This window comes from Rutilus rutilus (genome assembly GCF_951802725.1).
Source record: "Rutilus rutilus genome assembly, chromosome: 12".
Classification (NCBI taxonomy): domain Eukaryota; kingdom Metazoa; phylum Chordata; class Actinopteri; order Cypriniformes; family Leuciscidae; genus Rutilus; species Rutilus rutilus.
In genome coordinates, this window is record NC_140217.1 from 6,350,924 (window position 1) to 6,423,012 (window position 72,089).

General features: G+C 38.2%; 2 protein-coding genes across 5 annotated transcripts in view; one reads left to right on the forward strand and one right to left on the reverse strand.

Annotated features, from left to right (window-relative positions):
- The window catches only part of cep170ab (centrosomal protein 170Ab), a 15,275-nt gene extending 3,620 nt beyond the window's left edge, over positions 1-11,655 (reverse strand). For 2 of the 4 annotated variants that reach the window (XM_084426062.1, XM_084426065.1), the window contains exons 1-13: positions 11,258-11,655; positions 7,241-7,396; positions 6,521-6,610; positions 6,335-6,416; positions 6,077-6,132; positions 5,087-5,240; positions 4,867-5,007; positions 4,321-4,794; positions 3,606-3,991; positions 3,376-3,504; positions 3,034-3,169; positions 1,562-2,950; positions 1,240-1,483 (exon numbers count right to left, since the gene is read on the reverse strand). In XM_084426062.1, coding sequence (XP_084282188.1) covers positions 1,240-1,483; positions 1,562-2,950; positions 3,034-3,169; positions 3,376-3,504; positions 3,606-3,991; positions 4,321-4,794; positions 4,867-5,007; positions 5,087-5,240; positions 6,077-6,132; positions 6,335-6,416; positions 6,521-6,610; positions 7,241-7,345 — 3,386 coding nt within the window. In that variant the 5' untranslated portion in view covers positions 7,346-7,396; positions 11,258-11,655. Of the gene's footprint in view, positions 1-1,239; positions 1,484-1,561; positions 2,951-3,033; positions 3,170-3,375; positions 3,505-3,605; positions 3,992-4,320; positions 4,795-4,866; positions 5,008-5,086; positions 5,241-6,076; positions 6,133-6,334; positions 6,417-6,520; positions 6,611-7,240; positions 7,419-11,257 lie in introns of all 4 variants that reach the window. The other 2 variants (XM_084426064.1, XM_084426063.1) reach the window with 2 other exon arrangements.
- A 2,992-nt stretch (positions 11,656-14,647) lies between these two features.
- On the forward strand, positions 14,648-41,652 carry bcl11ab (BCL11 transcription factor A b). The gene is made up of 3 exons (XM_084426992.1): positions 14,648-14,972; positions 17,223-17,558; positions 37,306-41,652. The coding sequence occupies exons 1-3, from the start codon at positions 14,918-14,920 to the stop codon at positions 39,231-39,233; spliced, it is 2,319 nt and encodes a 772-aa protein (XP_084283118.1). The 5' UTR covers positions 14,648-14,917; the 3' UTR covers positions 39,234-41,652.
- Positions 41,653-72,089: the final 30,437 nt, after the last annotated feature.

Below are 72,089 nucleotides of genomic sequence, written 5' to 3' on the forward strand. Positions count from 1 at the left end.
GGACCTGCAGTGCTGCTGCACCACAAGTCGGAGCGCTGGCAACAAGGAATCGATTGGTGTTGTTCCAACACACTAATGTTCAAAGGTAGGCAGTCAGTAAGATTTTTTTTTTTTTTGAAGAAGAAGAAATTAATAGCAAGGAGGCATCAAATTGATCAAAAGTTACAGCAAAGACATTTAAATAGTTAAAAACGATATCTATTTCAAATAAATGCAGTACTTTTGAACTTTATATTCATCAAAACTTGATCACTCATTGTTATCACAAAACTATAAAGCTGCATAACCATTAATAATAAGAAATTATATTTGAACACCAAATCAGCAGATTAGAATGATTTCTGAAGGATCATATGACACTGAAGACAGAAAATTCAACTTTGCCATCACAAAAATGACATTTTAAAGTAAATTCAAATGGAAAACAGTTGTTTTAAATTTTTGTATAATATTTCACAGAACTACTGTTTTTTACAGTATTACTGACCAAATAAAGGCAGCCTTGGTGAGCATAAGCATTCTTTCATTTAAACATTTTAAAGTGCCCGTATTATGCTTTTTCGATTACCTTTCATGCAGCGTAATATAGATGTCTGTGAATGTAAACAGTCTGCAAAGTTGAAAAAGTCGAAAGTGCGTGATAAATAAAGTTAATGTCTCTCAAAAGAAAGAATCAACTCTGCACAGCCTAAACGAGTTGACATTTCCGTCACCAAGACGTCATACGTAAAGTGTTTTTGTTTTTCTTGGATACATGTAAACCTGTTGTAGGAGACCTCCTAAACAAAATTAGGAACCTTTAACATAACATAATAGGGGCACTTTAAAAAATCTTACCTACCCAAAACTTTTGAATAATACACTCTTAAAAAAAAGGTTCCAAAATGGTGTTTTCTCAGTGATGCCATAGAAGAACCATTTTTGGTTCCCCAAAGAACCTTTCAGTAAAGAGGTTTCAGTAAACACTATTAAGTGTTTTGGCCTGACAGTATGAAGTAAGGTAATGTCACATTGTTATTAATTATTACCTCAACAAACATCCATAAACAACAGATACCAATATAATATTTTATACCTATGTATGAAGTTGCTTCAGCTTAGCAAACTACTTTTTCCATGCTTGTATAGTAACTAGTTCTAAAAGCTAGCTTCATCTTAGCTTAGCAAATCTGTGTGGTTTGTAGCTTAGTTTGCTAAACTTTTTGAGTAGCTTGCCCAACACTGGCCGCTATTTATTACCTGGCAATCTCCTCACTGTGGGCAGTCCAGTCTCTCATGTAATCATCTTGCTCTCTGCTGGACTGGTGTCGTAGCATGGAGATGCCTCCAGGGCTGGGTGTTGCAGGGGCTGAACCCCCTAGCTGGGTAACCCGCGGAGCCATTGGACGGGGGCGAGAATGCTGAGTGGGGTGACGGTTGGAGCCATACTCATCCTCTGAGGTTGAAGCATATTCGATAGGTACCCGGCGCCACCTTCCACCAGCTATAAGGAAGAAGAGTGTTTTAATTGGAACTTTTCAGCCAATTATTATTTCTAGTATATTTTCCTCAAAGGTCTGACCTGCAGGTGTACTTTGAACATAGGGAGCACCAGGACACTTATCAGGCAGTTTGGAAGCGCTGTTAGCTCTCGCTCTGGGGACGCCCACAGAGGATGAGGCTGTTGTAGAGCGGAGCCCGAGCCGCAGAGCACTCTCCGGGGCAGGGCGTGGGACGAAGCCCCTGATCTTGCCTGATGTAGCCTCCGAGTCACTTCGAGCTGAAGGTGAGGACACTCTCGGCCTTCGTGGTTGAGCAAGTGCTTCAATTCTGGAGAGGGTCCTTCGTCCAGCCGAAGGTCTCGATGCAGAACTGGCGGTAGAGGCCTCTGAAGCAACGGACATACGATCGACATCAGCGAGATCAGTGTCAGGAGCTTCACCCAGTCGTGCACGGCGAAGAAGGGAAGACCGTGTGGGTCTGGGCCGGGGAAGGGTGGTTGGTTTAGAGGTGGCTGGTGCAGGAGCTACAGTTGTCTTAGCTCCTTTGGCCTTGCCACTTGTTGGCTCTGCCTTAGAGCTGATATTTTGACCCCGGCCCTGAGGTCGTTTTACCAAAGTACACACGTCCTGGGTAAGCGAAGAGCTCAAGTCATCATCTGTCAGGTCAAGAGATGTCCAAGCCCTGGAACCAGCTGAGCCAGAGGGATGGGCTTTGCCTTTCCTTTCTGTGGCGCTGGTGTTCTTATTGGCTGTTTCACGGCCTGGACCTCCAGCTGAACGTTTCCTCTGGGCTGTTTTACGCATTCCTTCTCCCCCAGCCTGGCTGACTGTGCTTGTCGTATCAATGTCAGATTCAGGTGAGACAGACCCCTCCAGGGAGTAGCTCGGTGGATCTGCAAGGTCTGATAAAGTGGTTTCCAGAAAAGCAGCCACAGCCTCTGAGTCTTTAAGCATGGTGGCAGCATCAATGCTCTCATTGATGACAGCCATTTCCCTGTGCTGGGTTGAGGCACCAGGCCCATCGATGCAAGGTATGAGCTCTAAGGGCACATTGGCACTCGGCCGTTCCACTGTAAAGCTCTCTTGCCTCAGTAGCGGCTTCCCTGTCTTCTCTCGGTCCTCATCACCTTTCTTTCGTCTCCCATCTTCTTGTTTCTTCTCAATCTGTCTAGTGTGAGCTCCCTGTTGCTTAACTTTATTCTGGTTTCTGGGTGGAGTTGGCTTGTTCACTTTGGAACGATCTACATCCATGATAGCTGAGGACATTCCTGAAACTCCTTGTCCAGTTTTAGAGATTCTATTGAGCTGATCTACTTTCTCCTGAAGTTCTAGATCCTGTTTCTCTGTTGAAGGGACTGTGCGCCTGAATTCGTTCCGTGTGCCCCCGGGAGCCAGTGGATCCATAGCAGAGTCCTCAGAAGGGAGGTGCGGGAGGGTCCTTCTCTTACGTTCAGACGCATTGATATCAACTGTTGAAACAAAAGAAAATCTGTAAAAACTGAATCGTAATTCAAAACCAAAGAATTTTCTGAGATGTTTGATGTCCTTGAACCTTTTTCATCTGTGGAAAGCACGGTGGGTTCGGCCCCAGATCCCTCAGGATCGGTCCGTATATGACTTGCAGCTAGACTAGCCCACTGTGAGACCCACCTTGGACCACCAACTACAACCAAGTCATCTGGCAGCACCTTTTAAAGAGGAAAATGGACAGTCACTTTATTTATTTATTTATTTAAATCAGAAAAACAAATGATTAGGAAACCTGAAAAATAATCTTTGTGGTTGCAAGAAATCTATATAGTGTCTTTTGAAACAGATATACATTTTCTTTACTGAATATCTTCAAGGATACTAAAATGTCTTCAGAAAAGTGTGGCAAATATTACTGATATACCTCTGCACCAACATAACCAGTTTGTCTGGTTTCCATGGATCCAGATCTTGGACAGATGGTTCCTCTATCTTTCTGGTGTTTTGGAAAACGCAGTTTAGTCAGGGCTTGGTTGTCCTCCACCCCAAAAACCTAAAACGTAACACATTTGCACCATCATTGCGTATCAGTAACTGGTTTTGACATCTTCAACCATACAAGAAAACATCATTTCTATGCTTCTGCAGGTCTACCTTATCAATCATACGCCTGGCCTCTTCCTCCTCAGCATTGCCATTTTCCAGTTCAATGGTGTATGTCCCTCTGTCACTTTGGTCATCTACATGTCCCCTACTTGGAGTCTCTTGAGACCCAGTGCTTTGCTCTCTGGGCACGTTGGCTTTCTGTGGGGAAGAACTGTTAGTTGTTTTGCCAACTTCACCTCCTACTGGTGCCATCTTTTTAGCTACAGATGATGGTTTGTGCTGGAAGAGATCTTCCCTCCCACAGAAAAGGCCTTCTGTCTTCTGCACGCCCTGCCTTCCTCTGTAACGATCCTGCAGGAATGCCCTCCGGCTACTGAGCTGCTCTCCCAGTGCATTCTCTGAGTCACTTTGTGTGCCATCCTCATGTTTACTGCCTGAAAAAGAGGGGGCGAAACATAAAGACGGATGGTGCAAAACACATGACCAGTTAATTGAGACTGCAGCCAATGGCATCCAGTCAGCATTTCATAATTTAAGGGTCAAAGACATGCCACAAAATGTTTGATGTGGTGCAACTTTGATACTCTGATATTTATGAATTAGCAATTAGCCTACTATTTACCTTGAGAAATATATTTTTTTAAATCAAGGTATAACTATTATATATAATATAATAACATAATATATATGTATTCAAGGTGTAACAAAATGCATTACAGTGCAGCATAAAACAATAGAGCCATCAGTAACTCCTTCACCTTACCTCTAAGGCTCCTCAGCTGAACTGGCACATCACTCTTCACGCTGTCTCCATCATCCTCAGCAACAGATTCAGAGCGGGCCAGGGGCAGCTCATTCTGTGCCAGCCAGTCCGCCACCTTTACCTCCGCTGCCACCATGGCAGCCTGCAAGGCACTCAACTCCTCCCCTGCCCCTCTTTTCGGCCACTGTCGGTGGTCTGGGGCACCCTTTGAGGCTCGATCTTTGCCCTTCCCCGAAGCCGCCGTGTCAAACTCAATAGTGAAGGAGGCATGTCCATGTACTCCGCCCTCCGACGCAGGGATTGTGGAAGCTGACGCAACTGCCTCTAAGCTGGTAGGGAGGCTTTCTCCTGTGTCACCCACAACTGGAGGAGTCTCCTTACAGGGGATCTCAAAGTAGCTTGGTTCCTGGGTCCCCAAATTCTGTGTTGGGATTCCTGGCCCCACCTGCTGCTTTGTTACTGTGTCCTTATCGCCTGCATTAACACATAACATGAGCGGGTGGCATTCACGAAGTCAGTTATTAACACGACAACAGTGTATCTTACCTGCTTCACATTTAGCTTGTTTATGCTCAGAGGCCTTTATATCGTGCTTCACAGAATTTTCATCATCTGCGTCTCCATCACCCCACCAAGATGGCTGTCCATAAAGAGGGGTTCCTCTGTGGAGCATAGCTATGTCTCCTGCTGAAAGTTTGAGATACTTCAAGTTTGGTAAGCAACCTGTAACTCTTGTAAATTCACAAATCCCCCATCTTCTACTCACCTGACCCCTTCTCTTCTGCCTTTGGTGCTGGTTCTGAAGGTCTAACCTCACCATCTTTTCCTCCCTCTGCCCCTTTGACCTCTGGACTTTTGGTGGTTTCCCCTGATGGTGAAGGCTTCTTGTTTAGCTGAAGCTGACTGGTGAACTTTTCGTGCTGTCCGTGAAGATGAATGTAGAAGGTCATGACAGAATACTTGATATGTAGTCCTATATGTCTGACTGATATTGATCACATACTGATTACCTACCATTCAAAGGTTTGGGGTCAGTAAGATATTTTTATGTTTTGAAAGAAGTCTCGTTGCACTTTATTTTACAGTATGTGTACTTACATGCACTTACAGTGCGCTTACCTAAGAAAATGCAGGGTAATTTAAGGTAACTACAGAGGTTAAGGTTAGGTTTAGGGGTGGGTGCAGGGTTAGTAGGCTACCTAGTTATTACCCAATTATTGTAATTACTGTAATAAGTTCATCTTATGTACATGGAGAACAGGACTGTGTAAAATAAAGTGCTACTGAAGTATCTTATGCTCATCAAAACTGCATTTATTTGATAAAAAGTACAGAAAAGTGTGATTTTGTGAAATATAATACAATTTAAAATAAATGTTTATCTGTAATGGCAAAGCTGAATTTTCAACAGCCATTACTTCAGTATCACAGTCTTCAGTATCATAGTTCAGAAATAATTCTAATATACTGATTTATTGCCCAAGAAACCTCTTATTATTATTATCATCATCAATGTTCTCAACAGTTGTGCTGTTAAATATTTTTTGTGGAAACTGCAATACATTTTTCCCCAGGATTCTTTGATGAATAGAACGTTCAGAAGCATTTATTTGAAATAGAAATCTTTGTAACATTATAAATATCTTCACTGTCACATTTGATAAATATAAAGCATCCTTGCTGAAATAAAGTATTGCTTCTTTCAAAAAACAAACATCGACTTTTGAACGATTGTGTATTACTGCGTTTGTATTACCTTCAGCGCTTCCTCTGGAACATGTAACTCTGCACGCACTACGGTAAATAGGTTGGTATGTAAGATGGGTTAAGGAGGAAACAATACATAGAAATGCAAATACATACTTGGTCCAGTTGTAATTACATAGTACAAACTTAGGTATTTAAAATTTTCAATGTAGAAAAAAATGTATATTGTGATTGTACAAACTAACTAAAGTGGAACAAATCAATCCAAACAATCCATCAAATTGTCATTTATTTTGTGCTAAAAGGATATCATAGCCAAACCGTAGCTTGTCATCCATTTTCAAAGTAATATATTGCTGTTCCTGTATACGTACATCATTAACGAATGTCTACAGGAGAGGAAAGGAGGTCAGCTGTCATCATATGCTTTTCATCATACTAGTGAGGACAAAATTACTATATCTACTGTATTATAAACTGCCGCATTTCTCACCCCATTCAGGCTGCCCAGGTCTTTAACTTTATGTTCGTCTGTGGCTTCTTCATAATTGATGACGGCGTGCTGTTTGTCTACACTTCGAGACTGCAATAAAGAGAAGTGAATGGATTATGGGAATAAGGAATATGCTTTACTGTAGATTAGTGGATGTTTGGTTCTAGGTGAGGGTGGGCTGGAGGAAATTATCTTTGAATTCTTATTCTTATCTGAAATATTCTGCATGGCACTCCACACAAATAGAGTACAAAATATGGCCAGAAACTCTTTAATGCAATCTTTTTTTTTTTAAGTATATGGTGAGTAAAAGGAGTTACCAAAATTTTGAAATATACTTAAAAAATAGCTTTTTTCACATTCTAGCAAAAAAGAACATCAAAAATACATAAAATGTCTAAAATACAGGGTACAATACAATACATTACCATAACTTAAAGAAAAATGATTTTGGCAACAAGGTTGAGTGGGTGAGCGTGACAGACATTTGACAGACATTACAGTAGTTTGCCTACTTTTCATGTTATGTTAACTTTTATGTTAGATAATCTAACATATCTAAAAGCTCTTAATACAACACACTAAGTGTAACTAAGTTGTGTAAATTACCATATAGGCCTGCAATGTGCACAGTTATGGATCCAGGGAGAACTGACTGTACACTTGAAGGGACAATGGAGTTCTCCTGCTTGTGTATCAGAGTAACAGTGATCGAGTTACCTGTAGCATAAGCTCACAGTCATCCCGTCCCACGAAGATCATTTCCCGGGGAAGGCGGTGCCTTGTTCCCCCACCACTCACTAAGAACCAGGATGTCAAACTCATCTTGACTTAAGCAGGCCTCCTCTTTTCTTCCTGATCTCTCTCTAGGTCATTCTGTTGTAAGGTCAGAGAAGAGCTGTTGCAAACAGTGACTGATAAATAAATTAGACAAGCTCAACTCAATTTGTATTAGGTGAATATGTATCTAAAGTAATGTAATGTATCACATGTACTTAATGTATAAAGTAATGTATCTACTGTATACTAAATGACCAACACGATTTAATATCAACAAACAAATACATACATACAGTATTGATAGGAGCCTATAGTCTCGACAATATAACAATGGAGCTAGATAGCTTGACATGAGAAACACTTTCCATAATATGTGACCCTGGATCACAAAACCAGTCACACCTAGCATGGGTACTGTATATTTGTGGCAATAGCCAACAATTCATTGCAGGGGTCAAAATTATCGCTTTTTCTTTTATGCCAAAAATCATTAGGATATTAAGTAAAGATCATGTTCCATGAAGATATTTTGTACATTTCCTACCGTAAAGATATGAAACATTTACTTTTGTGAGTGAATGCAGCACAATCGCAAGCATAAATGGAAAAATTTAAAGGCGATTTTTTTGCACCCTCAGATTTTTGTATCTCGACCAAATTTTTTATTTATTTTACCAGGAAGTCTCACTGAGATCAAAAATCTCTTTTACAAGAGAGACCTGGCCAAGGTAGCAGCCATACATAAACAACATATAAAAGTGCTACATACAAGGTAGCAGCCATACATAAACACAACATATAAAAAAAAAAAAAGTAATAATTCCTACATACATACAATCGTGCAAAAATCATTCAAATACAAGTACAAATACAAATATTGTCCTATCCTAACAAACCATACATCAATGGAAAGTTTATTTATTCAGCTTTCAGATTATGTATAAATCTCAATTTAAAAAATTGACCCATGTGACTGGTTTTGTGCTCCAGGGTCACATATTAGTTTGTATTATTTCAAGTGCAGTCCATGTGGCTAAATATACCCGGTGGAAGCGAATTCCTCCATTCCTAATGAAATTGTATAATTTATTGCTCAGCACCAGACAAGCAGCTGACTCCTCTAACTTAAACAATGGACCTTTTTTCCCTCTATAAAGGATGAAATCAGGGTCTCTTCTTTAAGACTTTGAACTAAACTAAAATAAGTGATGCTGAACTAGATGTATACTAACAACAAAGTGCTTAGAAACAACCAGCTTGGGGTGGGGCATCGATTTGTAGTGATGTCCTGAGTTCTTTTGATCCAGCGTTTTTCAGTAAATCGTTTGAACCAGTTTATCAAATTGGACTAATTCTTTTGACATTTCGAGTCTCAAGTCAGGAATGATACACAAGCCACTTAATCAGTATACTCAAATGTGTCCGTCACTTCATCTCGAAATGAAATAAAATGATCCTAAAACCCACAATCTCTGTTTTTACACAACACCAAGATGTCAGGATTACGTGATGACGTGATGATTTTGAGCTGGTTCACTAAAACTACCCTGGTGGGGAAAAAAAATGCTAACTATACTTGCAGCCAGTCTAATTTAGTATACTTCAAGTGTGTTAATGATTAGTTAACTTGAAGTATGCTATTTTGATACAGCTAATTTTGTACTAAGTATATTTTAGATGTAATTTAATTGTAGTAAAGCATAACTTATTTAATGTACTTTTGTGTACTAAATTGGAACAACTTCAAGTATACTTAGTATACTTTAAGTAGCCTATATGCCTGTGTAGGGACTAATTACATGCTTGATTAGAGATATTAAAGGGTACTTAATTTGTGTTACAAGTACATTACGAGTGTCTTCGAAACATACAAGCAATATATCATAAGTGTGTATATATATATATATATGTTTTTTTTTTTGTGTGTGTGTGTTTTAGTAGCTAGACAGGAAGTGTCTTTATTTTTCTGGGCGTTTTATATTTATTTATGGCGTTTCAGAAGCAAGGTAGGAGAGAGAGAGGGGGGACGGGATCGGGATAAGGTCCACGAGCCGGGACTTGAACTCGGGTCTCCCGAAGCACAACAGCACTACGTCAACGCACTGTACATGTCATACACAAGTGTATTCTACAAAGTGCTCACTTTGTCTTCAGTAACAAATGCACATTAATAGACAAATAAGCTATACTTTGTACAAAATACTATTATATACTACAATGTATTTTGAAAATATAATTTCAATGCATTGTTACAATGATCATTTCAAGCACACAGTTAAAATGTACCTAAAATGTATTTTTTTAATAAGGTGCAAATTAATAAACTTTTAAAAAATAAATTTTCACTTCAAGTATATTTTTCTCAAATATATTTTTCTCAAATATACTAAAGTACAATTATTTTAAATTGTGTTAATTGTATAGTGAAAATAGGTAAAAGCATGATGCTAATATACTTTTTATATATTTAAAGATAGTACAATTTTTGTTAGTATATTTGCAGTGTACTATTGCAAAAGGGAATATATTTCAAATACCATAAAGTATACTTTTTTCACTAGGGTAACCGACCGTATAAAGAACTGTTTCAAAATGAATCAGACTTCCCAACTCTATTTTGAGTCGGTTATTTTTTCCATGGATTGGTCAAACGGTTGAGCAAATCGACCTGATTCGGCTCGAGAATCAACTTGAATTGTTTGGACAGTTTACTCACACTGAATTGCTTGAATCGCTTTCTCACTCTTGTTTTAAACATGATAGACTTTAAGAACACAGTGAACAAAAGAGCAATGGATTAAGTGGACATTTAGGCTACCAACAATCAATTAAATTAAACTGCTAAAGCATATTATATTGGTTTCCTTTCAGCTTGTGAATGAATTCAGGTAAAGACATTTTAGTGTCAAAACACTAACAGTAGGCCTATACAAAACATAAGATGGCATCACCATGTTTTTGTACCTGGGAGCACTAAGATGGTAATCATTCATAGCCTATGTAATAAATTAACTTATAGATCAGAGTGAAGGAACGTTTAATTTTTGGTATGGGATCTGTACTTGCAACAGAATTTGAATTCAACTTCCTGTTGGATGAGGCCAATTCAGTTCACATTCCAATTCATGATTCAAAAGGGAGCCAGTTCAATTCTGAATTTTGACCAACCCTGGGACAGTGGAAAGTGATATGACCCAAGACTGTGTATAGCAATCCACAAGAGACGAGATGAATATAAGGGTTCCTGTCAAGAACATGATGCATCAGAAAAATGAGACCATTATCTACATGCCAGTAAAATCCATCTGCCTATTCCCGCGTTGCTGTACTTGGAGAAATTCCATTTTCATTTCTGTAAAGCAAAACAATTTCTAATTTCTATAATGCGATAAAAAATAAGCTTAATTATCATGAAGAATCAAAAGCTTTATACGCTTAATTTTAGGGAATTGTATAGCGTGTGTGTTTTTTTAGAGATTACGATTAAATCACCTTATAATGCATACATGCATCCTCATCCAGAGAAGCATCATTTGCGTGTGTGTGCGGAGCATCAGTCTCCGCCTCTGCCTTCAAGCATTGGCCTTGTTCTGGACCGGTTTTGACAGATATGATGTTTATTCTAAGAGACAGTCGCTCAATAAATACACCCAACGCATAGTTTAATACATGGTTCTTAAATACGTAATGTTGCGCATTTATTTATACAACGCTCGTGAGGAGAGGTAGCCTACAAATCGACGCATGCATAGGCCTACATATTTTAAAATAAAACTGCTACTGTTTTCATCACGTATCGGACGCCGTTAGAGATCTCCAGTCTGTAATAGGCCGGATCGGTCGCCTCATGACAGCCAATTACTCCTTTCCATCAAGCGAAATCTTTGCTCTTAAAATTAAAAAAGGATATGTTCATGGAAAATGCGATTAGTTTATAAAACACAGCGCAACGCTTACCTTGTAAATCCCAATATATTTATTCCATAAATGACATCCGTCTGCTCTAGTGCGCGGAGAAGCGCTGCTCTGCCCTTCCCAGTCTAAGGTGCAGTTGCGCGTCTTGACGCACGATGGCGCTGCGGTGTCAAGAAACAACAAAATGACAAGCGCTCCCTGTGGTCAGCGTATGTGATTTTTAACTTTGTGCTTACTTGTGCATATGCGCTTGCCAATATTCAGACATGAGAAATTAATTATGGACGGAAATATAAGCAACTTTTTATTTAAAACAAAAACAAAAAACTTCCCAATATGTAACAAAGAAGCTATGGAGACTTGAATAAAAAATAACATCAAAAGAAAATATGTATAATCAAATAAATAATAATATTATAAATCGTAATAAACCCCCCCCCCAAAAAAATTCTAAAACTGTCCAATAAAGTATTGTGGTATTCTTACTCTCACTAAATGTCAAAGGTCTGTAAAACAACGTAACTTAATCTATAAAAAAGATTATTGGTATGTTTCTTTGGTTTTAAGATTGAAATATGTATTAATAGTTTATTCTGATTCCTGTCAACTATTCGCCACTGATAAAATAGACAAGAAATGAATTGCCTGCTGTGTGTTTGGTCACTGAACACTAGATGGCGAGATTGTACATCACAGTCGAGATGATTATCCCACAACATAATCTGTCAATAACGTAGGCCTGTGTGTGTGTGTGTGTGTGTGTGTGTGTGTGTGTGTGTGTGTGTGTGTGTGTGTGTGTGTGTGTGTGTGTGTGTGTGTGTGTGTGTGTGTGTGTGTGTGTGTGTGTGTGTGTGTGTGTGTGTGTGTGTGTGTGTGTGTGTGTGTGTGTGTGTGTGTGTGTGTGTGTGTGTGGTCCGGTAAACAAAGGGACAAAATGTATCACATAAAATAGAATTTTTTTTTTTTTTTTTTTGCTGTATTTCCTTATTTCATCATCTATATTTTATTATATTTCATTCATTTTAATTCAATGGATTTGAACTTATGTGATTTTTGTAAATTTCATTTTTTGATATTTGAGGTTGATTTATTTGCTATAATATTATGTCCTAAACTGATGATTCACTGTTTATATATAGCCTACTGTGTATATATATATACTCACTTAATAATTTTGGGTTAAAAATAATGGGGTGGTATAGCACCTTTCTAACTGTGAGTTATTTTAACCCAAAAGCCAGTTGGGTTAAATGTAACCCAACAGTTTAGTTAACCAATCATTTATTATTTTGATAAATACAGATTCAAATACAGATTGTTTATTTGTAGAAATTACCCAACAATTTTCAAAATGACCCAATATTTTTGGAAAAACAACCCAATATGTGGAGCCCTTTACTGTATAATATATAGGCCTATATATATATATATTACTTCATTACTGTTAAGACATTTCAAGTTTTTTTTACAGTAGTTACTGTAATTAAGATTACAGTACCACTACCGTATTTCTGTTTTACAGTAACTACATGGTACTGTAATTGTGTAATACAGTGCATTACTGTAAAAACCAAGCTAATCAGTACACTACTGTAATTATTTTGTACTAAATATAAATTAGATTTCATAATTTTGATATAGAATTAATTTTATTTTATCCTGCATAAGTACTGACGTACAAATCAATTAGACAAAATTATTACAAAATACCATTTTATTTTATTTAAAACATTTAATACGTATCACAAAATAAACAGTCTGCCAATGCTGGAAATGATGTGTTTACTTTTACACATGAGTTTAGGGACAACGTTTTTTTGTGTTAATTTTAACTCATTCATTGTGTTAATGATTTTAACAAAGTAAATATGTCAGAAAGGTTAGCACAAAGATGTGTAAACGTGTTAAATGAACACATTATGTGCTGTCCTTCACTGCACACATCGTTAAAAACATACATAAAATCCTTAACAAAACGTTAGCATTTGACAAAATGAATGTAGAGTCATTGATTGTTTAGCTTATATTATAATGAAATATCAACCATTACATTCATAAACTGCAGAATATAAATACATTTTTTAAGCAGTCAAAAAGGAAATGCCCAACACAGGACAAAACACAGTTCTTTTCACAATACATGACACATAACTGGTCCACCTTGTTGGAGTCATGTACACTGGTGGCCAAAAGAAGTATTTAAGTGTCTTAATGTTTTTGAAAGAAGTCTCTTTGATGCTCAAGAAACATTTCTTATTATTATCAATGTCTGACTGTCAACTCCTCCATATTTTCCACAGCATAGGAGTAAAAGTCATCATCAAAATAATCTTTAAAAAGCCAACACAATGTTTTTGTCCACTTTTGCGAATAAATGAACTTCTCCAAAGATTGGTTCCTGTTCAGAACTTGACTGACAACATCAGAATGATCCCTGGTCTGTATGCGTGTCCACAGAGAGAGAGAGAGAGAGAGAGAGAGAGAGAGAGAGAGAGAGAGAGAGAGAGAGAGAGAGAGAGAGAGAGAGAGAGAGAGAGAGAGAGAGAGAGGGAGAACATTCCATATTAGTGTCAAATTATTTTTAACCTCCTTTTTATTACATTTTTATTATTGTTTTATTTACTATTGTTTTATTATTTATTATTATTTTTACTATAACTTAAGAATATATATTTGTAAACAGCTTTTTGTCAATAGCATATATTCAAACATTTCAGCTGAACTAAATTACATTTTGCCAGATTAAATTTTAATAATTAGCCTACATATCCTAAATTCTGTCCAAAAATGCTGAGATCCATAGAGAGAAAGACTGAAATTGATAGGCCTCTTACAACATGTGCCTATGTGAAGAGTAAAAGAAAAGCAGCCAACAAGTGTCCAGAACTTCTTCAAGACAGGATACACCGATTGAGATAAGGGTTTGCAAAACAGTGCGAAAAGATTTCATTTGTCGATTATTAATCTAAACAAGAACAGAAAAATGCACACTTTTTTTTTTTTTAGATGTGCTTAAATTACTTACATAAACACATGTGATGTAGCAGGCTATTATTAATTAAAATGTGTACTGTTTATTATTATTCATATGCTATAAATAAAAAAATAAATAAAACTTGGCATTTTATTTGAAGAAAACCTTTGAATAAAGATAGGGTCATTTTGACCCCCATTATGCATTTATTTATTTTTTTCTGGCTCTGGCTCTGGCTTTGGCTCTCTCTCTCTCTCTCTCTCTCTCTCTCTCTCTCTGCCCATTGGCTGTTAGGGTCTATGGTTGACATGCAGCCCATCATTGGTTTTTACGAGTCTCACCCCCCTCCCACTCTCTCTCTCTCTCTCCGTCGTCCTCCTCCCTCTCTCTCTCTCTCTCTCTCTCTCTCTCTCTCTCTCTCTCCTGTGTTTAGCAGATCCATGTCCATCATCTACCTCTGGACGGTCAAGTTCGCTGGCACGTCACGTCCGCACTTGAACTTGCAGCAGCTCAGGGGGCTTCGCTTACTTTTCCATTCCTGTCTTGTGTTCTCCTCCGAGAAGCCATGAAGCCCAACGCAAGCGTCTTGCCACTACACGCGTCTCTTCTGTACTATTCTCTATAGTTCATGTGGGATACCCGATGCATCGCTGAAGAAGATTTTTGCCCTGGACTCTCTAAAGACTCTGGCTCTTCCCAATGTGATCCCAGCTGAGACCGTGTCCAACATGTCTCGCCGCAAGCAGGGCAAACCCCAGCACTTAAGCAAACGGGAGTTTTCGCGTAAGTTTTTCTGTCTTTTATAGCTCAAATACTTAAATCAGTTTTAAACTGAGTTCACGAGACGCGTCTCTTAAGACGGAACGAAGCGCGTTCTGATGTTGAGTTGCGCTTCGCTATGATTCTTAACGCGTGAAGGTTGATTATGGATTAATGTGCATATAGCATATGTATGTGTGTATATGAATGCATGAAAGTAAATCAGACGTGATTTGTTAGCTTTTTAATAAAATAAATAAATAAATAAAATCAGTTAGGGAAATTCACCTCTGAGTTCACATTCCCATGGGATCTTTTAAAAGCCCAAACTGGTTTTTATTCATTTTAGACTTTAAATGAATATACATTTGTGATGTGTAGCCCATTATCAACGTATTATAGATAACATCTAATGTTTGTTTAGAAAAATTAAACCAGATATCTACATTTCAGAAAGTGTTTTTTTCCCCCTCAACTTCTCCTTCGGTTCTTGAAAGGCAATTTTCAAGAATTGAAACGGGAATCTAGATAACGAAGGTTTTTTTTATTCAGAGAAAGAAAGTTATATAGAAATCTGGTTTCATGCATCTATCTTGTCAAACCCCCGCCGAGGCGATCTAAGCACCTCAAAGTGTTGCGTGTCAAAACCTTATAAACATAAAGGCCATTATAAATGATAAAATCTGCATGACCTCCGTATGAAAGTGAAAGTTTACCCTTGTTCTAGTTGGTTTTGGTGTTGTAGCCTACCTGTATTTAATTTGCGTTTGAACGTGTTCTCTGATACGGCATCTTGTGAACCGAGTTGCCGCTAGGGGGCAGAAAATGAACAAATGAGGGTCCATTCCATTCAAGATGAGACAGTATAGGTGAACTTGAACTTGGTCTTTGCCTTCTCTCATTTAAGTGTCCACACATCTCCTGTTCTGTACACATATACAGTGCTTTTTATATAAGCATTGCTTTGGAGTACATGTGGGCCAATGACAAAAATGTCCAAAATGATAAAAAGGAAATCTGTTAAAGATGTAGTTTAAAACTCATGTGCCATGGATATAGATATATATTTATTCATTATGATTTGGTAAATAAAAAAGAAAAAGAAAAGTAAAATATAAAAATATATATTTTCAATGATAAAAAGCTAGTATGCGAGTATGCACCTTGAATGCTCAAGGGTATATAATATTTGAGTAACTTAATATATCCCAAAAAAAAGCCTCATAATTGACACATATGTCTTTTAGTCATTGCGTTTATCATGTATACAATGTATGCAATAATAAATAAGATGAAATATTACCAAATGATGGAGAATGGTTTAAAAGTGTTTATTGTATTGTGTTGGAAACTCTCCTGATGTTTCACAAAGAGGTTTGAATTACATCTGTTTGTGCAACGCAAGATCCGATCTGAGGCTTTGAGGATCTTAAGCGTGCCTTGGAAGAAAAAAAAGAGGATCGATTAAAATATTGAAGCGTGGTTTTTATAACAGAAACTCTGTTATATTGTCGCCCCCACCTTTTGTCCCACGTGACCTGACACAGAATTAGGGTTAACCTACCACCGATGGCAACAATCTCTCTCAGCCCAGTTCAGACGCATGATGTGGTTTTGATTGCTCTTTCATATGTTCTGTCTGTCCTTCTGGGAACTACCCCACATACTCCCCTCAATAGCTAACCTCAGTTCAGAGGATTCCAGCACTTTTAACTAAATGGGTTCCAATCATCTTGCAGTCAAATTAGAATCTATTTTTTGATTCTCTGAGGTGTTGGGTTCATTAAGACGTGAGATTGGCAGGATAATGAACAGGGTCATGCAACTAAAGTGAACAACCCCCTCCTCTTTACCATTACTGGGCAACCACTGTTTTTCTCTCCGTCTTTGGTTTCTCATCTTCTCTGCATCTGCCTTTCATTGACTGTCTGTATTCCTCTGATAGAAGTGTCAGCATTTCAATAGTGGATAGATATTAATGTCTCCTGGTGCAAATGCAATGGCGTTGCATTGGAGCATTGGAAAACTTCACAGATTTGAATATAATTGTGCCTAAATCAGTATTTATTTATTCTACATCCCTATGACACCTGAATGCATGTGACATAGTAACACCTCTAACGCTATCAACACCTCTTCCATTTATATGGAAATTCATATAATTATCACTTACGGCACACATATAATTAGTCATTATCAGGTTTCGCTATGGATATCACAGGAAGTTATTCCGCCATATCTCACACCTCCCTTTCTGCGTTTCTCCTACCGTAGCCGAGCCCGTGACGGCAGATATCCCAGAGGACGGGGAAAGCCATCCCAGATCGGAACCATCCACCCCTAAAGGGGATCAGGACCTCCTCACCTGTGGTCAGTGCCGCTCCAGGTTTCCTTTGGCTGACATCCTGGAGTTCATCGAGCACAAACGCAGGCAGTGTCAAGGACGCCTATGCATGGACAAATGTTCAGACCTGCCACCGTCGCCTCCACCCGCAGGCCTGAGGCGAGCCTGCGTCCCTGTGGAGGTGGCAGTTCAAGTTTCGCCCCACGGAGAGGAGCATTTAGCCTCCACACCGCACGGATTACGGCCCAAGCAGGAGAATTTAACAGGTAGAGTAACAGATGTTTGCGTTGAAGCGAATCTATGAGAGCGTTTGCCAAGTCGAAACCTCCTTGATGGAGGGCCTTGATGAATACCATGTCTCTAATAGCCCACTTTCCGTTTATGATTGGTCCTTTTATATAGAAGAAAAAAGGAATTTGACTGTGTAAGTGGATGAATATAGTGTCCTTGCTGTCAGTATGAATGGACATTCTCTCAGTTCTCTCATGTGGCTTTCGCAGATGTTGCTGTGTTTAGTGTGGTTTTTATATCCTACTCCAGTAAATGTGGCTCCAGAGTGGTAGATTCATACTTATAAAAAAAGAAAAGAAAATAATTTTCAGCTGTCCGAAACAAGATCTGCCACAGGTTGTTACTGATTCTGATTCTGTTACTGATTTGTCATTTTCATGATTATGAGAGAGAGCGTTTCTCTTTGTGTTATCCGGTATCCGGAAAGAGGAAAAACATGCAGCATAGATCTTGATATTATGTTGCAATTATACATTTAAAGGGATAGATCACCCAAAAATGAAAATTCTGTCATCATTTACCCACCCTCATGTTGTTCCAAACCCGTAAGACTTTCGTTCATCTTCGGAACACAAATGAAGATCTTTTTGATGAAATCTGAGAGCTTTCTGTCCCTCCATTGACAGTTGCGCAACTACCACTTTGACGCTTCAAAAAGTTCATAAAGAGATCGTAAAACTAATCCATATGAATTGAGCGGTTTAGTCCAAATTTCGATCGCTTTATATGATGAACAGATTGAATTTAGGTTTTTATTCACACATAAACATTCTTCAACTCACACATCAGTTGTGGTAAATGGAAGCTCAAGCATGTTCGCTTGACGTGCGAGAACCAATGAGGTTCATTCTCGTGTTACGCAGCACGTTTGAGCGCCAGCGAGAATCAATGAGGTTCATTCTCGTGTTACAAAGAATGTTTGAGCTTCAGCGAGAGCCAATGAGGTTCATTCTCGTGTTACGCAGCATGTTTGAGCTTCAGCAAGAACCAATGAGGTTCATTCTCGTGTTACGCAGCATGTTTGAGCTTCAGCAAGAACCAATGAGGTTCATTCTCGTATTAAGCAGCACGTTTGAGCTTCAGCGAGAACCAATGAGGTTCATTCTCGTGTTACGCAGCACGTTTGAGCTTCAGCGAGAATCAATGAGGTTCATTCTCGTGTTACAAAGAACGTTTGAGCTTCAGCGAGAACCAATGAGGTTCATTCTCGTGTTACGCAGCACGTTTGAGCTTCAGCGAGAATCAATGAGGTTCATTCTCGTGTTACAAAGAACGTTTGAGCTTCAGCGAGAACCAATGAGGTTCATATTCATGTTACGCAGCACGTTTGAGCTTCAGCGAGAACCAATGAGGTTCATTCACGTGTTACGCAGCACGTTTGAGCTTCAGCGAGAACCAATGAGGTTCATTCACGTGTTACGCAGCACGTTTGAGCTTCAGCAAGAACCAGTGAGGTTTATTCTCGTGTTACGAAGAACGTTTGTTCTCGCGCTACAAGCATGTTCGGTTGAGCTTCTGTTTATGTTCGCTGATCAATGTTTATATGTGAACAAAAGTCTAAATTCAATCTGTTCATCGTATAAAGTGATCAAGTCTCTTCAGAAAATTTGGACTAAACCGCTCAATTCATATGGATTAGTTGTCCGATCTCTTTATGAACTTTTTGAAGCGTCAAAGTGGTAGTTGTGTAGCTGTCAATGAAGATTTCATCAAAAATATCTTTATTTGTTTTTAGAGTTTATATGCTTTATAGAGTTTTCATTTTTGGGTGAACTATCCCCATAAAGTACACAAATTACGAATGCAAATAATTTTTTTAGGGCTTCCACTTTAAAATGGAAGGCTGTTATCAGCAAGGCTTGAGGCAGACAAACTTTTCTGTTTGAGTTATGAGTATATTATAAGTAACGTCACATTGGGGTGAGGTTTATTGAAACATCTACCCATCTTTCTACAGCTGATAGTATCAGAAAGTATTTTACAATGTCCTTGTTACATGTTACATACACTTACTAGTAATAACAGTAAATTATAGATAAAATAATGACGTTCAACTAACCCTAAAGCAAACCCTAATCCTATAGAAAGAGCATGTTAAATAATAATATTACTGTTACATATTTAATTAACACTGTAACAAGGACAACCTAAAACAAAAGTGTAACCAAAAGTATTTTTCAATGTACGCCTTTAGGATCTCTCAGGACGTCCAGTGTTTACCCATCCCGGTCCAGACAGGTCACACGCTTTCGCCGTTACATGTAAAGCACATGCGTGATCCGTCGCGTCGTGCAAGCAGATGTCCGTCACAACAGATGGAATTCTGTATCGGCTGTAAATGGTGAATCCGTTGAAGGTTCACGCTTGGAGAGATTTGCATGATAAATAATTTAAGATATGCATGTAGACACAGCAGCTTTTAATACCCCCCCCCCTTAACAACACCCCATCACACCCCCATTTTATTCAAGTCTGAATGCCCCCGAGCGGCCAGACGATGAGTTCAGGCAATAACCCCTTTCTGCAGACCTCCCTCCCCCAGCGCCTTATCTGCTATCTCTCTGGGGTTATTTTCTTAAGTACATCCATGTGAAGCCATTTTCTCTGAGGCTGATATAGGGGATCCCATCTCATATCGTTGTTTAATAAGCGCTGTAGCGTCTCCTGGTCCCCACAGGCATTAGAAGTGGCTGTTCATTATGTAAACACAAGGAGAAGAACTTTGATGTTGAGTTAACTACAAAATGGTATTGTGCAGATCATATTTACACTGCACGTTAACTTTGCGTAACTAATAATTTGTGATGAAATGGACTCATTCTGTTATGTTATCCCGTGTCTGCTGGTGTTCTTGGCCTTGGTGTCTTGATGTTTTTGGCACTGATCCACTATTCTCTTACCGGGGAGAGTTATGGATCATTAGCTGGAACAGAGCAAGTGGAACGGGAGACAGGAAGTTTGGGGATCCCCCAATTGTGCACCATCACTGAGGACCTTTATAGGCTTCTCACAAAAGAAAAATCTTTTTAAAATCTCTTTTTTTTTTCTCCTAGACTGCAAAGAGAATAAATGGAGAGGGTATAAAAACTTTTACTGAAGTCCTCTTCTTTTCTCCTGCATGAGAAAAAGATCCTAGTAATCTCACATTTGCCTCACATTACTGTTTCAAATTGTACTCAGATTTATCAGTGATTTCAATATGAACTCAAACATTTCTTATCAAATTTTCCATGATCAAATAATTTGAGCGGCTATCCACATTAATGTTTCATACCTGTGTACTCTTGAGCAATAAAGTTTTCCTGAGTAGTTTGATGCTACACAAAGGAAAGGTGATGTTTCTTATATTTATGTCGAAGAAAAAGTGTCTGATCTGAGCAAAAGTGTGTTTGTGCGAAAGTCTGTCTCGACGCAACGTGACAGCGTGTTTGACTTGGCAAACGCTGCCAAGGGTTCCCTTTCAGTGGGCATATGGCAGGACATTGGCACAGAGCAGACGGGAACGTGTATTGTGGTGAAGTTTATATATTTGTAGCTGACATGGCATTTCAAGCACTAACAGCAGTGTCCTGCAGTGTGACATGCATACTATTTTGTGTTATTATTATTTTGAATGCAGGTTTACGACCTCATTAGAGGGACTGCATGGAATATTAGTACTTTTAAAAATCCCATGTCACAACAACACGACTATTTAACCCTCGCATGGCAGTCAAAAATGGCCAATTTTTTTATTTTATTTAAATGAAATGAATGTACTCTATTTTTTAGTTCGATAATATTTTCTTTTCTTTTTTTTATATATATATTTAGCATTTTTAGGGGATTATATGGTATTAAAATATATTTATGCAGTAGTTATAATCCATTTGTTTGCTTTTTGTGCTTGTAACTGAAATTTCCAGCTTAAACTGGCATAAATCTCAAATGCTTTGGAGCACAGACTTAAGTTTGGTCTTTTTAAAGGAGACACTTGGCAGATTATTGCTGAAGTGAAAAAAAGTTTACAAGTGAACAAAAAAAAGTTATAAAAGTTTATTGTTATGAAAAATGCACAAAAATACTATTTTCAATTTTTACATATAGTTTCCAAAACATGTTTTACTCTAAAACTGCGAGAACATCAAAGCCATAGATTGAAACAAGTTGTGTTCCAAATTTTGATATCTTGATAATTGATACCTCAAAAAAACGAGCTTTTCTTTGGGTGCAGTACCAAACTTTTCCACTAGAATTTTCCCCTTTAATTTCCAATGAGGTACATTTCTGACTGCTGACTTGATTTTGTTTGTGTGTGTGTGTGTGTGTGTGTGTGTGTGTGTGTGTGTTCACATAGCAAGTGCCAAAACCTTTACCAAGTTTCGTACCATTCCAACAAAGTAAAAAATTCGAAAAAAAAAAAACCGTTTCGGTCCAAAATACCGAAGACCACCAGAGGGTAAAGTGAACTGCAAAAAGATGATGCTTAAAATAATGAAAATTGTTGGAATGGAGATGTTAAATCATGTAAAACACTTGGCCTTATATTATAATCATAAAAATGTGCAGTGCATTGATAAAAATTTTGTTTGCATAGCAGAGCTTGCAGTGCGCATGAAAACACATTTATTATTGTGGACACACACACATATCTCCATGATGTGTGACACACCCCTTTTAGCATGAAGCTATGCAATCATCAGATCTGTCAGGATCATATGATATTTTGACTCACCTGTGTGTGTGTGTGTGTGTGTGTGTGTGTGTGTGTGTGTGTGTGTGTGTGTGTGTGTGTGTGTGTGTGTGTGTGTGTGTGTGTGTGTGTGAGTGTGGCCAGCCAGCTGAGCTGTAGACACTTCTATTTAGTGTTTACCTGGGGAATACAAAACTGCCTGCAGCTCTGTGTTGAAATATTATTGGTAATATAAAATATACAGTACAGTTTTTGTACTGTACAAGCTTAATTTTTCACCAAAAGCATCAAGCATGGGTATAAAGCAGTAAAAATTAGAAGTGTAAAGTAAACGGGTTATGAGAAATGGGTAAATGTGCTCTTTTAATCATCGATTTATATCCCCTGAAGGAAAAGATTTTTTACTCATGCAGTAGATTATATATATATATATATATATATATATAAATATATAAATATATATATGCATGTGTGTGTGTGGTCTGCAGCTGGTGTGTCTTATCTGTGTTCTATAGAATGAGATAAAGACCCAAGAGGCCCCTCACTGTCTGCGTCTAGGGTCATGGTTCCCTGAAAGTCTCTCTCTGTCTCGGTGTCTTTCTCCATCTACATTTTATTTTTACTTCTCTATTCACGCTTTTGCATGCAAACTCAATTTCTTTTGGGTCAGCTGGTTGCACTGGAGTTGAACGACATCTGTAGTTTTGCTACACTGTGAAATGAAACAAATTTTGATTTGTGAGGGAAATAATACACATCTGTAAAGATATTTAAGACTCTGCTCTTCTGTCTTTGAACATTGGACTTTGGGAATGGCTATAGACAATGAATAGGAAGGCAAATAATCATTTAATAATATGTAAAGACATCAGCTGTGTAAAGCACAATACAAGCAGTTCTGTAAAGAGGCTGATTAATTCGTTCAATTCTTGAGTATTTAATTTTGCTCTTTTACTGCAATAGAAGCACTGAAGTGGAATGTAACAAAATGTTTAGTCTTTTATCTTGGGAAACATTCTCTCTCTCTCTCTCTCTCTCTCATCCCTCTTTCTCGCTCTCTTTCTGAATCTCACTGATAATATTCTGTGGCTCATTTGAATTTGAAGCACTTCTTTAATCTTCAAAGCCTTGATTGCTTTATGAATATGCATGGTACATGCAGACTTTAGTTCATTACCTTGTTGTAAATTCTAATGACCATCAGTCCCTCTAGGTAATTGCCAATTATTTTGCATATTTGATTAGCCCATTATGAGTTCATTCAGTTGATATGCGTCAGGCAAAGACGGACTGAGTCGCTAGAGAAATAAAAACAGATCAGAACTGAGCTGTGCAAAATTAAAAAATGTTTAGAGTCTTTTATTCCAAGTCTCACTGTTTAAAATAGTATTTTTATATAACAATGAACATTGCATAAAATTTACACACACATCTACTGGATTCCCATGTAACAGTCATGAGCCAAAGTCATAAATGATTGATCACTCCAAACAGAATGTAGTTGGATTAGTGCTACATGATGCCTCATAATGGATTATTTAGTGTTTTTAAAACGTTAGCAGCCTAAAGGAGATTGAGGTAGGTTGTTGATGTGTAATTCAATGTGTGCTATGATGAATCTTTCATGTATACATTTGGTCATGATTCCAAGTTCTAATGCCCAGTACACATTGTACAATTTTGGGCTGTCCCAGGCGAAAGATGACCAATCGTGGCGATTTCTGTGGTCAATTGTGTCCTGGTCCCGGTCTTGCGACCAAAGATAGTCTGCGATCATTTTCTGACAGTGTCATACATTTAGCATGATCATCTCACAGTGTGTTTGCTGCTACGACCTACGTCTACTGACTAGCCACTAAAAATGCAACATGAAATGGCGTATTGATTAACATATTAACATGGCGCTAAAACCTAAAACCTCAAGGTTTACCTCAATTTGCAAAATTGGCATACCAAGTTGGCCTCTTTTCCCTAGCCATGACCACGTTTATATTCTCCTCTTTTTCCTCTCAGTGCATATAAACACCACAATTGCAAAAGTGTGATTCATCTTGCTATATTTGTTCACCACTAGCGCATGCTGATGACGTTTTATTCTTCTATACGAAATTGCGTCGTAGCCTATGATTCAATAGGTGTGATCATCTTACAGTTTACATACATGTTGTACCCAAGTTTATTAGATACATGTCGTACCTTAGTGATTTTTAATGATTTTATAGGATTGCCGAAATCACAGTCTGTAGAAGGCACAAAACATTAGCAGCCTAAAGGAGATTGAGGTAGCTTGTTGTTGTGTAATGCAATGTGTGCTATGATGAATCTGTCATGTATGTATTTGGTACATTTGGTGTTGATTCCAAGTTCACAACACAAAGTTCAACCATGATAAATTAATTTGAGTTGAATGCACAACTACAATATTTGAATTTGAACGTAAACAATCGTATCTATTTCATGTATGTGTCTATACTATGTGTCTGTTCTGACTACAGAACAAAATACTTAAGGTTAACATGTTTGTAGCTATGCAGCTACCTGAAGAAAAACATGTCTGATTTAATGCCACAGACATTTGAAGATAACTCTATCGCCCCCTTCAGTACCGGAGGTCACAGTAAAACAAGGACGCATTGAGTTCATGCACACATTAATTATGCTGAAATATTTCAGGAATATATTATTTTTTACTTTATTACGTTCATTCCATCACTGTTACCCCAGTGTAAGGATTATTTAAGCACTCATGATACATTTAAGAAATCAGCACCTGTGTTTCATTTGAATGTATGATGCACTGCAGCTGGCGCTACCTTTATCTGCCCCATCACAGGTGCTGGCTCTCCTCCGGAGCCTGACTTAACCCTGTGTCTATGTCATGGGGTGTGAGAAGAGGCCGGCAGGGAGGCCGACGGGGACACAATGGGGGGATTGTGCTCAGGGCGGGGGCTCGGAGGCTGAGGCAGCCCTGGCTGTGGCCAAACAGGTCGGGCCAGACAGCATGATAGATGGCTTTGTTTAAGGGTCCCGGGGTGGGGCCTGAACTTGAGGCACTTTGTTTATCCTGAATAGAGCAGGGGGGAAGATGCCGGAATGATCTATGTCTCACTAGCTGAAGAGCTTTAGAGAGAAGGAGACAGGAAAGAAGAGAAACATCCACAAAAAAAGTGACCAAAACAACCCAGGAAACCAGACAGACAAAAAGAGAGAAAAAAAAAAAAAGTAATTTACTCACCTGCAAGGTTTGAAATCCTTCCAAACACGTCTGACTGATTTTCTTCCATGATACAAAATATAGACGTTTTTATGAATGTAATCCATTCATTGAAAGTGGATGGTTACCAAAACTCCAAAAATGACAAACAAAGCACCATAAAAAAATAGTCCATATGAATTATCCATATGATTGAGAGTGAATGGTAACCAAAACTCCAAAAAAGGCACAAAAAAAAAGTCCATAAAAATATCGTTTTGATGAATGTTCACGCTGTTCTATTCCATAAATTTAAAGTGAATGGTAACCAAAACTCCAAAAGGCAAAAAAGCACAATAAAAGTATACAAAAAATAGGCAATATAAATGATCAAAATGATAACTTTGTTCAAGGAACAGATCAAAATCGAAGTTATTTACTAAAAATGTTGTACCATGGTCACTATTCACTTTCATTGCATGTTTGTTGTACAGTCTGCAATAAATATCTCCTTGTATGTTCCATGAAAGAAATAAAGTCATGCAGGTTTTGTTTGTATTTTTAAATGAACTGTTCCTCTTAAAGACTGACAGATATAGAGAAAGAATGAGATAAAGGAAAAGAAAGTGACTGAGGGAGAGCAGTGCTAGCTGAGCATGTGTTCTTTAGGTTAACGGAGGGTCAAGTCGAGAACTGCCGGAGGGGGAAGGGCCGTCCTCTCACCCTGATGGTGGCTGTCCATTTCTAGATCAACTTGGCTGAGCTCCAGGTCCTTTAAATCTGACAAGACCTCATGCGCACACACATTTGCAGCCCTCATACCTGCCGTCTGTATCTCGAATGCCACTAGGATTGTTTTTTTTTTTTTTCTGGGCCGAAGGCAAAACGAGGTGCTGACTTTTGGACTGGTTCAAACCGGTTGGCCGGCCTCGTCTTCACTTGCGTGCCTGTGTTGAAGACAGTTCACAAAGCACATGCATACACACAGGAAAGAATACCTGAATGAACCTCTTTTGAGAGTGCAAGACAAAGAAAAGCAGGATAGTCGAGAGATATACATTGTGAATGGAATATGATGGGTGTCATGAAACCGGTCAGTTGTGTATGGAGGCGAAACATGATAAATGCAACACGGACGAGCTCATTTGAAGTGTGAAAACCACGCATTTGTAAAAATGTCTGTTTCGCATCGAGATGGATAAATATGTTCCTTTGCACGCTCTTCACTTGTCTATCAGTTGACCCACACATTTGCATATGTATTTATGCAGATTTTTGAGGGGGCTCTCACACACAGCAGGGGTCTCTGAGTGTCACGGTTTCTCAGTGTGAATTTGTGTCTTTGTGTTTGGTTCTGTTGGGTGTGTGTGTGTGTGTGTGTGTGTGTGTAAACTTGCTAGGCTATGTCGGTCTGTTTTCTCAATCTATCTGTTTTCTCGATCTTTCTGTTGATGTCTCCTTTTACACATTCTCTATTTCATTATGTGTGTGTATATATATGTGCCATACTGCGTCTCTGACTTCTCAAAGTGGGCCACAACTTCCAGATGGTGCTCTGCATCTTTGTTTGGTAAGTGAATACTTGAGCTGTATGACAGCCTATCAATATCCCCTCTGAATGTGAAGAGATGCTGCCTATACATTCACAATGTTCTCTTTTTACAGCCGTCCATGAATAGTTCTTCCACATCTCTGTTTCTATCATATGTGATATATTTTTGTGAAAGTGTGGGTTAAACTAGCCAAGGTCATCCCTATCAAGATGGAGGTCACTCAGATGTGTTCTCCTTGTCCATTGACTTCTTCCTCAATTCTAAAGAGCTCAGGAAACAGCCATTACGGTTGGGAAATAGTTTGACCTTTCAGACTGTGCTCCCTGACAGAAATGCAACTATAGAATTACTTTTCCAAAATCATTGAGACAAAAAAATGTCCTTGAGTTTCCCTCTTGAAGGCACAAACACACAATCTTGGCATTCAGCTGAGATGTCATGGCTTCAGACCTTATGTTAATAGATCACTAAAAAGTAAAAATAAAAACCTTGTCATCATACTCACTGTCATGTTGTTCTAAATCCGAATGACTTTCTTTCTCCATTAAGTACTAAGTCAGATGTCAGAAAGAATGTTTACACTGAGAGTTCACACTCTTTCTCTACAACAAAAGCATACAGTACAGTGAGTAAATCCAAAAAGCAAGCATCATAAATACAGAATAATGATTCTGTTCAATGTAAAAAATTCTGCATATGAACAGTATATGCAGGTCAAATGAGATTTCAGAGTTGTGGCAGAAGGAAAGGTTATCAGAACAGACTTTTGGTCTATCACAGCAATAGTGTAATTTACTATAATTATTCTATAATTTACTTCAGAAGACTTGGAATATTGTATATTCCAAATATTATATATACTGTATATATATAATTTTTTTTAGCATTATTATTATTTTTTAATTACATTTTCTTTCTTTCTTTCTTTCTTTCTTTCTTTCTTTCTTTCTTTCTTTCTTTCTTTCTTTCTTTCTTTCTTTCTTTCTTTCTTTCTTTCTTTCTTTCTTTCTAAATTATCGGCAGATACGTTTTCCAGTTTGGCCATTAAATGTCATAAGGGGAACTTTTATTTCAACAGTGCAGAGAGCTTTTTGGAAAATGCCATAATAGGATTATTGAATTAAGAATTTGCTATCTAAGTATACTTTACAGTTAATTTTTCCCCCAAATCAATTCATTTTCAAGTGATCAATTTCTAATTATTTTAGTCCATGTTGTATGTCAAATAAATTTTAATTGTTAACTTGTATTATTTTCTATTTTAAATATCTCTCTAAGATATCATAATCAAAAAATATATATCAGCTGCCCACTAATTGTAACTTTCACCATATAGAAAATAGCGGCATGAACATTAATTAAAACATCTAGTTTTGTGTTTTATAAGTCTTTTAATTATGTTTAGTCCTTGGTTTAATGCCTTTCTTTCTTATTTGTCTTTGACATTCATCCCTTTCATTCGTTAGCTCTGACAAACATGAAATACAGTGTCCAGAAGAGCTATCTGTCTAGCCAGGGAGCAGATGTCCCATCATGGGCCTGAAGCGTCTCACCCCGTCAGCTGTCAGCGGCCGGAAACAATCTTTGAGCTGAGAGAGAGCGCCGGTCCAATTAAAGAGGTTAATTTGCTTTAGCACTTATCTGTCCATCGATGTATTTCTCTCTGAATCAGCCTCCAACTCTTCTCACACCAGTCTCTCATTCTTTTGAGTATTTGCTCTTCTCTCCCTTTCTTTCATTATACCTCTCATACGATCCCATCTCAGACCCTTTGTCTTAAAGTCCCTTTCTTTCCACTGTCTTCTCATCCCTCTTTTTGTAGTTTGTTTGCCACTCTTGCATTTGAGCAACACACCGTGGTGACATTATGGCTGTAACAAATTGAGCACTTGTAGAATGCAGGCATGAAACAGTCACAAAGCTTCCATTCAGCGTCTTACCGACTGAACATAAAGGCCCATGACAGTTTAAGTGGCGTGTTCAGTTTGCATGTGAAAGCGTGTCTACTGAAGTTTATGGCTAGAAAGAGGGTTTGATGAGAAGGTTGAAACAATGCATGTGTGTGAAAAACAGACTGACAGTGTTACACGCTTTCATCGTTGGGGAAATCTGTCAAATCATGTTACGGTATGGTATAAACGTGTGGACATGCATAGATCTTGCACTGTTTGGCATGTGATGTGTGTGTGCCTACATGGAGTCTCTTGTAGCTATACATGTGACTATCGTCTGGCGAAGAACATTTCAGTGCAGTGACCAAACAATGTTTTAAGGGCCATTTAGAAGGGCTGGTGCATTTACAAAACCAAAATCTCTCCAAGTCCAAACTCTGATCCCCCATGCGCCCATTTCTCCTGTCATGTCATTATCGTCTGGATGAGAATGGATCATCTTCTCTGTCCCCTGCCCTGCTCTGTGAACCCCTGCCCTCCAAGCCTGTCAGAGTGAACTATCGCAGACAGACACACACAGAGACACTGTCACATGCACAAAGACACATATAAACCCAGAGGCCCATCACACTGAGAGGACAGATGCCCTCGTTGTGGTGTTGAGCCTCCTCAGGATTTTCCTGTCATGCATTGAGAGGCAGAAGACTTCATGTGAGTACACATATGGAAAAGATGGTTTGCAAAGAAACTCAAATGTAAAAGAAAATTCTAATTGTATGATTTAAAATTTCGAGGACCTCGTTTCGTCAATTAATCTAAGTCTGTTTGACTTTTTAAGTCCTGGTACAATCTCCCTCACAAAACGATGTTAGTATCATAGTATTCTGATTCTGATATCAAATGGTTAGGCCATAGTGCTTTGATATTACTGAATGAGAACCATATTCAAGGCAAGGCACATTTCATACACTATGGCAATTCAGAGTGCTTTACAGAAAAAAATTAAAATAATCACAAAATAAAAGCAAGGGAAATTAAAACGGTTATAAAATAAATGAAAAGAGTAAAGAGATGATACATAGATGAACTTCTCATCTGGCAAAACACCGGTGTATCATATTTTTCACAACTCCCAGTTTTACTCTGAGATTTTCCCACCTCGAGTTCACTGCTCCATCATATTCATGTAACATGTTACTGATATGGTTCTCTTAAGGAAGTAGTTCTCAACCACGGGCCTCGGCCATCTTCCAAGGGAGCCTCAAGATGCCTAAAAAACCCATTTGATCATGAATATATTATATCTAAAATATATATCTAAAATACCATAATCTACTGTATCTAAGGTAAATTATGCTATAAATGCCATATTAGAAGTCGAATTTATATCTTAACATACCGCATGTTGACATTTTCTATTGAAACAGGAAGTTGGAAAAACAGAAGTCCCACTTTCAAAAAAATAAATAAAAAATAGTCCAATGGCTTTTGGTTTACATTACATCTGTGAATTGGGATTTGCTCCTAGTTATTAGTAGTCCCATAGCTCAAACCGTAAAGCATGGTGCCAGGAACGCCAAGGTCAGAGGTTCGACTCCTAGGGTGCACGTCCCGATTTCGCAGAGGTAGATGCGTTCCTGGGTCAACATATTTTGTTGATCCTGGAACAACATTCCTGTCTGAAAATTTTATCCTAACCATATCCCTACCCTTAAACCTAACACTACCCATATGTTATCCCTAAAATCAAAGGGAAATATAGGTGAATAACACTGATGGAGAAGCCCCTAACCCTGATTGTAAGCCTAAACTTCAACTGTAAACTTGTCCCTCAAATTTGATTGGTTGATTGGAATGTTGTTCCAGGATCAACAAAGATGTTGATCCAGAAATCAGGTTCTGCGAATGCATGGTCCAAAAAAACCTTGAATGCAATGTAAGTCTCTTTGAATAAAAGCATCTACCAAATGCTTAAATCTAAAATGTAGTCTGAAAAAAAGTGGTGTTTGTGGGAAGGATATTCTCATTCTAGATTGCCTTTGATTGGATATAAATTGTGCATTTTGATGTCTGTGCACCATTTGTGGTCCATTTGTCTGGACCAAAAAGGCAAGAGAGATTTATATCTGCTCAATTTGTCAACTTTTTGGGAGTACATTAGCATAAAAATTACCTAAAATCTAACACACATGTTGTAAATGAAACAAAACTTCAATTTTGATTACATGGTTTTAAGTGCTATATCTATATGTGATTTTCCCTTAAAATACTTGCTAGCCAACAAGCTGACGAACGTCTGTTGTGCCGCTCTGTCAAATACTCTTCCGCTTGGCTCCACCACTCACTGAGTTGTGACCCTTGACCTCAGCGGGGCCGTGTATGTGCACGGTCTTGCCAGCGCCTCCCTGGAATGTCTGGATTTAAGGACTCTTCTAGTGCGCAGCTAGAGATGGTGTGCTGTCCTACAGCTGCCTGAGTATAAATCCTGCTGTCACCAGAAGGCCAAAGCTCTCCTTCACTACCCCTTCTTTCGCTTGCTGTTTCTATCACTCTCTTCCACTTTTCACTCAGTCACACTACTTTAGTTAACCACACAAGTGTCTCAAAACAGAAATCTGTGCCTCCTGCTCTGTGGTGAATAAGGAAGCTTTTGTGCCTTTGATTTAACGTCTTCAGAGCTCATTCACGGCTGTCGAAAGAGTTGTACGTGACCACACACACAGATGAAACTCTCCCACTCTTCAACGGGAAAAAGCAGACAACTGGTTCACCCTGTACTTCATGAGGTTAAAAAATGTTGTTGACATCCGTTTACATCAGCTAGAAGACCTGGTGAAAACAGCCCTCTCTCTGTGACCTCTGACCTGCTACAGTCTCTCGAAAATATGTACTGTATAAGAGCTGTGATCTACAGGGCTCAAGACAGGTTTCTGGCAAGAGCGCACAGGTAACATTCCAACTCCGTTTGAAATTCCTGAGCTGTAGGTTGTTAAAAAGGTGATTTATTTGTTGCTAGTTTAATTAATATTCTGTCATTGCGATTGAAATGTGATAGCCGTGACAGATACGATTCTTCTGCCATCTACCTCAATCTTTCATGACAAAACCAACCTACAATGTTGTAGATCTTTCTAATAAGCAGTTTTGCTCAGAGAACATTCATCCACAAAGCATTCTGATTCATTTTTAAAACTTGCTATTTGGATATTTCAGAAATTTCAGTATTCAGTTTGGACACACCTTGTCTTAACCAGGCGATAAAAAGTTGTCTCTCCATGTTAAGTGTCATAACCAACACACTCTCATTTCAGTGTGTAACTATTTAATGTTCTGGCAATTCGTATGAATACGTATGATCTGCTTACACCCTATCGTAATGTTGGACCTTCATGCTTGCTTTTTTCTAAAAAAAAAAAAAAAAAAACGTACGTTTCTGTACGAATCTCATTGTACGAATTTAAACAGAATTGCCACCTCATAATAAAATAGTTATGTTTTCTCATGAGATCAGGTTGGTCATAACCAGACATCAAGACGACATTAAGCTGTGATTGTTTCGTATTGCTCTGCAGTTCTCCTTTAAAACTTTTTTTTTTTTTTTAAGTGAGGACAGTTAAATTACTTGTCGTAGGAAACCTGCATGTTGAACCTAGTTGGGACAAGGCATTTGTTTCAGAATTTACTGGCTATTTTTACCAGTCTCCTCATTGATGCTCAAAAAGCAGTGGCGTTTTGCAGAATTCTCCCATCTGCTACCATACCACGATGCAGATCAGAACATATGTATCCAATTAAGTCGCAAAGCAGAGAGCTGGAATCCAGCTTGAAGTCAGACAAATGAAGAATTGGGGTGAGTGTGGCCTGTCTTAGCCAAGTGATCAGTGCATCCATCTTACAGAAGCTTATTGATGGGAAATGTTTCGGGTTGTTCAGCGTGTGTTAGCGCCATTACATTTGAGTTAATGTTGGAAGGGTAGTAATACTATGTCTGCTTGAGTGTAACAGCTGCTTTTGGCTTTCATAGCCCCCCTTTGTCAAAGTCACCTCCTGTAGCTAATGTCGAAATCAGTTACAGTAACATGGCTTTTCAGCTTAACCTGTTAACTTCAGTTTCAGCTTAACCTTTAGCTTATAAATAAGGTGTGCCGCTAGCATAAGCAAACGACACTGCGAGAATAAAACTTTATCCATCACCCATTGGTTTGACAAATAGGTAAACTAACAGTCTCAAACTCCCACTAGTGGTTGAGATACAGTAGCAATGCAATAGCAATTTGGGCGAATCAAACTATAAATGACTTTCATATTGTCTTTGTATATTTAAGTCGGGATAACAGAAATCAAACTATTTAATTCTAGCTTGATTTACTACATCACTTGTGTCCAAGATGCGCCAGATGGGAAGCCTTAAATATTGACCCTGGGCTGTAATGTGAATTGGGAACACTGGTCTTTTTGTACTGGTCCCAGTACCAGCGCTCTGCCTGAGGGGGGCTTCCTGAATGAGCCCTCTGACTAGGCCTGACTATCACATGCCCATTTAAGCTTGTAGTCCTCTCATAGATCAGGAGAATGCAAAGAAAGGAGCAGGATGACTTGAAATAATCTTTGTTGAGCAGTGTGGAAATGTTGGTACGGTGGTGAAGTTTAGAGCTAAACTGGACCCCTCATTGTACACTATTCATCAGTGCAGAAGGCCATCTGTGTTAAAGGAATTTCAGGAACGCTTTACAGTAACAGTTCTAAATAAAGCAGCAAGCCACTCAACTCCAGAGTTATTGCCAACGACAACAGCAGATATTTAATTATTAATGTACAGTTGTGTGGAGTAGGACTTTGCACCAATTTCATGATGCAGGGATACTCAAAAAATCGACATAAAGTCCTATGGTTGTCCTGATTGTGTCTGGTTTAGACAAAAACTCAGACTGACATGAAAGAGGCTTTTTCACTGCTTTGTCATACCTGGTTAGGATTCACTGGCTGGTTACAGTTTTAGCGTGAATCTCAAAACTATTTGTGATTTGACCGCAAAATGGCCAGTTAGCATATAAGAAATTATAGTTTTCAAAAAGAAAATTAAGCCTACTTAAGGATCATTACGATTTTTTTGCTTTCTTAAATTATATATAAGCATATTTTCCCCTACATTATCTGTACATAATGTGTCTGGACCCTTTACGTTACGTTTATATATATATATATATATTTAACTTAAATATTTCTCTAAACAAAATATAATTTATTTTATGCAACGTTACAAAGCTAGTGGAAAATCTTTCATGGTTTGTAGCAACTGGTGCATTATTGTGGTAAAATAGTTTAATTTTATGTTTTACAACAGTTTTAAACGTGGCTAAATCTGTCAGATTTTAGAGTCAGAACTAACCATTTTCCATTAAGTATTTCATAAGAACGAGATTATTACTTGTAGATGCTTGCTGGAGTCAGAGTCAAACTGTCTCAACCTCACTTTCCTTTCTTCTCAGGTTTTCTATCGTCAGTGTTTGCTCTGTCTGTGGGACAGTCTTGTGTGCTAACAAAACTTCCACCTCTGCCCTGTGCAGACTAGTCTAGTTCATCTTTCCTAAACCTCTTTCTTTTTCTCAGACTGTCACCTCCCCCAGTCGAACCCTCCGCTCGTCTGTGGGCTTTAAACGGCATCCCCTTCACCTCTCCGTCTGGTCAACTTCTTTTTGTCTGTCTGCCTCTTTAATGTGCGTTGCTAAGGTGACTGCTGACCCATTGCTTGGCTCTCTATGAGAGGCCCCATTCCAAGATGGCTACCCTCCTCAACCCCCTCAGACACTTTCAATTTGCAGTGGGGGGTAGGGTGTGTGTCCAGCGCTGGTATTGAGAACACTGGAAATTAAACACTTGGGCCAACACATGTTTATGGGCACTGACAAGAATATACCAGCTGCCTGATGAGCGCATTCTTCCTTGTGACCAAGCTTGGTTTTCTCACCTTGTCCCTGGAGTATCCATATGGCATTTGGACCATTTCATTACATTGATTTGAATATGAGAATAATCATGTCTAGATTAAACTCGGGTCAGGTGTGAGGGCACAGATGCTTGAGTGAAGTGTAATTATTTTCTGGTAAATTATGCGTAATTGTAGCCTCATCGCCTCATGAACCTCAAATATTAAATCTTGAATGTTTTTACGGTGTCAGATGTTCTGATCTGGGCCCTTTAAGTACAAAGTTCAAGTCTTTGGTTTCACATTAATGCTTATCTGTGTGTGTATTTAGGACAAGGACTGTATATTAAAGGGTCTGAGTGCATGTGCTGTTACTTGCATGTGGTGCTCTGCTCAGATACCTGATGATACCAAACGTCAGATCTTCAAATATATATTGTATAATATATTGATTATTAGTCATTTGCTCTGATCAGTTCAAACACAGCTCATACGTATCAAATAGATAATAAACCTTGTGCAAAAAAGGTTTAAACAACTAAAAAGTGTAAACAAGCCAAAAAAAATAAATAATTAAACCGATGGGAATTTGTGAAAGTCTTATACCTCAAAAGAAGACAAAAAGTTAGAAGTGTGATTGCTTTCCAGATAGATTGTAGAGCAATAAAAATGTCCTGCACACCACTGTCCTTGAAGTCAAATAGGTTTTTGTCTGTGGTCAGGCGCTTAGTGCAACACAATGAGTCTGACCAGGACAAAGAGAGAATAACCAAGAGAAAAAGAGAGCAAGAAAGCAAGAAAAAAAAACAGACTGCCCCAAGCTTTTTGTTTGATATGAATGGAATTATATAATACTGACAATAATAACATAAAAATGCCTAGAAATCGTATTTTGCTGATGTTCCAAGCAGACACAAAACAGTTCTTTTCTATCCTTTTCATAAAATCTCAAATGCCGAAAAATTGTTTTGCCATACCTCACCTTTTAGCATATCACCAAAGAAAATGTGATTGACTGCTATGTGCTGAGAGGAACAAGGTTAAAAGTAATCAATAAGTCGCCCTCTCAGACAAGGCCACCAAGTAATAGCTGCTGTTGGTGAGGTGGGTGTTTTAAATGTCAGTGACGCAGGATGATTATATGTCTAAGGAGAACACTTACCTTTTTTTAGGCTGTTTTCATTGCCTCGGTTTGATTGCCTGGTCCGAACTTGGGTTTGATTTCTACCACCTTCTCCCCCTGCCCTGCACTTCTTTCACATTTTATTTTGGGGCACCACTGCATTTGTCTTGTTGGATTTACCACTAACTTTACACAGAATGAAACAGTTTTTTAGCTGCTGCAAATGCATTGCAAGACATACAAAGAATGTGAACAATCCAACAATTAGTTCATTGCCGCAAGTTAAGATGGATTGCTTTCATATCGGTTAACATGAACTGTACTTTTTTTTCATCAAAAAACCAAACAAACTTACAAGTTTCAAGATCAAATGAGCTTGGATCCCTACCAAAAGTTCCATTTAATAAGCTGTTAAAAGACAGGAAATGGGTTACCTTTATCCATTACATTTTTTGTCATGTACATTGGAAATCCTCAACACAGTATGCTAGTTATGTTTTTGGAAATCATAATCAAGCAAGAATTACCGTATAGATATTATGTAAGATTGTGAGAAATCAACAGTTCTGAATTTGCTATGCTAGTCATTTTAAAATATTAAAATATAAGCATTGGCCTTCTCGTATGATTCATGTGATAATGGTATATGATTTAATTGGAGCACGCATGAGAAAAAGCAGGCAAAGAGAGTTGCCTTTTTATGACGGAAAAATCTCCAGAGGAGGTCAAACCCCACACAGGTGGCAGCAATTAACTGTAATTTTTGCAGATTGTAATGATCCATAATTTACCAGCCTCCTCTTGCATCTCATGTGCAATAAAAAGTGTTTTGATTGGGTACATGTTTTTTGTTCTCTCTGGCCTTTGTGTCAGATATCTCAGAGTCAGGTGAGGCTGTTGATATTTGAAATGATGTGCGTGCAGAAACTGAACTCCCTTTCCATTTTCACCAGGTTGGGTTTAGAATTTACAGTTGGGATTTATTATGTCAAAATATTAAGGCAAGAGCATAATTGTATAAATAATAACAATGTAAAACATTTCTGAATACATTAATCATTATGAACTGTTAAACAGCATGCATTTGGATGATGGATGTAGTGGCTAAAGCTCTAGTTTAGAGAGGGAAAGGTTACTGATTTGACCTATACCAGAAACAAGACATGAGCTATCACCATTGTGCCCCTGAGAAAGGTACCTTGACACTGGTTACTCCAAAGGGATTTTCCTTGTAATAAATGTGCTGGTAAATGTGTCTGATCAATTTGTACTTTCTTGCTGCCTTTCTATGGTGAATTCTTACTGAGCCTTTGTTGTGGAGGAGGAATATTTCCTAATTTTTCCATCTGCTTATGTCTTGCAGAAAAAGATGAGCCCAGCAGCTACACTTGCACAACTTGTAAGCAGCCCTTCAGCACTGCTTGGTTCCTACTACAGCATGCCCAGAACACTCATGGTTTCCGAATATATCTGGAGAGCGAACCTGGAAGCCCATTAACTCCTCGAGTGGCCTCCGCTCCAGGCATGGGTGGTGACTGTGCCTCACAGCCACCGCTGCATACAGCCCACCTTGCAGACACTAGCCCCTATAGCCTGATGAGGATAGCCAACAGAGATGGGTCCTCGATTCCTAGGGAAGGCCGATATCCCAGGACACCTCCACTCTTTAGTCCCCCACCACGGCATCACATGAGCCCAGATGATCTGGCTTTGGCCCCCCATCACCCAAGCGCCTTTGACAGGGTACTGCGTCTTAATTCGGTACCCTTGGACTCCCCATCTATGGACTTCTCGAGACGACTACGGGAACTTGCAGGCAACTCTGCTGGCTCCTCTCCGCCCATGTCACCCAACAGGCCTAGCCCTATGCAACGGCTGCTGCAGCCATTTCAGCCAGGGGCATCTCATTCTCCTTCTGGACCTCATTCAACACCCACTGAGCAAACGCCAACCATGCCAACTCTGAAGGCAAAGTCTTGTGAGTTTTGTGGAAAGTCTTTTAAGTTCCAGAGCAACTTAATCGTCCACAGGCGCAGTCATACCGGAGAGAAACCTTACAAGTGCCACCTCTGCAACCATGCCTGCACTCAGGCCAGCAAGTTGAAACGCCACATGAAGACTCATCGGCACAAATCCTCCTCCACTACCTCCAAATCAGATGATGGCCTTTCAACAGCCAGTTCACCTGAGCCAGGCACAAGTGATTTGATAAGCAGTGCCACCAATGCTCTCAAATCTGTGGTGGCTAAGTTTAAAAGTGAGAACAACGGCCTGATCCCAGAAAATGGTCAGGAGGAAGATGACGAAGAGGAAGAGGAAGAGGAGGAAGATGAAGAAGAGGAAGAGGAGGAGGAGGAGGAAGAAGAGGAGGAAGAGGAGAACGAGAGTGAGGTCGGCGAGAGGAATGATATAAACTTTAGCTTGAGCCTAGAAGGTGCACGTCACCATGAGAACAATAGACAGCGACACAACAAAAGTGTGGAGGGAATTCAGGACTTTCGAGATGCCCTTAAACTTTACAAACGAGGGGACCGCAGATCAGCTAACGAGACGGGTGGTGACGATTCCCCAAAAGAGTCTGATCAAGTCAACGAGAGATACGGACAAATCGTAAATGGAACAGCCTCCTACCCAAACGAAGACCTCTCGAGGAAACTTCTTGCCAGAAGTCCAGGATCTGACAGCCCTCTTTCCAAACGCATCAAAGTGGAAAAAGACCTTGATCCTCCAACTCCTACAATCCCCAACTCAGAAAACGTGTACTCTCAGTGGCTGGCCGGATATGCCGCTTCGCGCCAGCTCAAGGATCCTCTCCTCAACTTTGGGGACTCAAGACAATCACCTTTCGCCACCTCTTCAGAGCACTCCTCGGAGAATGGAAGTCTCAGGTTCTCCACTCCCCCTGGGGAGTTGGATGGAGGGACGGCCTCTGGGCGCAGTGGCACTGGAAGTAGGGCCAGTACACCCCAAACTGGTCGACCCAGCTCTAAGGATGGTCGGCGTAGTGACACGTGTGAGTTTTGTGGCAAGGTCTTCAAAAACTGCAGCAACTTGACAGTGCATCGCCGCAGCCACACTGGCGAGAGGCCGTACAAGTGTGAGCTTTGTAGCTACGCCTGTGCTCAGAGCAGCAAGCTAACACGGCACATGAAGACGCATGGACAGACAGGCAAGGACGTTTACAAATGTGAGATATGCCACATGCCTTTTAGCGTCTACAGCACTCTGGAGAAGCACATGAAAAAATGGCACAACGATCAGCCCTTAAGCATTGAAATTAAAACAGAGTAAATTTTATGATGTCTTTCGCAGTCCTAGAAAAATATTTTAAGCACAGTGTCAGTTAATTATGCTGGCCGAAAATTTGGCCGAAAAAGACTCTGAGCCTCTCTAATGTGCAATAACTTAATGTTTTGTACTTCTTTTCTTACTGGTTGGCATGTTTTCGTGTATTAGCTTGATTGATAAGGATTAGCTGTGTTGCTGTTGTTACTGTCTTTTATCAAACAGGACATTTCATGCTGCAAACAATTAATTTTTACATATCATACCTAGCTGTAATTTTGTCATTTAAGCCTGTAATCTTTTGACTACCTACATTCACACTGGGGTTTACACTGTTCATTAGGGGTATAGACAAACTGTAGGGTTACCAAGGAAAGTTTGAACGGTAACATTTTACTAAGATACTAAAAAAGTTAGAATTTTTATTGTCGCTTGTGAAAAAAGAGTGCCTTGGGTGTGCCATTTGCCATAAGCCTGGGGATATTGTTCAATGCAAAAGTAGGTCTTGCATCAAGTACCTATTGTGAATTTGCTAAATGCAGGAATCCAGCATATGTTCTTATGTACATAACTTACTAGTATAACATGTTGTGTTCCTATAAGTATGATTATTTTGTTGGCAACTTCATGCCTTTTGGCTTGGTGAGATTTTGGTATCAAACGGACAGGTATATTAGTAAGTTTTCTTTTAACTTAGGGTCTCATTTCTTTTTTCTTTTGTTTTTTAGAAAGTATCCCTGAAAATGTGTTTTACTCAGTAGATAGCCAGTTTATTGGACTATACTGATACATTTCTATTTGGTGCATGTAACATGGAACATTATGTAAATATGTACATTTTATAGAATTAATTTCTTGACAGGGTCATCCACGGAAACTTTAACATATAGTCCCTGAGTAAGCTGTTAAAGAATTGGCAGGATTGAAAATCCTTTGAATTTTGAATTAAGCTCAGATTGGCTAGAAATAGAAGTAGTTTAGCAAGACCAGTTATGATGGAGCAATGCAGGAACGTATTTCAGGACATTTACACATTATTGGATGAAAGTCTGAATTAACTTGCTTGCTAGTACTTCCACAATGTTTTCATTTATCCAACACTCTTCAGTTTCTAAAGCTATGTACTGTATATACCCCTGTTTATTAGCAAAGCACTTAGTCACGTTCACATATTTTGTGCCCGTCGAGTTGACATTCAGACTTTTTATTCTCTGCATTATCCCATAGTGAATTTTATGAATAGCACTTGCCACTCAGCCTAAAACTCTGTATCTGTCCTGCTAATCTACGGGCAGGTGGTTGAGTATAAAACAAAACTGCTCTTCAAAGGCACAAAAAACCTGCACTGTTCAATTTTTTTTCCAGTTTACAAGAGACACTCAAGAGATCTTTCCTCTCAAATGAACAACTTAATGAGGTGTCAACATTTTATGTGAAATAGAGTTAGATTAGAAATCTTGGTCAACGAAAAAGGACTTAAAAGGAAAAAAATTAAAAGACTGTTCATTTAGAAGCTTGACTTTAAACTGGAACAGTGTAATGATGTTTATCTCAGTGAATACAGTCCAAACCCGCTGCTTCATCAGCCATTTTATTTTGTATCATATGTTTTAAAATGAATTAATGATTCAATGTTTTGGGGTTTCTTTTTGTAATACTTTGGTGTTTTTAACAGAAAATTAATTTAAAGTGTTCCATTTTTTTTCCGCTCATCTTCATTTCTAGGGGGTTACGATGTACTATGTAAATACTAAATGTTATGTGAATTTCCTTTTCTTCTGATTCTTTTTTCTTTCTCTCTCTTTGGCATACACAGTTCTTCAGGATGCATTATAATGAGATTGTAGGAGTATGTTTGACATTTTATAGGGCTGACTTATGGTCTGTCAAAAGCTATTGTGACACACTTCAGTTTGCCATGTCAATGTGTAGAGAGGATCTGGATTTAATTGTTCATCAAGAGTAGTCAAGATAGTATTTATATAGAGACTAGAATTCCAGACTGTTCCTTGTTCACTTTAAAGGTACAAAAATGCCTGTAGTTGAGCTCAGCATGCTGCCACCATTTTTCTTTTCTCCTTAACTTGGCAGGATAATATAGTGTGAATCGTTTTAATGTATGGATCTTGAAAATGAGTTTCTAAGAAAAAAAAAGCTATGTGGGGGTTACACAGATAAAAGGCTATACAATGGTCTGTTGACGCAATCCTCTTTGAAATAACACACTGATGAGGAACAGGTGCTTTTATGATCTCTGGCCTTTGGATATGCAGTAAAGTTTCATAGTTAGTGGGTTTCCCTCTTTATTTTGAACTGTCCCTGTCTCCCCCACAACCTGAAACATTCCAGTCATCTTTGAAAGAATGGATGTCTTATGCAATGAATCAAGAGTCAATAAATACATTTAAAATGCATTTTGAAATACAACTGTACAGTTTGTCTTGGTGTGTCTTATTAATGTCCAGACCCACACGGAATCTACGGCCACAGAACTTCCACAGAGTTTGATTGTCTGTCATAATGTTCTACACCTTCCCTTTGCATGTTTCTTTATTAAATATTTCACTTAAATTGGTTATGCTGTTGCTACCAATATAAGTGTGCAGTTCCCTCAGCTCTGTTCAACACATTTTGCAAAATCTTCCCCAAAAATCAGTGCAGAAAATGCAAGAAAGTCTGCAGTTACCATTTATGATTGCACAAACAAAGCAGTAACTGCTGGTACTTTGTTTGTGTTAGTTATTATTTTACTTTTAACTGTGGTTTCATTACATTCAGCTACATAAATGTCTCATTTGATCTGTTTTTTAGTCAAGTGGTTGTACTATTGTAGTACATATAATTTCTATATGATGCATTTTAGAACTTCAACTTCAGAACTTCAGCCTTTTTTTTAAGTTAGTTATTCTTCTAATCTTTATTTCAATTACCAAACACTATTTTAATAGATGTTCTCATAGATCTTTTTGCACATAACACTGATCTAGTCTAACTTTGAAAAGTGGGAATAAACACATTTAAAAAAAAAGGAAACATGACAAGTTATTTCAGTTCATCTACAGGCTGCTTTTGTATTTAATTGAGAAACCCTGGTGCCTTTATTCTACGCTGCTGCCCACATGTGTGTGGATGTGTACACATATGAGTATTAACACCAGGTGTGTTTGCTTTGGAGAACCCAGACGAAATGACGGAAGTTAGCCGCCTTATCTTTTGTCTCGGGCTTTGTGTGGTCATTTGGGTGTCTGTTTTATAACTTTAACAGCCTCTTTTTTCTTTCATTTTTGCACTCTTTGCTTTTCCTTTGTGTACTGACACCAACGTGACAAAGTAATCTTTCTCTCTCCCTCTCCCTCTCTCTCTCTCTCTGTCTCTTTATCTATCTCTCTGCCCTTGCTTCAGCTCTTTATGTTTACTGACCTAGAGGTGATTAAAGTCCAGCCTTAGAAAAGGATCCAGCTTTTTAAACTGTTGACAGTTGAGATAAAAGCCCTTAAGACTTGGGGATGGGCACTATGGGTTGTGGCATGTTTGTGTGTATGTGTTTTACGGGACTGAAGAGCGAGCCTGCTTTCTGCTCCCCTCTTCCAAGTTCAATGTCAAAGGGTGAACAATGGCAGGTCACAGGGATCCTGGGCCCAAACAGAGCATGCATAGCCTGCATACTTTTCCCATAGCAGGTCCTGACCTCTGCTCTCTGCCTCTCTCCCTCCCTAAAGAATATATTTTCAGGCTCTCAGGGAAGATCTGTCAATTTCCCTCACAAAGGAATTGCTTTTGTCATTTGAGACACCTTTCTGATAAAGAAACCTGGAAAACCAAGTTTTGTAGCATAGTGTGGATTGATCTTTATATATAAAAAAATTTATTTGAACAAATAACTGATACATATTTTACCACAGACTCATTGGAAAATGTACGTATACAATTCACTGCAGTTTCTAGCTTAAACAAACACTAGAGTGGTAGTAAAACAACTTTTATTCCTTTTCACAAAAATTATAATTACAGGGACAGATTATTGATTAATAAAGACAAATTTTCCCATGATTCCTTGAACAATACTATGTTATGTCCTGGTACAGCATTGCACTTCCGATGCAGATCATTCGGGTACAGAGAAAAGTACATTTTTACTCATAAAAGGTGCATATTAGAAGGTGCATACTCATAAAAGGTGAAAGACTGAAATACTTGAAAGAAAAAAAAACGTAGCAAAGAAAGTGTTCATGCTGCCTCACTCAATGTCCAAGTTGTCACTTATTACAACTTCACATCTCCAGTTGACTAAACTTAAAATTTTAAGGCAGCCTGAACATTTACTTTTTGAAGTTGAAACAAAAAAATTTTTATGACATGGTTGCTTCAGCAAATGCGTGTTTATCTCAGGTTTGCTTCTGTTAACACTGTCAATTAGGTTTAGGGTTTAGAGTAGGAGGCACATTATTTTTAAACAAGAAAGAGCATTAAAGGATTAGTTCACCCCAAAATGAAAATTTCCTAATAATTTACTCACCCCAATGCCATCCAAGATATCCATGTCTTCTTTCCTCAGTGGGAGAGAAATTATGTTTTTTGAGGAAAACATTTCTGGATTTTTCCTCTAACAATGGACTTCATTGGTTACCATCGTTTTTAAGTCCAAATCAATGCAGTTTCAAAAGTCTTTGAAGTGTTTAAACGGGCTGTACGCGATCACAGCTGAAGAAGAGGTTGTTATCTAGCGAAACGATAGGTCATTTAAAAAAAAAATATATATATAATTTATAGACTTTTTACCTTCAATAGTTCGGATTGAGCTGATCAACAAATGGACAGGGAACTACGTCATCACGTTGAAAGGTCACGCCGGCGCCGGCAGAAGTACCGCCCCACTGTTTACAATGCGACCGTACGTAGGAGGATAGTTCAAATAGTATTGTTTGCTATTATATACAGTGCAATGCATAAGTGAATACACCCATGCTAAAGTTGACTAAAAAGAGGAATAAAAAATCATATTTTGGAAATTGAACTTAATGCCTTAATTAAAAAAATTAGGAAAAATCCAACCTTTAAGGACACCAATTTTCTTTGTGAATGAATAATGTATCGTAAATAAATAAATGTTCTTCCTTAAAATACATGGTGCATAAGTGAGTACACCCCTATGTTAAATTCCCATAGAGGCAGGCAGATTTTTATTTTTAAGTATTTACAAAAAAAATTTTTTAGGATACTATGCATCCTGATAAAGTTCCCTTGGCCTTTGGAATTAAAATAGCCCCACATCATCACATAGCCTTCACCATACCTAGAGATTGGCATGGGGTACTTTCCATAAGATCATCTCTCAATGCAAATCAAACTAGCTTTTAGGCTAACTGAAATAAAACCATGCCAATCTCTAGGTATGGTGAATGCTATGTGATGATGTGGGGCTATTTTAATTCCAAAGGCCAAGGGAACTTTATCAGGATGCATAGTATCCTAAAAAAAATAAAAATAAAATACTTAAAAATAAAAATCTGCCTGCCTCTATGGGAATTTAACATAGGGGTGTACTCACTTATGCACCATGTATTTTAAGGAAGAACATTTATTTATTTTCGATACATTATTCATTCACAAAGAAAATTGGTGTCCTTAAAGGTTGGATTTTTCCTAATTTTTTTAAATTAAGGCATTAAGTTCAATTTCCAAAATATGATTTTTTATTCCTCTTTTTAGTCAACTTTAGCATGGGTGTATTCACTTATGCATTGCACTGTATATAGTAATAGTATTCAGTGAATATGAATAGTACATGAATAACATTCTGATGAATATGAATAGTAGTTCAAATAGTATTGCCGGCGCCGGCGTGACCTTTCAACGTGATGACGTAGTTCCTGACCGTTTGTTGATCAGCTCAATCTGAACTATTGAAGGTAAAAAGTCTATAAATTATTATTATTTTTTTTTAAATGACCTATCGTTTCGCTAGATAACAACCTCTTCTTCAGCTGTGATCGCGCACAGCCCGTATAAACACTTCAAAGACTTTTGAAACTGCATTGATTTGGACTTAAAAACGATGGTAACCAATGAAGTCCATTGTTAGAGGAAAAATCCAGAAATGTTTTCCTCAAAAAACATAATTTCTCTCCCACTGAGGAAAGAAAGACATGGATATCTTGGATGGCATTGGGGTGAGTAAATTATTAGGAAATTTTCATTTTGGGGTGAACTAATCCTTTAACATTTTAGCGCCATTCATCAAACAATTAATTTCAGAACTGGCGCGATACATATAACAACATGATTTTAATCGCCACTCACTGAACATTTTATGTTGTGACGTGAAACATGCAAAAAGCAACGTAATATTATTATGCAGCAATGTCGCCACAGGCATGTTTTTCCAATGAGCCTGGGCTGTATTTTGCACTTCCTTCATATGTTTATTCTTATTAGAGTATTAAATGTTAGCTTAGCAACATGCTAACACAAAATGCTAATGAAATCAATTGTGAGGCAAGTCAACCTGCAGCTTCGTGAGTTTAGCTCTATTTGACTGCTCATGTAAAGCATTCCAAAATTATTCCATTTCAGTTAGGATCTGGCCTTTAGAAGGCAGCAAACTATATAGGCAGTAGACAGCAAGACAAGGTTTTGGAACTGAGCCATTGTGTTACTCTCTTGAATGTGCTGGTCTATGTTCTGTCTTGCCTCAATGTTTATACTCTACAGGGCTTTGCATCGATGACAGAGGAGCCCCCGTCTCAGGGCTCTAGGAGGTTAATCCTGTGTGTGTGTGTGTGTGTGTGTGTGTGTACAGTATGTGTTATTCTCCAGCAGTAAGGTTGGACTTGTGGACTGATTGCAGCTGCTAACCCTTTTGATTTGAGTCTCGTCCCCTAGATCCAGCACACAGAAATGATCACTTTGCTGAGATACTTCTATGTTTGCCCAGACAGAGGGTGAGGACCACTGGATTAAATGGGGTCTGTGTTTTGTCTAGGATGGAAAAATGCAGTAAAAGGGGCGCTCCCTCTTTTTCACAAACAAGAACACACACACACACACATGTCCGCACACGTGTGCTCTGGCAGTGTCTTGGGGGACGTGACCTCTCTCCAATGCCTCCGATCCTGGCCCCTTCTCCTTGGGTGAAGGCAGAGAAAGGTCAAAGGTGATTTTTTGGGGGGCTCAAGATTAAGTTTCACATGACTGAGCACCTTTGTTGAGGCCGTCCAGCAGAAAGGAAACGTCCAGGAGGCCTTCATGTCTGTCTGAGAAGGGCCCCAAAAGCACCCTTCCCCCTTTGGCCTCTTCTCTTCTCTTCTCTTCTCTTCTCTTCTCTTCTCTTCTCTTCTCTTCTCTTCTCTTCTCTTCTCTTCTCTTCTCTTCTCTTCTCTTCTCTTCTCTTCTCTTCTCTTCTCTTCTCTTCTCTTCTCTTCTCTTCTCTTCTCTGCAACAACTGTCAGTGGACATTACAAGCAACATCTTGTCATTTTTCAAACCTGTATTACTTTTGATTAAAAAGAAATGTCACACTGATCTTTTCCATGCAATGTAAGCAGCTGTGATCAGCTATATATCATTTCTCTAACTTTTTTATCGATATTATCGAACATATTTGTTGGATTTCACTGATGATCTTCCGCTTCACCAAAGATAACAAATCTAATTCTCGCCTTACATTCAGTTACAAGACAGAAGAACCAATGACTCCATGTGACTCTATGATTTGAACATCCCAACCAGCCCAGCATAGCTATAAGGCTCAACCAATGATGTGAGTCTATTTGGCTGATCAATGGCAGTTGACGGTGGGAAAAAGTCATTACAGTTTTTCTGAATTGCTAAAGCACATTTCTTGAAACCATCACTCACTTTCTCAAAACCTTAAATACAAAGCCACATTTTCAAACCACATTCAGAGAACCTCTGACTCTTCTGGCAAAATCAAAACCATTTTATCTGTGCTCAAAATCAAACAATGCTTTCAGGTCATTCACACATGAGTCCATATTATAAAAAGGGATTTATTTGACAAATTGGTTTAGGCTATTGAGAATCTGGTTCAGAGAATGGGATTTAGTGTTTATCAATTCAGAAAAACTGTATTATTTTTATTTTTTAATGCATGTATGTATGCATTCCCTGAGAATCAAACCCTTGGTCTTGCCAGCAACATGCACTATTGTTTAAGCTACAGAAACATTTTTCATCAATTGCAACTCTGAAGCTCCATGCAAACTCCATGATCCAATCAGCTTGAGCACAACAAAGAGAGCCGCCGCTGGTTATGTGAAGCATTGCACGCCCTGCCAGATAACAACGGCTGTCCTGCAAATCCAGTAGCAGCAGGTCCTGATATCTGTCTGTGTGAGAACAGGAGGGTCATTTCTCGCTGACCTCTGGCCTGGGTGTCTGTGTACAGTTCTGGTGAGACAGTAGGGCGCCAGCTTTACAACCCTATCAATAACAGAGCCAAAGTTCATCCCTCTTTTTCTTATCGGTTTCGTGTTCTGAACTCCACCTGAGACCAGACCAAACGATGTTTAGGCTGACCCTCTTACGACCCCCTCACCGCAAGCTTTGTCGCAAACGGGTGAGAGTTGATGCTGGCATTCATGCATAATTCATCACAGCACCAATAATCCCAGACTGCACCAGGAGGGATGGGAACAGTTTGATTGGATAGACAAAAAAAGGGTGTGTGGGGTGAAAGCTCGGGGGGGCAGAAGGAGGATTAGACAGTGAAAATATGCCTTTGATAGCTTTCACAGTCTGAGAGGTCTTTGGTTTACGGTTATTCATATTGTGTCTAATCTAATCTGGAACAATCCCGGTCAGGGAGGGGAAAGCGCTGACAGAGAGCATGAAACTGTCTTAGCTTCTTTAAAGAGACAACAGAGGCGTTTGGAGGGGGAAGGGGGTGAACGAAGTGTTCACAGATTCAGAAACTACAGACTACGGCCAAACAGGACCCAAGAAACCTAAAATTATACTGCGACAAGGACACACTTTCACGCAAACGAGCATTTCCCCACACACACACATCGACAAAAGCACACAGACATTTCAAGTGATTAATTGGTCTGAGGCTTTCAGCTGTCTGTCTGTGGTGTTTGTACAGTTCCAGCTTTGTGGCAGCTTGTGTTTGTGACGGAGACACTTTTATTAGCACGCAGAGGACACATGACAATGAACATAAAACAAAGAAAATAAAAAACACACTAGCTATACTACACAGTGCAAAAGGAAGTGGACAGACACTAGCAGTCTGTAAAAATGTGCACCATTTAGCGGTGCATGGAACTGCATTCGTACTTCAGATCTGACGGTTTGTTCACAACTGAGGTAAAGATGATGTGACAGGATGATAAAACAGGCAGAAAAATCCCATAGACTTACATTGATGGAAGGACCCAAGACAAACAATCTACCAAGATTTTTAAATGTTTTTGAAAGTCTCGCATTTACTTGATCAAAGGTACAGTAAAAGCAGAAATATTGTGAAATATTATTATAATTTAAAATAACTTTTTTTCTTTATTCATTCCTGTGATGACAAAGCTGAATTTTCAGCATCATTACTCCAGTCTTCAGTGTCCCCAGAATTCATTTTAAAATGCTGATTTGCTGCTTAAGAAACATTTGAGAACAATGTTCTTATGCATAATGCTAACCCTAAACCAAATCCTACTCCTAAACCTATAGTCAGTACATGTTGTTAATAATCAGTACTTTACAATGTAACAAGGATACCTTAAAATAAAGCGTAACCAAACACTTCTTAATATTATCAATGTTGAAAAGCATTTTTGTGATATTTTGTTCTTTCATGTTTGAACGTTCAAAAGATGTTCTTTTGTAGTAATGTAAAGGTAATCTTTTTTTTGTTCATTTAAATGCATCTTTGCAGAATAAAATTAATATCTTTAAAAAAATCTTACCGACCCTACATTTTAGACAGTATTGTATGGGAACAGAATATCATAGAGACTACGGACTGCACTTGGACCAGTAAGCAACCTCGTAGCAACCACCCAGAACACCCTAGCAACGACCCTAGCTTTGAGTTTTCTACAAAAAAGCAGCTCTCATCACATTTTCTTCAGAAAATATAGTGTAGTATAGTCTAGATCCTATGGGCTGTTTATTTATTTTATAAATATTACGAAGAATAACTTAATAAAAAGCATCTTATGATGAAATTATGGAATTTATTTTATCCAAAAAAGGAATAATTGTAAAAATAGAAAGACACTCTTTCAGAAGTTTAGTAGTATGATATGGTTACCCTTCAAGGCGGCCAGCTGGGCGACCCTGCCGCCCCCCCCCCCCCCCCCCCCCCCCCCCGCCAAGACACCCCCTTTCCTTCTGTCTACGCTAGAATCAGAGGGTCAATAGGTTTAAAGCATATAGAGCTGCCCTCTCTGTCTAGCAGATCTCGCATTAAAAAAAAATATATATATATAGGTAATGTTCAATACAACTATTGCTTGAAGCTATGAATGTGAAGCTATCTAAACACTTCACCTGTTGTCACAAGTAAATGTTTACACACTCATTTTTTTAAGATGTTATGTAATCCATGCATAATAAATGCATTTATTTTTTGTATGTGTTTGCATGTGGAGTTGTGGTCATCTGATGAACTTGTATGTTTGGGAAGAGTGAGTGCATAAGAGTGACCTTTAAAAAATAATTTATTAAAATTCCGCTTTTCCCAGACATGCACTGACCTTTCCGACCAGACGAGGCCAGAGGGGAAGGGTGAGAGTGTGTGTGTGTGTGTGTGTGTGTGTGTGTGTTTGTAGGAGGGAGTGGGCAAAATCCGGGCCACAGCAGGGGAACGGGAAAAGGGCTGGTTCATAGTTCACGATCCCCGAGCTCTCTCAGACACACACACACACACACACACACACAAACAAACACACACGCACACACATGTTGTGTTTTCATATTTTATGGGGACTTTCCAATGATTTTTATACTGTACAAACTGTATATTCTGTCCCTCAACCCTAACCCTACCCATAAACCTACCCCAAACGTTCTGCATTTTCAAATTTTCAAAAAAAAACAAAAAACATCAGAGCAATCAAAAGTATGATTTATAAGCTGTTTTCCCCATGGGAACCAAAAATGTCAATTTTGTGTCCATAATGTATACGTGAACCACACACACAGCACACACACACATTTACCTTGCTATCTAAATGAGGAAATAGCATAGACTTCTATTCTTTTTAGATAAATAATACATCTTATAATTACATAATATATTATGGGGTCAGTAAGATTATTTTTTGAAAGACAATAACATTTTTATTCACTAAATAATTACTTTTATGCCCTAAATTGATCAAAGTGACAGTGAAGACATTTATAATGTTACAAATGATTTCTATTTCATAGCATTTTTATAATACTGTTCTTTTAAACTTTATTTTCATAGAAAGAATCCAGAAAAAAAATCACACAACAAAATGTCAACTTTGATAATAATTATAAATGTTTCTTGAGCAGCAAATCATCATTACAAAGAGTAATGATGCAGTTTGTCATCACAAGAATAAATTACATTTAAAAAATAGATTAAATTAGAAAACAGTTTTTTTTTATTAATAATATTTCACAATATTACTGTTTTAACTGTATTTTTTATGTAATAAATGCAGCCATGACAGGAATAAAAGACTAACATGAACGGTAGTCTATATAAAATTTTAAGTTATATAAAATAAATAATTATAATTCTGGAGAGGAACTCTAATTTACTTTATGAATTATCTGGAGCTTTGAAGATGTCCCCAAAAAAGACAATTTTGTGCCCAAAGTATAGCTAAAAATCTTTATGCTAATTTATTACACATTTTTGTTGCTTGCAGAACACTGATGATAACCTTACAATGGAAAAATGTAATCCCCTATTGACCCACTGATAAACCAGCGTATCACCCCCCCCCACCCACACACACACACACACACACACAAGCCCTTTTTGCAAACATCACAGTATTGAGAGGTGCAGTGCCCAGCAGGAAAGAAACAAACCCCAATCGATCTGGAATTCCTTTTCACTCTGACTGTCTGAGCGCATCAAGGACCCCCATCCCCCCAACACACAAGCATTTACCTAGCCATTTAAGATTTCTGATTGTGTGTGTCAGGCCATTGATCAATAGCTGTCGTACCCAGACCATGTCTTGGTAGGTCTTCCGTGCCCCTCACCCCCAACTTCCATAGACACCCGGATTATAATGAGGGATCCTGCTTTCACAGACATGGGGGGGGGGGGGGGGGGGGTGTCAGACAGAGCCAAGGGCCCAGACGGGGGGCCCCATGCCGGGTCACGCCACAAGGCCAAGGTCTTTGTCCCCACCTCCTCGCTCCATTTTGCCGTCGCTTTCTCTCTCCCGGCTTCTCTGACCCACAAGGACCGTCTGTGAAGGAAGGGGGGTTTTGCACTGGCTGGAGTGGCCAAATTCAATAAATGTGGTTGTCATTGATTTTGTGTGTAGAATGTGATAAGTTTGTGTCCATCAACAGTCCTTCCATTATAAATCGGTTAGCAGCGTGTGAAAACGCCATGAGCAAAACTTTACCTGTAGAAATGGTTTATAAATGGGAACAAATGCATAAAACACTTTGAGACATGTTGCACTGGGTTTGACGTCAATAGCTCTATTCAGTAAAAAATAAAAGGAGTTGCAATTATTAACATATGATGCCTGTGATTTCATGTAATAGTTTGGATTATATAATTATAATTATCTAAAATATCTCACTTAAAATCTCTCCTGCAGCTCTTAATTCATGCTTCTGCATATTGAAAGTTGGTGCATTCATTCAGGGTTATTATAATTAACTAAACGCCCGTTCACGCCAAGGACGATAACAATGCAGCGTATGTTTCACATATGTTTTGGGTTTCATGCCTTTTATTTTGTAATTTCTCACAGTCATGGTTCGCATCAAAACAGACATAACAGTACGCTTAAGATAAACAGAACGATATCGTCCGTTGGTGTGGACGCTAATATCTTTATAGTTATTGTACTTAGTGTGAACGGGCCTTAAAATTAAAACTCATCATCATCATCATCTTCTTCTGCTTATCCAGGGCCGGGTCGCGGGGGCAGCAGTCTAAGCAGAGATGCCCAGACTTCCCTCTCCCCAGACACTTCTTCAAGCTCTTCCGGGGGGACACCGAGGCGTTCCCAGGCCAGCCGGGAGACATAATCCCTCCAGCGTGTCCTAGGTCTTCCCCGGGGTCTCCTCCCAGTGGGACATGCTCGGAACACCGTCCCGGGAAGGCGTCCAGGAGGCTTCCGGAACAGATGCCCGAGCCACCTCAGCTGGCCTCTCTCGATGTGGAGGAGCAGCGGCTCTACTCCGAGCTCCTCACCCTATCTCTAAGGGATCGTCCAGCCACCCTGCAGAGAAAGCTCATTTCAGCCACCTGTATCCGTGATCTTGTTCTTTCGGTCATGACCCACTGCTCATGACCATAGGTGAGAGTAGGAACGTAGATTGACCGGTAAATCAAGAGTTTCGCCTTGCGGCTCAGCTCTTTCTTCAACACGACAGACCGGTACAGGGACCGCATTACTGCAGAAGCTGCACCGATCCGTCTGTCAATCTCCCGTTCCATCCTTCCCTCACTCGTGAACAAGACCCCAAGATTCTTGAACTCCTCCACTTGAGGCAGGAACTCTCCACCAACCTGAAGTGGGCAAGCCACCCTTTTCCGACTGAGGACCACGGATTTGGAGGTGCTGATTCTCATCCCAGCCGCTTCACACTCGGCTGCAAACCGCCCCAGTGCATGCCGAAGGTCCTGGTCTGATGGGGCCAACACGACAACATCATGCGCAAAAAGCAGAGACGAAATCATGTGGTCCCCAAACCTGACACCCTCCGGCCCCTGGCTGCGCCTAGAAATTCTGTCCATAAAAATTATGAACAGAACCGGTGACAAAGGGCAGCCCTGCCGGAGTCCAACATGCACCGGGAACAAGTCTGACTAACTGCCGGCAATGCGAACCAAGCTCCTTTTCCGGTCGCACAGGGACCGGACAGCCCTTAGCAAAGGGCCCCGGACCCCATACTCCCAGAGCACTCTCCACAGGACGCCGCGAGGGACACAGTCGAATGCCTTCTCCAAATCCACAAAGCACATGTGGATTGGTTGGGCAAACTCCCATGAACCCTCCAGCACCCTGGAGAGGGTATAGAGCTGGTGCAGTGTTCCACGACCGGGACGAAAACCGCAAATCCGGGGTTCATAAAAAAATCTGAATCATAAATAAATATACATAAATAAACATTAACTGAAATAAAATAGTATTTCAGGTAGTTGCCAAGGCAACATTTTAAATTTTTGTTACTAAAATAAATAAACTAATAAAACCTTAATAAAAAATAAAAAACCATAGAAATGACAAATGCTAAAACTTTAACTAAAATTTAAATGAAAACAGAAAATATTAAAATATAATCTAATTCAAAATATTAACAAAAACTATAATAATATATAAATGATACTAAAATAATAATGCATTTAGTTACACATGACTAATATGTAATATGTTCAACTTTTATTATTAATCTTTTTTTTTTCTTCTTTTTTTTACATGTTACTTGTTTTCATTGTATGGAAAAGAGCATCTCTTTAAAATTCCAAAATTATAATAAAAATAAAGTAGGCCTACAATAAAAAAAGGTCCAACTTTATATTAGGTGTCTTTAAAGGGATACTCCACTTTAAAATGAAAATTCTGTCATCATATACTCACCCTCATGTTGTTTCAATCCTTTATGAATTTCTTTCTTCTGCTGAACAGAAAGGAAGATATTTAGAAGAATATCAGTAACCAGACAGTTTCTGGTCTCATTGACTTTCATAGTATATTTTTTTCCTACTATGGAAGTCAATGAGACCAGAAACTGTCTGGTTACTGACATTCTTCTAAATATCTTCCTTTCTGTTCAGCAAACTGTCCCTGACCTAACCCGTATCCCAACTCAATAGCAAAACAAGTGTTTTGCAATACAATATGAACACAGTAAGTACATTGTACGGTTTCACTTTATTTTGATGGTCCTTTTAACACATTCTATTGACTATAAGTAACGTTGCAACTACATGTCTGCTAACTAGAGTGTTAGTAGAGTATTAGTAGACTGGTAGGGTTAGAACAAGGTGACATGTAGTTGCAAAGTTAATGTCTGTTGGAGGAGCATCACAATAAAGAGTTAGCAGATATTAATCAGACAGACTAATACTCTAATGAGAGTTAGTTTACATGTATTTGCAAAGATACTTACTGTATAGTCAACAGAATGTTCAAAAGGGACCATCAACATAAAGTGTTACCCATTGTACTCAGTACTTAATAGTTAAGGACAACTAATGTAAAGTGTGACCAAAAATAATGATAACATATTATAAATATGTTTAATATAATAATATTAATATATAAGAATATTTTTCGCTCTTCATTTGGTTATTTCTACCTGCTTCCTGACTTCACATCTTTGCCTCAGAGGACATTGTGGTCAGCTCAGGGCAAAAGATAAGAAGAAGAGAGACAGGGTTTACCACCACTGATAAAATATAATTGGCAAGTAATAAAACGATAACCACAAAGCAGAAAGGCTGCACAGACAGAGAAACCAACTGAGAACTCCTGGAAATGATTGATAGTGCTGTTGACACCTTTGTCCACTGACATCCGCAATCAGCAACCGCGTGTGTAGCCTACTTGTGAGTGTGAGTGTGTGTGTGTGTGTGTGTGTGTGTGTGTGTGTGTGTGTGTGTGTGTGTGTGTGTGTGTGTGTGTGTGTGTGTGTGTGTGTGTGTGTGTGTGTGTGTGTGTGTGTGTGTGTGTGTGTGTGTGTGTGTGTGTGTGTGTGTGTGCGTGCTCTGAGGCATTCAATCTACCTTTTATGACTATTTTACAACATCAGACTCTTCTGGGAAATGAGAAATATTAGATGTTTTTTACAGTATACTGTATGTTGAGAAGTTGATAGGTCCTCTAGAAGAAACTGTCCTCTGGACAACACACATGGACAAACACACACACACACACACACACACACACACACATATATATATTTACACACCTGTCTTTACTAGCCCATGGCTCTGTCATATCGTCATAGAGTATTCTATGAAAACATAAATCATGTACAGCTTTACGCTCACATTACACAATGCATATGTCATGAACCCTGTTTAATTTCTACTAGTTTGCAGCTGAATGGTTCAGATGGGTCCAAATGGATGAACTAGTTGTGAACTAGTTTTGGTCATCCAAACAGTCAATGAACTTGAGAACTGTAGAGATGGTTTTAACTGCTCAGTGAAGTCAAATCAGTTTACAAAGGATTTGTTGACTAATGGTTCAAAAAGAAGACGACTAATAATAAATGATAGCCAAACAACAGCTAATGGTAACAACAGGCTTGGCTTGACAAACTTGGCTTGGTTTTAACACATTTGGTCTCAATATAAACAAAAATGATCATAGAATTGCTTGAAAAAGTGTAAAAAAAAACAACAGCTAATAGTAACAATAATAATAAAAGAGACAGAGAGCTTTTAGTGAATTACTATATTTGTCATTTTGAACCAATGATGTATGGAAACAAATATATTACACATTAACATTTACCAGAGATCATCACTTCTGTAAGTGTTTTACTTTAACACTTTGGCTTTATTGCTTGTGATAAGTTATGTTCATACACACATTAAACACACATGCACAGATGCATGGACACAGAAAAACAGCTACAGTGTGTCCAGGATCATGCTATGATGGTCCTCTGTAATCCACACTGACCCCCAGAGCAAAGCATGCTGGATCCCAGCCAACAGGACCAGGCAAGCACTTCTGGAAAACATTCCGACTCAAAAGCCACGTTTTGGCTGTATAGTGAGCGGCCAAACTTCTGAAGTGGTCTGGATCTGCTTAGGTAAATAATGTGGCTTCTTATTTTATGTGTGTGTGGCTTTGTGTGTTCTTGTAATTATGTGCCATTTTTCTCTCTCTCTCTTTAATCGCTTCCTGTGCATGTGTATCATATTTACAGAGGTGATATGGCACTTTCCATAGTTTTCATATGCTGTTACTTTAAGCATTAGACGCACAAATCAAATTTTCTTTATTACATCTGTTGGATAAACTGTCATAACTATCATATTGTCCTTCATTAAATGTGTGAATGTCAGTTCACACATCAGAGGTCTCCTCGTCTGTATCAGTCAACCATTAAAATAACAAAATCAACAGTGACAAAAGTCATAGTAGTTTATAGTAATAAAAAAATAAAAAAACATTTGGCTCACAAGACTGATAATGTATCATCAGGTCAGAAGAACAAGATGAGGTAAGGCGAAGCGGATCTAAATGCAGCATTGTCTTTATTTAACAAAACAAAAGAATACATTTCAACATCAAAAGTAATCCAAACAAGAGAAAAGCAACGTAACAATGTTCACTTAAAAACAATAAACACCAGACGATTAACGAAAGAAACTGAGGGCATTATATACTATAGAACTAATGAACAAATGAGGAACAGGTGTGAGTAATAAATAAAATAATGAGTAACTATGACAACGAACAAATATTTGTCTAAATTTTTTATAAATGTTTTTTGTTTACTTATTTTTTATTGGTATAGAAAATAAAGAAATGACACAAATCTGAGTTGTTGAAATTAAAAGCTGAATGCTGCTGGTTTAACTGTGAGATGAGATTTTATGTTCATTTCATCTTTTTCATCTATTTGTATAAAAAAGAAAGAAATTACACTTTTTTCTTTTTTGCTTTTTTTTTATACCTCCTAAAAGTTGGTGGCAAAACTCAAAAACTCAAAAAATGCCTTTTGTGGTTGCCTTTTGTTGTACAGCTTGTGGAAAATGCCATTTGATGTTCAAAACTGATGTGTGCATCAAAATCAAAGACTCGCTACCTGCCATTTCTGAGTCTTTTTTGGACTTTTTTGAAAGTTAAACTTTGAAGGGTTTGAACGCTCTCTTGAGATATTCTCTGAGCCTAATTCTGCAAACATTTAATAGTTTACAGCTGTCCTACTCAGAACGACTGTTTTAGATGGAAAAGTCTGGCTATACAAGATTAAGTGATTTGAAGCTCCTTCACTCAGAGTTGGTTGCTGAAGTGAAAATCTGGACACTGTTGGTTTAGCTGTGAGATGAGATTAAATGGATCATTGATAGTGGTGTAGACAGTGAAGTGATCCAACTCTCTCCAGAGGATGAGCCCATCAGGCTAAACAAACACTTTCAGATTTGCACTATAGACACAGTCAGGGTGGGAATTTACAGTTAAGAATGAAAGTGAAGTATTTCAAGCCAGTAGCTACTATTAGCATGTTGTTTAAAAGTCCCAATTACAAAGAAGAAAAAAAAACAACCTTGATCATCTGAAATAAAACAGTGTACTAAAATAAATTCGAACTTCCAGAGCTCAAAACATCCTCCAGACAATTTATTAACACAAAGTGGCTCATTCCTACAATGCATTTGTGACTTTTGCTGCCTTTTTAAGTCATGTAAGAATGCTCATATTTACAAAATGAGGGCACATGAACAACACCACAATGATTTACACTGTAGCCTATATTATGACCAGATTAAGACCACCTGCCTAATATGCTGTTGGTCGTCCGTGTGGTGCCAAAACAGTGCCGACCCACAGAGGAATGGACTCGCTGTAAAGGTGTCCTGTGGTTTCAGGCACTAAGATGTTAGCAGCAGATCCTTCAAGTCCTGTATAGGTTGCGAGGTGGAGCTGCCGTGGATTGAACATGTTGCTCCAGCACATCCCACAAATGCTCAATTGGCTTGAGACCTAGGGAATTTGTAGGCCGAAGCAACACCTTGAACTGTTCATTATGTGTGCAGTGTGGCAGGGTGCACTATGAGAGGCCACTTCCACTAGGGAACACCAATGCCATGAGGGGGTGGACCTAGTTTGCAAAGTTTAGGTAGGTGGCAAGTGTGAAACTGATGTCCACATGAATGGCCGAACCCAGGGTTTCCCAGCAGAACATTCACCGGTTTGTCGTTGTCCAACAGTGCATCCTGGTGTGATCACTTGGAATTATATGACCACGTTAAACACTTTTTGTCTCTTATGAATGCATATGGAGAAATGATCTTATTTATTGTATTCTGTAAATGTAAAAAAAAGTGGGAAAATTCTTGGGGATGTTTAATAATAGCCACCAGATTCCAAAGTGGGCTACATTTGAACTTTGGCAGTAGAGACCTGGACAGGAAACACATGCTCTCTGGCCGATTAAATAGCATCTTCAATCAAACTCAACCAAACCAAGGCTCCTTTCTAATGACAGCTTTGAGTTTTTAGACATATGAAAGACATTTTTTACCCCATAATGACATACTGTATAGCAATACCAGCATAATTTTGGAACAGTTTCAGACCAGGTCTGATCTCAACTGCATCTTTGGTTCAGAGGCGGTTTTGTCCTGTCCAGACAGTGATCTGGTTTGTCTTTGTCCTGGTGTTTCAAAAACCCACAATTTCTTTCAGATGCAGATGAGAGATATGAGGAAAAAGTTTAAAAACTCAGACTCTTTCATTCTCTTTCTCTATTCCAGATAGAAATGAAGAGTGTAGAGCTGAACCGTAACCACAGGCATTGACGTAACTTTTTTCCATTATCAAATTTGTCCCTATTTCATGAAAACAGTTCCTTGTAGTTCTGTTCAAAAGTTTGTGTTGGTAAGATCTGTTAATGTTTTATAAATCTCTTGTGCTGACCAAGGCTGCATTTATGTAGTCAAAAATACAGTTAAAACTGTTGTAATGTGTGATTGGTATGTTGGTAACCAGACAGTTGGGGTTACCAATATTCTTCAAAATATCTTCTTTTGTGTTCAACATAAGAAAGAAACTCTTACACGTTTGGAACAACATTTTTATTTTTGGGTGAACTAACCCTTTAAAGTATACTGTTTTCCATTTGAACATATTTTAAAATGTAATTTATTCCTGCGATGCAAAGCTGAATTTTCAGCATCATTACTCCAGTCTTCAGTGTCACATGATCCTTCAGAAATCATTCTAATATGCGGATTTGCTGCTCAAGAAACATTTCTTATTATTGTCAATTTTGAAAACAGTTGTGCTGCTTAATGTTTTTGTAGAAAACGTGATACTTTTTTCAGGATTCCTCCATGAATAGCATTTATTTTAAATCGATTTTTTTTTTAACAATGTAAAAGTTCTCACTCTCAGTTTTGATCAATTCAATGCATCCTTGCTGAATAAAAGTATTTAAAAAAGGATTTGCTGTTGTGCCTTTAAGGATCCTAGGTAAATCTTATTTTACTTGTGTGTCTGCTGCCGAGTCCAGTCGTTTTTAACTGCCTCATCTTTTCAATAACAGCATCTACTCAAATCTCGTCTTACATTGTGACAGTTTCTCCAAACACTTTGAAATGTTGCTGTGAAACTGTGAAAGTTATAGACCTTGTTATAAATAAACTTCAGATACTCGTTTCTTAGATCAGAAAGTTGAGACATTTTTGCTGCTTTTTTCCACTAGAGAGAAAGTTTTGAGTTCTGAAAGTTACAGTATGTTTAATAGTACAATGAATTGTTTTATCTCAAAAGGCTACAGAACAGCCACACGTGTCTTATACTCAATCATTTTACATTATTCAGCACTCTACTCGCATCCAGAGAGGCTGGAACATGCAGCACTAGGTGAAACCTTTGTTCTTTTCCATTAGGAGAGCTTCCGATGATTTAATAATTCTTTCTGATGCTTAACCTCTTTACCTCTTTTCATCACTGACACAGTCGATGATACCCACCAACCACTGAAAAGCTCTCTTTATTCTTTTGACGATTTTATTGGAACATGTTGTTTTACTGAGGCATTCTACAATATTAAACCTTTAATATCAAAGCAATGATCTCAAATAGCTTTGCATGGCGTGAAAGGAAAAACATGCACCATCTTGGTAGGGAGTTCAAATAAACATAGCAAGTACAGTCAGGCAAAAGCTGGCACTGTCTGACTCTTCCGGCATCAGACATTATTAATTTCTGCTTTTTTCCCTCAATTTCACTCATGCTCCACAGCGCAGGGTGAGAGAAAGGAGCAGAAGAAGCCTTGGCCGTTTTCTCTATGTTGGTGCTAATGATCCAGCAGAGAGCAGATCCTTTTGAACTCTGACCCAGTTCTGGCTGAGAGCTCAAAGGAGTTACCCCTATCCAAAGCTGTCAGTTGCTATATGATCTGTGTTATCCTGGTCTTTTATTGGACAGAAAGCCTCCAGGCCACCATCAATTTTAGACAGACTAAAATCTTGCCTCATTGCCAAACACTAACCAGCACACCACTCAAAATCGATTGAAAGTAGTTCAAAATTAATTCACACAAAAAATGAAAATTCTCTCATCATTTACTCACCCTTATGTTGTTCCAAACCTGTATGACTTTCTTTCTTCGATGGAACAGAAAAGTAATGTTGCTCTTTTCCATGCAATTGCAATGAGGACTGAAGCTGAAGAAACAGTGCTACAGTGAATAATGACACATTTGTCTCTGCTTATCACACAAACCTATCCCTGACAGCAACATAGTGTCGGCCCAGATCCGGCCCACATCTGGTACGAGTGGAATCTAGATGTGGCCCGGATCTGTCGGCCGACACTATGTTGCTGTCTGGGGTATGGCTTCAAATATACTGTATACATGAGTTGTTCAGTATTTACTTACAACAACAAAAAAAGAGTAATTACAGACAGAATTTATGAGTGGATTTTGATATTTATTTGAGTGGAAACTTTTAATTTGGGTAAGTTTATGTGTTTATAAACTTAACTCATATGAAATGCCATTCACAAATCTGTTTACTTCTATGGTAGACTGGAAATCCAGATCCAAATCTGAAAGATTAAGGGTCTGGCATTGAGTAATGAAAATCGGCCATCTCAAGGGGCGGCATCAAGCATGCATTTGAAAATCTCACTGCACCCAATTGGAAAACACTACGACCAATCACATCAATACACGGGGTGACGTATCCAGAGCCCCATTCACTTAGCTACCAGTGGAGCTAACTTGTAGATTAAACTCTTGCCGTATCCGGTCGGCAAAACAGCAAAAACGTCCTTCTTGCAAGGAACGATTCGAGCGCCGTCTTCTGTTCCTCTTTTAGATAAAAAGCCAAGTCTAACTTGTTCGTTGTAGCGGCCAAAGCCGTTTCAAATAACTGGTGTTCATCCATAGCCATCTTGGAATGTTTACTAATGACTTCGACGTCACAGCGCTGTCGTCATCTGTTTAGCTCGCCTCTGTGATGTGATTGGTGCAGCTCGGCTACAAGGGCATAGATAATGAGCATCATTACTCAATGCCAGTGTCTCGCTGAGCAAATTCAAATTGTGCTCTCGCGAGAACTCTGGATTTCCGGGGTACTTCTATGGTCTTATGTATTTGCAATTGAAAAAGGTCATTCAATGAGAAATAATATAGGGCCGAATTTGAACCGATCATTTAGAAATAGATTGGATTGTGGGTGTTAACAGAATAGATAGGTGGTTGGAGGGGTTGAAGACTCACAAAAGATCATAATCAATAAAGGCAAGTTATTACAGTTTGTTGGGAGATTACTGAGAATAACATGCACCATGTGCACTATAGGATACATACTTGCATTATGAAAGCAAACAGGTACATTTTTAGTTCATGTTGGCTTTAAAGATGATAAAGATATATTTATAAATGTGTTCATTCAATCCATATGAGCTGAAACGGTCTTATCATCTCAAAATATTAACATGACCTCTCGAAATAATAAAATTGGCTTCGCTCCACCTGAAGAGTCCTTCATTTTCATACTCGCACAAACACATCTGTTTCTTACATTTCTATAGAATCCCAGAAGGTGCAGTTAAATTAGAGCTAGCAAATGTTTATAAAGGCAAAATCCCCCTGTAATCCAGGGCTGACATGACCCTAATACCCAGCAACCTTGCGCTCCCTCTCGGCATAGTTTTTATCCAGTGGCTGCTCAAGAAAAGACTGAATCGTAATCCATGTTGGAGTTTTTAAATATTCTTTAAACCTGTTTGACAATCATTATTTTTGCAATTATGTTTGGTGGTGCTATTGGTGAGCAGAACAAATGTAAGTGTTTAATAAATTGATAATAGATTGATAATAGATAATAACAGATTATAATGTAAATGTTGGAATATAATTATGCGTTTGGAAAGCTAACAGTGTTGACAGTTTTACAGTTTAATTTGACATCACAAGCCTTGTTACCTTAACTCTAACCTTTATACCAAGAAATATATTTTTTTTCAATTGTCAGTTAAAGGGTCATGATGATGGAAAAAATATGAGATGGGAAGAAAAAAAATATTTCAGTGTTTTTATGTTCGCTCACAAAAGTTTTACGTTTCCTCGCAAAAACTTTTGCATTCCCCCGAGATACTTTCCGTTTGCTTACAAAGAACACAAAGATTTTGCGAGCAAACGCCAAATTTCTCGGTGGAAACGCAAACATTTTGCAATCGAACGAAAAAGGTATCGGGGAACGAAAAACATTTGCGAGAGAACGCACACTATTCATTTACTTTTTTTGTCCCATCTCACTTTTTTTTTTTTCGTCACAATGTCACTTTAGGGCCACCGTAAAAATGAAAAAACATGGAACCAGGGTTGATATTAAGATTGGAGCCATAAGGAGTGGAAAAAAATAGTCAATACAAATAGTGAAACATTTTGTGAGAGAATGCAAAAGCATTGACAAATAATTCAGTGTGTCCCTTTAGGGGCTCCGTAACAAATCATGGAACCAGGGTTGATATTATGGAGCCCATAAGGGGGGACATGGTGGTGGAAAATAATAATAAAAAAAATTGCGTTTTCTCACAAATGTTTTGCATTCGTTGTGTTAAATGTTTATATTGACACAGAGTATAAAAGTTTGCATAAGCTACTGTTACAGTCATTTTTAACACACATGTAAACAAATGACGTCCTCGTTTTGAAGGGTTTGTAACCAGTGCAGAATTTACTGTTGCTTCAGTGTGAGGACTTTAAAAACAACGAGGAGGGAAATCTTTAAGGACAGAGGTACATGGAATGAAGATAAGTAATATGGCTCATTTTGTGATTCCTTAGGGCTTCCTAAATTGCTTTATCTATTGCAATTAATTTAAGTAGCATCAGCATGTAGTCACAAATTACCATTTTACACACTAGGGACATATGTAAAGAGATTGAACTACTTATGTTTAGTGAAGATACTGTATGACATAATATTTGTATATATGGTGCTAACTGTGTTATAGGTCATCCAATGCCCTTCAAGGCCATTCCACAAGCAAAATGTGCTGCAAAATGCTGCAATCTCTTCATTAGAATATTTACAGTATATTTAACTGCTCCCATGAAACGTCTAATAATCAAAGTGGAAGCTCATCTGGTCATTGATTTATGCCTTCAGGACATCTGAACTTGGAAGGACATCTCAGTGGACCTGCTTGACTCGAGCGAGGCTCCTACAGCAAACCTTTGACTCCTTGACACACCAGGGTTCTGCTTAACAACTAGTAGAAATGAGCAATTCATACCTATTTCCATAATTAATCGATAGCACTGCTGTGAAATATATGCACTCCCTCATTTGAGTCCTTCTTCCAAATTCTAAATTGAGAGAACATGTGCTTTATTTGTTGACTGTCGGCTTTTACTAAACCAGCAGCTTGAATAATTATTCCCTGCGATGTATGAGTTGAAAGACCTCTGTTTTCACTCAGCTGTTGTAAACTGATGAACTGTGACCTCAATAATTGTTCTACATTGTGACTCCTGACCTCAAACTTGCAATGAGAAAACAAAGAGAGTGTACATGGGTTAGAAAATAGCTCAATTTTATGCGTACAACTGCTCAGAAATGTAAACAAGACTAATTTGTGGAAATGTATATTTTGAACCAATGTGTGAAATAATGAATATGGATGAAATTGTAAGTATGATCAATTGTAAAAAAAAAAATGTGTACACACTGATTTCTCAATGTCAGTTGGTGGATATTTACTTACGGCTCAACAAAACACACATTCTCTGAATGTTTAAATGTTTTACAAACACTTGGTTATATGGACATCAAGGGAACATTCAATTTGATAAGTTTGCAAAAATTAAGGGAGCGTTATTTTTAATGTTCTCTGAACATTTTGAATTAGGAACATTTAAAAAACGTTAAACTAAAACGTTTCAGAAAAGAATATTCCATGAGTTTTTGTGCTAACATTATTAAAGTCCAGACAACTTTGAACGAACGTTCTATTAAAGTTACTGGAAGAATGTTTGTTCATAACTTTGAGAGAACCTTGCAAAAACTAGCCAAATTTCAGAGAAAATTGGGTAGTCTGGGTATCTGGGTAGTGGTGTTTTTCCATCAAAGAAATCAAACCTGGTTCATCATGTCATTTATAAATTTGACTGAGATTTCAAATTAAACGTCAGATTTTGATGAAGTTGAGGTGTGTTCCCATATGACTCCATAACACCTGGAATATGCTTTTAAGGTGTGATCACTATGACCTGTCATTCTATCGAAAAAGCTGCGCAAAGATGCTTTAAACAAAAATTGCTGTAGATGCTAGCAATGTCAAGGTTATGGTTTCGATTCCCAGTGAACACTGAATATACTGATCAAATTTGCCTTGAATGCACTGACAGCTGCTTGTGAGCCACCTGCAATATAAATATTATAAATATGGATACAATTATTTATGAAAAGATATAAAAGGTTATTTTGTGTTGTATAATTATGAATACATGTATTAATTTGCATTTGATATTTAATTATGAATTTCATTATAATGCATTATAAGACATATAAAGTGTTGCTGGTAACACTTTAAAATACGGATCCTTCGTTAATGAATAACTACACAGGAACAAATGAGTAACACAATATTAACAATCCAGTAACTACAATTAACTAACAAGTAACTCTGATTAACGAATTAGTAAGTAATAGCACACAGATTTAAGTGGTAGTTCACTATTAACTAATCAATAACTACTATTTTTTAATACTTCACAGAGAACTACTGAATTTTTTTACAGATTTAAGTGGTAGTTCACTAATAACTAATCAATAACTACTATTTTTCAATACTTCCCAGAGAAATAATGAAAAAAATTCACAATTCATGCAAAACTTAATAACTAATGCAGGACAAATTACTAGCACTAGATTAACATTACTGCTAGATACTGTACACTAATTATAAATATGTAATAGCGTAGCAGACTTATGATTTGGGAAAGCTGTCAATAATTAGCCTATGCACTGCTGTATTTTAGAGAACTATTCATAAACTAAATAATTTTTAAGAATTGTTTTTATAAATGCACTTGTCTGGAACACTTACCCTGTGGCCGATTTTCCGGCATTCCTCTGGACTGGCTTTGAATAACTAGACTCATCATGGTGAGTACTGGAACATACTGAGTCATCAGCCATCCAAATACCAGTTATTTTATTATAGCTTGAGTCATTTGAGACACTTGAGTCATTACTAGTTAGTTAACATGATCTTCACTTTAGAATACGGATCCAAATAGGGGTATGTAGTAACACTTGAGTCATTACTAGTTAGTTAACATGATCTTCACTTTAGAATACGGATCCAAATAGGGGTATGTAGTAACACTTGAGTCATTACTAGTTAGTTAACATGATCTTCACTTTAGAATACGGATCCAAATAATTAGTAGTTCCTATAGAGGTATGTAGTAACACTTGAGTCATTACTAGTTAGTTAACATGATCTTCACTTTAGAATACGGATCCAAATAGGGGTATGTAGTAACACTTGAGTCATTACTAGTTAGTTAACATGATCTTCACTTTAGAATACGGATCCAAATAATTAGTAGTTCCTATAGAGGTATGTAGTAACACTTGAGTCATTACTAGTTAGTTAACATGATCTTCACTTTAGAATACGGATCCAAATAGGGGTATGTAGTAACACTTGAGTCATTACTAGTTAGTTAACATGATCTTCACTTTAGAATACGGATCCAAATAATTTGTAAGTCCTATAAAAGTATGCATTAACACTTGAGTCATTACTAGTTATCATGATTCCATGCTGTAGTTACTAATGAAGAGCCAACCCGAAAGGGTAGAATCATCTAATCATTCACAGGATATATATACACACACACATATATATATATATATATATATATATATATATATATATATATACATATGAACAAAGAGACATACATAAAAACAATTTTGAGAGGTAGGTTAAATAATAAAATAACTGGTATTTGGATGGCTGATGACTCAGTATGTTCCAGTACTCACCATGATGAGTCTAGTTATTCAAAGCCAGTCCAGAGGAATGCCGGAAAATCGGCCACAGGGTAAGTGTTCCAGACAAGTGCATTTATAAAAACAATTCTTAAAAATTATTTAGTTTATGAATAGTTCTCTAAAAGACAGCAGTGCATAGGCTAATTATTGACAGCTTTCCCAAATCATAAGTCTGCTACGCTACTACATATTGATAATTAGTGTACAGTATCTAGCAGTAATGTTAATCTAGTGCTAGTAATTTTTCCTGCATTAGTTATTAAGTTTTGCATGAATTGTATAGTATAGAATTGAAATAGTAGTTATTGATTAGTTATTAGTGAACTACCACTTAAATCTGTAAAAAATTCAGTAGTTCTCTGGGAAGTATTAAAAAATAGTAGTTATTGATTAGTTAATACTGAACTACCACTTAAATCTGTGTGCTATTACTTACTAATTCGTTAATCAGAGTTACTTGTTAGTTAACTGTAGTTACTAGATTGTTAACATTGTGTTACTCATTTGTTCCTGTGTAGTTATTCATTAACGAAGGATCCGTATTTTAAAGTGTTACCGTGTTGCTTTAAAGGGGTGGTATAATGCCCTTTTCATAAGATGTAAAATAAGTCTTTGATGTCCCCAGAGTGTGCATGTGAAGTTTTAGCTCAAAATACACCACATATATTTTTATACAATATGTTAAAATTGTCACTTTTTGAGGGTGAGCAAAAACCGTTTTTGTGTCTGTCCCTTTAAATGCAAATGAGCTGCTGCTCCCAGCACCGGGGGGCGGAGCTACAACAGCTTGCACTCACACAGACATGCACTGAAAATTTCAAAAACTTTTTTATTCAAACCAAAGTCAGAATAATGGTAAGACCCAAGAAGTGACAACATGTAGACAACATTTCTGAATGGTTAGTTGGTGAATTTATGTAGCTTATGTGTAGTTATCTTCTAGTCATTGATTAGCATTTTGTCTTGATAATCTATAAATCGTGTTTATGTAAATTTTAGGGTTCACAATGTCACTAACTCGTGTAGTCCCTACCAACCGTTTGTTGTAGTCCTTAAAAAGCTATTTCTTTAAAAGAAAATATCTCCCTTTGCTTTGAACTTTGAGCGTCGTAACTTTCCAGATGTTGTTTATGCTCAAACAACAGCATACACGCTAACTGAAGTTAGAAAAGTGAAATCATATTCAACCACCCCTTTAATGTGCAGCGGTGTAAAAAAAAGAGAAAGATTGTGGTTAAATAATTGTGTTGACTTTATTAATAGGAAACCCAGGCGCTATTAATGTGCCCACAGGGAATTGGGGTTTATTCAACTGAGTCGGGCTCTGTGACCATTTGGTGTCCACTCTCACACTTATGCAAAAAAAAAACACAACAACAACAACAGACTGACAGCAAGAGCTCAGCTCAGCTAGACTTCACAGGTCCACAAATGTTAATGTCTTGCTAATTACTGCTGTGCCTAATTACCAACTCTCTAAATAATACAGTCACACGTTTTTAATATAAAAATTAAGCTGGAGAAAAACGCTATGCCAGAGCAGAGTTTCACTTAAAGGGTTAGTTCACCCAAAAATGAAGATTCTGTCATTAATTACTCACCCTCATGTTATTCCAAACCCGTAAGATTTTAGTTCATCTTTGAAACACAAATGAAGATCTTTTTGATGAAATATGAGAGATTTCTGTCCCTCCATTGACAGCTAGGCATGCTTCAAAAAGTTCATAAAGAGATTGTAAAACTAATCCATATGAATCGAGCGATTTAGTCCAAATTTTCTGAAGAGACTTGATCGCTTTATATGATGAACAGATTGAATTAAGGCTGAAACACACATTCAGTCAGGCTCCATTCTTGTATTTAACACCGATTCCCCTCAAAAATAAATCCTAATTTCCTCTCAGAAATATGGTGAACACTAAACCAGTAGTGTTAACAAAAGCAAATGTGAGATTAAAACACATTTGCTCAAGCAACCATGCCACTTTATATATATAAATTAAAAAATATATATATATACTTTTCATACAATAAAACTTGAATAAATGTTTTTGGTGTTTTACTGCCACTATTGTTCATTTCACCTGGAAACGGTGAAATGACATTGTGGGCCCTATCTTGCACCCAGCGCAATTGACTTTGTACACTGACGCATGTATCAATCCTATTTTGCACCCGTGCAAAGCGGACTTTTCCCTCCACAGACGCACGTCGGTTAACTAGCAAATACACTTGCGCTCCCCGGGGCGGTTCAGCGCAAAGAGGAGGCGTGTTCCGGTGCAAACGTTCCCTCATGCTATTTTGCAGGTTTAGAAAACAATTCCGCCAGTGACCAGGAAAAACCTAGTCTAAAGTCAGTGGCGCGTTGCGCATGTTATTCATGCTATTTTAAGGGCGCATGCTTGGCCATAATCAATGTAGCGTGTGCACAACGCGCATTACAATTTGATGCTCTCATCTACACAGAAGCAGCCGTTTTCATTTTTGCAAATCATACATTATTACTAGGAAAAATATTAGGTCTTGTAGGTCTTGATAAGCCTAGGGCTTCTACGTATCCCTTTTCGAACAGTGTGATTATTATGCAAAAAAAAAAAGAAGGTTTTGTTTTTCTTGATTTTGTTTTATTTTTATTGATGGATATTTAATGTGTTGCTGTCTTTGGTTTAATTTATTTTTTAATTGTTCGAAATAAAGATTTCATTCATTTATTCATATTAATACACGAGGGAAATCATTGTTGTGTCCATGAAGATGTGAAAATAAAATAGGCATAAATCTAGCTTACACATTTAATCATACGCCCAAATTATCATACGCCTGTTTAACCGAAGCTAATTTGGGTGTGTTTGTTTCTCCATCCCCAATGTCACTTCTCTGTGTTTTACGGCCGTGACGAGGACGTCGGTCTCCTCGGCTGTGAACCGCTCCTGGCGCGCGCCTGGCAAATCCGCCATTATAATAGGAATCCGCTTAGAAAAAGCGCGCCTGCTCTTAAAGGGAATGTGAGATGTCGCTCTGATTGGTTTATTTCACGTTACGCCCAAACCACACCTATGAATAATGAAGCTACTTCAGACCAACCCCTTTTAGATTTGCGTCGGGCGCAAGAGTCATTTATCCCGCCGGGAAAATAGCAACAGCGCCGAGACCCGCCCACATAGTTACTTGCGCTTTGCGCTTTGACACTTGCGTTTTAGATCGTTAAAATAGGGCCCAGAATGTATAGGTACGTTTTTAGAGTTTTGCAAAAATTTTGGTAGAGGCATGTATTTCCAATTAGCTTATATGTTGCAACATCCTGTTTCACTCAGAAATACGTCACTACACAAAAACAACCCCTTCCATTAGCATGTGTAATTTGCAAAATGTAGCATCTGCCGAGTGTCTTTCGCTGTGATTGTCTCTCGTTCTCTCAGTCGGCTAATGAATTCAGAACACTGCAGGGCCAACCGGCGCTATCAAAGCTCCCCTATAAGTGCCTGTAATAACTGTAAAATTACATAGATAGCCTGAAACAATCTCTCAAATCACTGAAAAACTTTATTAAAACGATATCAAATCAAATTAGCCGCTCCACCTCCAAATGGATTCAATAGCAGGTTGAGGTGGCATTAATCTAAGCACGCTCCCAGGCACCACTGACAAAAACGTTATTAACACTGATGTCGGCCGTATGAAAATCTATTGGAGCTCATCAAAAGCTCCTGTCTCTCAATAATTCATAAGGAGAACAAAGTGACTGAATTGCAGACGAGAGGTAAGTGTTTAATCGGCGGTGCGTTTATTTCTCGGGGTATCTCGTTTTGCAGATGGACAAAAATACAGGACGAGACCACACTTCATCTGCTTATATAGCAGTAAATCACAAACGTATCCCATGCTTTATATTCTACATAAATGAGAGAGAATGAAGTCTCTAACTTCACTTGGTATTCTGCAGAGATAGTTCAAACTGCCTTGGGTGTGGAGTAACTGGCAGCTTGGCACATTGTGCTGATCTTCCAGGTTGCACCAATTTCTTTCATCTTTCTCCACCCGAGCCCTCGAGTGTTTGATGTGAACTTAGCTCAGAAATAACTGCCTCTTTTTTCTGCACAACCTGGGCCTGAAAAAGACCTTTGTTGCTATCCTGGGAGGCTAACAATGCTGCAAGGGGCTAACGCTAATGAGAGCCTTTGATCCTGAGCTCTAATAAAGGGAGAAAATAGTGTGAGGGCACGAATCAATTGTACAATTGAAATTCAAATCACATTTGGGCTGAAAGCTTTCTCTTACTATGTTACTCGTGTGTTTGACTGATTCATTTTATGCTTTGAAACAAGTATTGTAACAATATACGTCCATTTTACAACTTTCAAAAGTTTTCTTAGTGGTTAAACTGGTCTGTCGATGGTTTTTGAGGGGTTGTGGTCATTTGTCAAGCAGAGTGACCAGCTAAAACAGCAAACCACCTGAGACTGCGACTTTTTTCTGAAGTCTTTTAAATTCGCTTGGTTGCCGTTGACAACCTGCAGTGTACAACATGAAATACTACATACTAAACTCCCAAGCATCCATCCACTGTATTCAACTGGAGCACCATAATGACATGCTTTTACGAAGATAGTGGTTCCATTTCCTAACAACCCCGCACAATATAAGTAATCGTGACGCCATTAAGTAATCCAGAGACTGCTCTCACCTGAGTTACAGAGACCCGTTTCATTCTTCACGCTGCCACCAACCAATTACAGCCGCGAGTAGCAGATTCTTCATTTCCAGCTTTTACTACTGTTGGATGTTAGTCAAAAATGTAAAGAAAAAAGGAAACACAACATATTTTATATGCATTGCAAGGTCTAATGCATTGATATTTTAACATATGTTTTTTTATGCATTAATATGATTATTATTATTATCATTTCCAGTCTGTCTATGAAAAATATATTGCTAGGGGTTTCTCTTTCAAAGCTTAGGATACTTGTTGGAGATCAAACTTACATTTTAAGTATCAACTTGGTCTTGGAGGTTTCTTAAATAAGCATAGACACTGCAGATAAGGGAATTGTATAGATCTCTTCTGAAACTCTAGATAAACTTGTGAGATTGTTGGGGTTTGGAGAAAATCAGGAGATGTTGGCATGTCTCCATTTGCTCTCCATTGAATAGCATTGCTGGGAAGTGAAACTACTGGGATATTAAAGAGATATATTATTTATTATTTACATATTGTTCTTTTTTCTTCTAATATCTACAGATTATTTCTCCAAGACAATGATTTTCAGTGCAAAGCAAATGTAGGCTTTTGTTAAAGTCTACTGCTGCTCAGGTTTTCCTCGTGAGAAAAAGACCTCAATCATGTTCATTTCTTTTTTTCCGCAGCTTTAGAAGACATCTCAACAATGGCTCAAACTGGGCTCAGCTTTGCCAAGATTACAAAGTCTGCAAACCAAAAATCAAACATT

What these genes read in the sequence shown, in the direction of transcription:
- bcl11ab (XM_084426992.1), top strand. Translation starts at nt 14,918, where the DNA reads ATGTCTCGCCGCAAGCAGGGCAAACCCCAGCACTTAAGCAAACGGGAG. An exon ending in AAGCAAACGGGAGTTTTCGC is followed by an intron (nt 14,973 to 17,222) that starts GTAAGTTTTTCT and finishes CTCCTACCGTAG; the next exon opens with CCGAGCCCGTGACGGCAGAT. An exon ending in CAAGCAGGAGAATTTAACAG is followed by an intron (nt 17,559 to 37,305) that starts GTAGAGTAACAG and finishes TATGTCTTGCAG; the next exon opens with AAAAAGATGAGCCCAGCAGC.